The sequence below is a fragment of the Cnephaeus nilssonii genome, assembly GCF_951640355.1.
Source record: "Cnephaeus nilssonii genome assembly, chromosome: 13".
In the NCBI taxonomy this organism is placed as follows: Eukaryota; Metazoa; Chordata; class Mammalia; order Chiroptera; family Vespertilionidae; genus Cnephaeus; species Cnephaeus nilssonii.
In genome coordinates, this window is record NC_137084.1 from 58,135,899 (window position 1) to 58,207,987 (window position 72,089).

Genomic DNA, 72,089 nt, shown 5'->3' on the forward strand with positions numbered 1-72,089 from the left:
CAGAAAAATACCCCTGAAAACACCTTACCTGAGATGCTTTCAATCTTCTGTCTTAGGAATTTTGCATATTTATTTTATTTTCCCTCTGAATCCCACCCCTTTCAGTTCCTAGAAAGCTGCCAGAAGACATAGTGAATGTCAAAGTATTGATGATTTTAGACCTATTAATAGACTGAGCTTCAAATATGCACTCAAGAATGTCTAGGCATTATGTGCCAAAATCAGGACTAAAACTCAAGCTTTGTAAAACTAAACTAGTATCTTAACTACTTCAAAATACCTCTGTAAAATGTCTTTTTCCTTGTTCTGATATCTTATAATGGCTTTTGTAACACCTTTTTGGTTTTTACTTGCATTTTGGTTATCTCGGTAGAATTCCTATAGATTTTCGCACTTTTATCTAGAGTGGAGATTTAACTAATTTTTCTGAATCCTCTAGTAAAGCTCTAGAAATGAAATTCATGTCGCAAACAGAGTAAAGGAAGCCAGCAGTGGTGACAAGAGAGGAGTAAGATTTCTTTAAATAACTGGCAATTGATTATTCATTCATAGTAAAAGCCAGAGGATTATTAGAAAAATAATAATTCTGTGATTCTTATTATGCTCTCAGAGATTATTTAGTTCAAACATTTTATTTTACTCTTGAGTCAACTGAGATTCAGAGAAGGTGACATGAAAAATTCACACAACTAATAATTAGAAAATTTTTGGAAAGAGTGAATCCATTTACTAGTGTATAGAATATTGGTTTACAGGTTTGGGTGAGTTTTGATTACAAGCATAGGCTATAGAAGATGTAGTTGAGCTCCTGTCAAGATGGCAGAGTAGGTAAAAGCTGTGCTCATCTCCTCCTTTGACCACATCAGAACAACAGAATGACAACAACAGAGCACCCAGCATTGAAAACCACCTAAAGTCTAGTCCAGTGATGGCGAACCTATGACACGCGTGTCAGCACTGACACGCATAGCCATTTCTGATGACACGCGGCCGCATGCCGAGGATGAAATATTTGCTGCTCCTGAGGATGAAACATTTGCGACTTGAGTCTTGGAGTTAGTTTTTTCCTCAAAGTGACACACTACCCGAGTTATGCTCAGTTTTTTGGCGAAGTTTGACACATCAAGCTCAAAAGGTTGCCCATCACTGGTCTAGTTGAACAGAAGTCCTATAATAAGGATGTACAGAAGAAGCCACATTGAGACTGGTAGGAGGGCTGGAGACTCAGGATAGGCTGGTCCCACAGTCACATGTAGCAACTAAAAATTGGGAAGGCTCTCTGTGGAGTTCCCCCTGAGGAGCTAGGTGTTCCAACTGCACAACAGGCTCCCCAGCCTAGGGTTTCTGTGCTGGGAAGAGAAGTAACCATACTTATGGCTTTGAAAACCAGTGGGGTTTGTGGCAAAGTGAGATGGAGGGCTACAGGAGTCTCAGGAATTCTTCTTAAAGGACCAACCCATGAACATATGTCCTGACGGATTCACTTGGTTTGAATTCCCAGCACTGGGGTGGCAGCTCAGGTGCCAAGGGCATAAGGGAGAAAACTGAATTGTCTGGCTTCAGGGTGAGGGCTGAAGGGGCAGCTTTCTTCCACACAGAAGGGCTAGCAAAAGCCATTGTTCCTTTGTTGAATCCTCCTCCCCTCACCCAGTCTGCACCTGCTCTGAATCAGAGTCTCAATCGAAATCACTAACAGTTTGCCCTAACCTGGTGATTCCCTGAAACCCCACCACACCCAACTTGAAAAGCCTCTTCCAGTAGCTTTTTCATACGAGCTTTCTGTCTTGGCTCAGTCTATGGACTTTCCTAAAAATTCTCAAAGGTTCACAAACCCAAAGCAAGCGGCATCTGACTTTGGTGTGACACATATCTCTTGCTAAGTAGTCCCAAGTGGCAGCTGGCCTCAGTTTGCAGTTTAGCCTCTCAAAGGCACCTCCAAGCCCAGCATAAGTGGCAAACAACTGCAGATCATTTTGTAGATCATAATAAGTAGCCCTGAGAAGGGCACAGGCAGAGACAGATCTTGGCCTGCACTGGAGCCCCTCCTAAGAATCCCAGAACCAACATATCTGGTGGCCAGCTTCCAACCACATAAGAGAACCACTCAACCACCTCCATAAACAACACGTGTGGCAGTTCACCAAAGACATGATAAGCAACTTCTGCTCTGTAGTCATGACCAGTCTTCACATCTAATCAGCCTGAGAATCAATCCCTCCCATTGATGTACCAACAGCAATCAAGGCTCAACTATAACAGGAGGGCACACACAACCCACACAAGGGACACAATTGGAGCATCCAGCTCAGGTGACCAGGGAGACTGCACCACTGAGCCCCATAGGAGAACTACTATATAAGGCAACTCTTCCAAGGCTGGGACATGTTGCATTTTCTGAATGAATATTTCCCAAATGAAAGAATAGAAGAAAACTCCAAGGGGAAAAAAAAGCTAAACAAAATGTAGACAAGCCATCTATCAGATGCAGAATTCAAAACAGTGGTTATTAAGGCTGCTCAATGATCTCAGTAAGAACTGCAACAAAGAGATAGGAAACAAACAAAAAAATGGAAATAGAAAACAAAAAAGAAAGAAGTAGTCAGAAATGAAGACTACAATAACTAAAATGAAAAATACATTAAAGGGAATCAATAGCAGATTAGATAAAGCAGAGGGTCAAAACAGCAATTTGGAAGATAAGGTAGCAGAAAATACTCAATTAGAACAGAAAAAAAGAAAAAAAAAAGAGAGAAAATCCAAAAAATGAGGACAATTTAAGGGGCCTCTGGGACAAGATCAAGCATACCAATATTTACATCATAGAAAGAGCAAGGAGAGGGAGAGGGGCAGAGGGAGGGGGAAGGGAAGGAGGAGGGGGGAGGAAGTGAAAACCTATTTGAAAAAATGATGACAGAAAACTTTCCTAACCTAGTGAAGGAAATAGACAAGTTTAGGAACTGCACAGAGTAACAAACAAGTTTAACTCAAAAAGGTCCACACCAAGACATATCATAGTAAAATGTCAAAGGTTAAAGAAAAAAGATAAAATCTTAAAAGCAGCAAGAGAAAAAGCAATTAGTTACCTATAAGGTAGCTACCATAAGACTGTCAGCAGATTTTGCAACAGAAACTTTGCAGGACCAAAGGGATTGGCATGAAATATTCAAAGAGATGAAAAGCAAGGATCTATAATCAAGATTATTTTATCCAGCAAAGCTATCATTTAGAATCAAAAGGACATATAAAGAACTTCCCATACAAAAAAAATCTAAAGAAGTTCATCACTACTAAATCAGTATTACAATAAATGTTAAAGGAAATTTTTTAATAATAAGGAAAAATATATTAAAATATGAATAATAAAATGACAATAAAACATACCTACCAACAATTCCTTTAAGTATAAATGGATTAAATCTTCCAATAAAAAATTAATAAGAAAACAAGACCCTTACATATGCTGCCTACAAAAGACTCACTTCAGTCTCATTTCAGATACACAGACTATAAGTAAAGGGATGAAAAAAGATATTTCATTAAAATAGAAACAAAATGTTGGGATAGCAATTGTTATACCAGACACAATAGCCTTTAAAACAAAGGCTATAACAAGAGACAACAAAGGACCCAGCAATTCTGCTACTAGGTATCTGTCCAAAGAAACACAAAATACTAATTCAGAAAGACATATGCACCCATATGTTCAATGTAGCATTATCATGACAGTCAAGTTATGGAAGCAAACTAAATGTTCATCAATAGAAGAATGGATAAAGAAGTGGTACATGTATACAATGGAATATTACTCAGCCATAAAAAAAGAATGGAATCTTGCCATCTGCAATAACATGGTTGAAACTAGAAGGTACTATGCTAAGTGAAATAAGTCAGACAGAGAAGGACAAATACCATATGATTTCACTTATATGTGGAATCTAAAAAATAAATAAATAAGTGACCAAACAAAACAGAAATAAACTCATAGATACAGAAAACATTCTGCTAATTGTCAGATGGGAGGGACACTGGGGGGAATGGGAATGGGTGAAAAAAAAGAAAGGGATTGGGGAGTACAAATTGGTTGTTACAGAATAGTCATGTGGATATAAAGAACAGCATAAGGAATATAGTCAATAACATTTCAATAGCTATGTATGGTGTCAGATGAGTGCTAGATTTACCAGGGTGATCACTTTGTAAATTACATAAATGTCTCATCACTATGTTGTAAACCTGAAACTAACATAATATTGTATGTCAACTGTAATTGAAAAATTAAAAAAAAAAAAAATATATATATATATATATATATATATATATATATATATATATATATATAATAGCCTAAGCCAGTGGTCAGCAAACTGTGGCTCTCAAGCCACATGCGGCTCTTTGGCCCCTTGAGTGTGGCTCTTCCACAAAATACCACGGCCTGGGCGAGTCTATTTTGAAGAAGTGGCATTAGAAGAAGTTTAAGTTTAAAAAATTTGGCTCTCAAAAGAAATTTCAATCATTGTACTGTTGATATTTGGCTCTGTTGACTAATGAGTTTGCTGACCACTGGCCTAAGCGACCGAACAACCGAACGACCGGTCGACCAGTTGTTATGATGCACACTGACCACCAGGGGCATATGCTCAATGCAGGAGCTGCCCCCTGGTGGTCAGTGTGCTCCCACAGCCAACCTCCTGTGATCCCTCCCCCTGGCTGGCTGGATGGTCAGAGCACTCCCACAGCCAACTTCCTGCAGTCCCTCCCGCCAGCCGCTGGCCCCAAATGGCCCCGATCGGGACTGGGTGAGATGGCCCTGATCACCGGCCAAACCGAGGGACCCCACTCGTGCACATATTTGTGCACCAGGCCTTTAGTATTTTAATAAAAGATGTGGTTAACTATAGGAAACCAATCATAAAAATCTAGGCCTGTCTTTGGTATTCTGTAACTAAGGGCATAGTTGGCCAAATATGTTGTAAATGAAATGGGAATATAGTGGTTTTAAAAGTTCTAAAAATAGTTCTAAGAAGGATTCCCTTAAGAGAAGCTTAACCAATTTCACAATTTTCTCACTAATGGCTGGCCCTTTGCTTTGTGCCTGAATGTAAATCTGAGCATCCATTACCTGGAATTATCTGAAATTATTCAGATACTTGATAGTTTCCTTGTTGAGATCTATTTCCGTATATGTTGATAAGTTTCCAAGGAGGCATCATTTTACTAATAACCTCATTGCATATAACATAAATACAATAACATGCTCCAGGATTGTTTTTTCTCATTGTAGAAACTTTTGAGTTGTCATCACTTTAAGAAGTACACGTTCCTGCCTTACAGCTGCAGTGAAATCTGACAGTAATTAAAAATAGGCTAAAAGATGACCATTTGTCTATGTCTCAAATGACAAATCAAGCAGTTAGTTTAAAAAGTAACTGGAAAGAACTACAAAATATTCTCGCTATGTTACCCATTATCATAACATGTGATCTAAGCATAATGCCTTACTTCTGCAGGCACAAAAACTATGTGAGAATGAAAATAGTTCATTTATAAAGAAAACTGAATTGTCCGGCTTCCTCTTATTTGTATCATCTAGTTTGTAATCGTTTGAGGTGGTGTATTTGTATTGTGTTGCTTCTGTAACAAGTTATCATTAACTTAGTGGCTTAAAGCAACATAATCAATGATCTTAAATTTCTGGAGGTCAGAGTCCAAAATTGGTTTCATTGACCTAAAATCATGAAGTAAGCAAGGCTGGCTCCTTCTGGAAGCTTTGAGGGGACAATCCATTTTGTTGTTGTTGTTTTGTTTGTTGTCTTGTTGTTTTGCTTTTAGAGTTTACTTACGTTGTTTTCCTTGTGACCCTTTTGCTCTAACTACTCTTACTCTCTTGCTTCTGTTGGCATACCTCCTACTACTGACTTCTTGCCTTCATCTTAAAGGATACTTGTGTTTACATTAGTCTCCTTTCTATTTGTCATGCAAGGTAACATATTCAAAAATTTCAGGAATTAAGGCATGGACAACTTTTGGAACAGGAAAAAGTTGGCTGAAACATTGGCTGAACTGTGGTTTTAGCAATAATTCCTGGTAAAGAGGAAAAAATTTATAACACAAAAGCCCAATAATCAGAGGAGATTAAACGATGGACTGGGAGAAAACAAAGAAGTCTCTCCAAACTGAATGACTGATGGGTGGCCAAAAACTTGCTGAAAATTGCTGCTCTTCATGCACAGCAATAAGAAAAGACTGCTTTAGGCTCACACACCACTGATACAGCTCTCTGGCACTGGTGAAACTTGTGCTCAGAGGTCAAAATTCCTCAATCCCATCCAGGCCTCTGAATGGCAGATTTCTTCCTCACTGTAGGTCCCCTTCTGTGGTCCTTTGAATTAGTCCATCCTAAATTAATCAAACACTATCTCCAACTATGTAGGTTCTCCCAAATGACTTTCTAGCAAATTATATATTATCTAAGAAAAAATAAACACATACCTTTGATCTCTTACAAATGTGACTACCTTTCTCCTCATTACAACCATACTTTTTATTCTTTACATGTAATTAAATTGTATATATTTTTGAAGTTTCATTTTTTACTCCTCATGAAGCTAGACAAACATTTCTGAGGGAGGTCTCTCTGTATTTTGAGCTTATACTTTAATGTATACTTAGCTATATGTGACTATACAAATGTAAATTTAAATGAAATGATAAACTCAATTCCTTCATCACATTTAGTAACATTTCATTTCCTCAGTGATTACATTTGGGTAGTGGCTACCATAGTGGACATGCAGGTCAAAGGGTTGGTAATTAAGATAGGTACCTCTTGGCATTTAGAAAATGTCAATGGGACTGAATTTTTGAATTTTAGTAAAATAAAGGAGTCAAGTGGGTGCGACAGCCACTTTCTCATAATTGAACGGCTGATTTCAAAGATATAACTTGGTCTCTGTGTCCCCAGAGGTCAAAGTGTGGAAATAAGTAGAAACTATAAGAAAATGGACTTCAGCTCCATATTAGAAACAATTTACTCTCCAGACCATAAAGTGGAAGACATATCTTCAGGAGCATGACGTGGAAGATTATGTAGTAGAACTGTTTATAGGAGATTTGAGCCCTAGAAGAGTGGCTAGGTTATGATAAGGAGGGAAGAAGAAATTAACCAAAGAACTTATATGCATATATGCAGAACCCATGGACACAGACAATAGTGCCATGAAGGCCTGGAGTGGGGGAGCGCGGTGAGGGGGCCAATGGGAGGAAAAGGGGATTTACTGTAATACTTTCAACAATAAATATAATTTTTAAAAAATATCCATGTTGGTATTAATGATGTTAGTGTCATGAGTTGTCAGTGAAATACAACAGATTTTTCTTAAATTCTCCAGGGAAAGGAATTATCTATGAACACTGAAACATATACCTCTAAGCCCCAACTCATGATTATGGAACTAAAATTTATGGGAGAAACAACTGATAATTTTTATTTTTAATACATGCCCAAGTCATTCTAACATTTAAAAGAAAACTGGGAAAATGAGGTAAAATGATACAATTCTATCAATGAAGCGGATCAAAGGGGACAACATTATTTCACAAAGGTTTTGTGTAATAGAAAGACCTATAGTTGTATCTGTAAAAATAAGCAAAAGCTAAAAAAGTGGAAAAAAGAGGAAATACAGGGATGACTATGGCATATTCATTGCCTTTAATTTTTTTAAACTGTGATGATTAAAAAAAAGATATATCCTCTTCCAAGAAAAGTTTATATTTTAAAAGGTATGCCCAAGTAATAAACATAAGCAAATAAAATGCTCATGACATCTTAAAAGTACACCAGACCTTCAGAAGGAAAGCTGGAGTTACTAGATCGACTCAAGCGTGATGGGAGTGTAAGTAACATGCACTCAAACATGGGGTTTTAGAGGAAATTAAACATTTTTGAAAACAATGACAATGTTGGAGTGACTGTAAGATTCGGCATACATTAAAGAAACCACGCACAGTATTTGCTTAGCTGGAATAAATTCCCCATGTGGTTATACAAGAGAGGAATAATGAAAGAAGTTAGAAACAGAAAGAGATAAAGGTCTAATACTAATGGCTTCAATTTAATCCAATAGACAATTATTTATTGAGTGACTACTCTGTGCCCAGCACTGTACAGTATGTCAGCAGAGAAAAAAAAGATTTTATTATATTACAGTATTTATGTGCTCATTAATTAGAACGTGGAAAAGTAAATGTTTTTAGATGATAATTAACATAATTGTGAGATCTGGGTATGGGGATATAAAGGTTTCCTGTAATATAATCATGTTCTTCTAGCACACCTCAAAATGTGTCTCTTAAATCAGAATTCAATGATTGTGACTCATAGACTGAATCTGTAGAGGGAAACTGAACTGTAAATTGAGCAACCACTCAAAAACGTATAATATCCTTGATATTTTCAGGAAATGCATTACGCCCCTACCTTATACAGATCTTCTGTTTTGTGTTTTTTGTTGTTGTTTCTTTTTTTTTGGGGGGGGGGAGGGGTTATTATCACATTATTATTTTTCTACTTATTTTTCACCAAGTTCAGGCAGGTCTTAATTACATAAAATGAACTAGAATCATCATCACCAATATTGATAATGGAAGTGGGACAGTCGGTGACAATTGACAATAAAAGTAGGAAAGGTTCTGGTTAGCCTTAGTCATTCCAAAGGGAAGAGGCTACCAGCATTTTGTAGTGATTTTCACTTCCCTTCTCACCCACCTGATGCAAAATTAATCTGAAATATGATTTAACAGTCCCACAATCATACCTTCTAGAAAATGGGAGTTTTTAATATGTATAAATAGATATTTCATTAGGTATTTTCACTGAAGGCTGAATTCGGTTGTCTCTCTTATGAATTTTTTTTAATTCAATAATATTTTATTTTGAATTTTCTATATACTAAGGCATTATGCCAAGCATGGGTATACAGAAAAAATTAAGACATCCTCCTTTGTGTTAAGAATTTCACAATCTAGTAAAAGACACTTGAAAACTAGCAACTACAATACTCATTAGTTCTTCAAACTAAAAAATATCAGGTAGTAAATGTATGCTAGGAACCATGCAAGATGTTATAGATGCAATAATGGTTAAGTGTGATAAAGAGAATAATGCCCCATCTACAGTGTCTATGTCATAATTCACAAAACCTGTGAATACATTACCTTATGTGGCAAAAGGAACTCTGATGGACTTAACCTAACGATGCTGAGTTCAACAGATTATCCTGGAATAGCCAGGTGGGCTTAATATAATCCCACAAGAATCCTAAAAGTAAAAGGAGGTAAGAGAAAGATCTGAAGATTCTATGCTGCTGACTTTGAAGATGTAAGAAGAGACATGAGCTAAGGAATGGCAGCAGCCTCTAAAAGCTGGAGGAGACAAGGAAATGGAATCTCTCCAGAAGTAATACAGCCCTACTAACAGTTTGATTGCAGCCCAGGAGACCCATTTCTAACCCCTAGAACTGTAATAAATTTCTGTGCTTTTAGGCCACATTTGTGATAGTTTGTTACAGCAATAACAGAGAATTAATATAGTCGTAGTGGTTATAGTCAAGCAAACTCATGAGAAAAGAAGATATGTGAAAGTACTCTATAATACAATGGATTAAAATATTGGGATTCATAATAAGCAGTTACAAAGTATGAGTCACAGTAGTCTTCAGAAAATAGATGGTGTTTTAACTGGGTCCTGAAGAATGTGTGTGAGTTAATAAATTAAAAACAACAGAAAAGTCATCTCAGGCAACAGGAGGAACATATGAAAATGGTCAATGGTGTAAGACTATTACAGCTTCAAAAGACAAGAGAAAAATCAGTGTAAAATTCAGTGCAAGAAAAGGGAGGGAATGGCAAGTAAAGAGAAAGAACATCATACGCCTCAACTCCAGGAGGCCCATTCATCCAGAGCCTATGTGAATGTGCACCACCCAACCTACAGAGACCATGATGTGTGTGTGGCCCACAAGTGGAGCACTGGCGATGCCCCAGTGAACAAGCTGAGTTCGGCACTTCATACCAACACTAGGGGTCCAGGCTTGAAATTGCGTGGCCCCACCCACCCACCCACGCATGCAGCCCCACCCACTCACGCGCACCCCACACTTGCAGCCATGCCCCGCCCCCGTGCACATCCCACCCACCCTAACAACTCCCTGCTGTGCTTGCGCCCCACCCACCCACCCACCACCGCCCAGCCATGCTTGCAGCCCCACCCACCCACACATGCATCACCACGCCCACCTGCCTGCTGCGCCAGCTGCCAGCCTTGCTGCGATCAGAGCCTGTGGGCCATGGGGGAGGGACTGAGCCATGCCATATGAACCATGAGCCCCGCCGCCACAAGGAGTTCGCAGGCTGGGGGAGGGACTGAGAGGTGCCCCATGCACCTCCTGGTGACCGGTCATTTGGTCTTTACAGCCACTGGCCTTTTATAATATAGACTAGAGGCCCTGTACACGAAATTCGTGCATGGGGGGGGTGTGTGTCCCTCAGCCCAGCTTGCACCCTGTCCAATCTGGGACCCCTCGAGGGATTGGGCCTAAATGGGCAGTCAGACATACCTCTCACAATCCAGGACTGCTGGCTCCCAACTGCTCGCCTGCCTGCCTGCCTGATTGCCCCTAACCGCTTCTGCCTGCTGCCTGATCACCCCCTAACCATTCCCCTGCCAGCCTATTTGACACCTAACTGCTCCCCTGCCAGCCCGATTCCCCCTAACTGCCCTCCCCTGCAGGCCTTGTCACTCCTAACTGCCCTCCCCTGCAGGCCTGGTCATCCCCAACTGCCCTCCCCTGCTGGACTGGTCACCCTTAATTGCCCTTTCTTGCCAGCCTGTTCACCCCTAATTGCCCTCCCCTGCCAGCCCGATTGCCCCTAACTGCCCTCCCCTGCCAGTCCGGTCACCTCTAACTGCCCTCCCCTGCCAGTCCGGTCACCTCTAACTGCCCTCCCCTGCTGGCCTGGTCATCCCAAATAGCCCTCCCCTGCAGGCCTGGTCCCCCCCCCAACTGCCCTCCCCTGCAGGCCTGGTCCCCCCCACCCAACTGCCCTCCCCTGCAGGCCTGATCACCCACAACTGCCCTCCCCTGCTGGCCATCTTGTGGCAGCCATCTTGTGTCCACATGGGGGTGGCCATCTTGTGTGTTGGAGTGACGGTCAATTTTCATATTACCTCTTTATTATATAAGAGGATAAACAATGGGGATCTGCCTCATACTCATTAGGGTGCTGCAAATGAATGTTTAGGAAACAAGCCTCATTAACAGATTTAGATTTAGAAAGATAACACAGATGGAAATGCAAGGGATGTACTGCAGTCCTAGGAGCCAATGCCCAAGCTATGTTTTTATATGCCATACACATCCAAACCATCTTAACTAATTATAAGGGGCACGTGAAGAGTGCCCTCAAGAATTTCAAGTCCCCATCCATGTTTTTTTGAGCTGAGTTCCTTGGTGATACATACTTCTTCAATTAGTAAGTGAAACATTAAGTTGGTAAATGGGATAGTTTTTCTGTCTTAAAACACTTCTTTGTGTGTCATTTATTTTGCTTCAGATCTCTGTTTTGCTTCATACAGTAAGACAAAATTATTAAGATGAAACCAACAACTGTTTTCCTGCAATTTTTATTGACATTTTGTACTCAGAGTAAAGGTCATAACAATCTGTCAGATACTTCACTGATTCGTTATACTTTCATTTAATTTACATTGCTCATCTTTGACCTGCACTGGGATAACTGCTAGTTGCCTGCTGGGAGCTGCCACAACTTATGGTGTAGGCACCAGTTGATGCAGAGACTCAAAGGTTTGTTTTGGCCCAACTCATTTCACTGTTCATCTTGTTCTCTTGATCTTAAAAATAAGAACAAAAATGCTAACCTTTGTAACCTTACAGGAATATTCAATACTCTGCCTAAGTGATAGAGAAATGTTCCAACACAATTGGACTTAAGGCCATTTTTATACCCTATGATCATAAGAAATTGTTTAAAAGTACACACTTTTAACTGGATGGTTAAAGAACCAGGAGGAAAAACTGGGTGGTCAATGTAGATGACCATTTGGTTTTGCACACAAGTAGTGAAAGTTTTCTTCAGTATGAAAGGAGAAGTGAGGATGATCATTATATTAAACTAGAGGCCCGGTGCATGAAAATCATGTAGCTGGGGAGGCTGGGGGGATGGGCTCAGCCCAACCTGTGCCCTTTTACAGTCCAAGACTCCCCAGGGATTGGGCCTAAGCTGGAACTCAGATATCCCTCTCGCAGTCCTGGGCTCTCACAGTCCAAGACCCCTTGCTCCTTACTGGCCACCTACCATGGAGGTGGGAGAGGCTCACGCCACCTCCACTGTGCTCGCCAGCTGTGAGCCCAGCTTCTGGATGAGCAGGGAAAGAGGGGGAAAGTGTGGCTCAACCAGAATCCAGCTTGCTGCTTCTTAGCGCTGGCCCCGCCCCCTGCCCAATGGTGGGGGGCAGGGGCAATCTGGGGCCAGTCAGGCTAGTAGAGGGGCTGTGGGAGGTTGAGGCACTGTGGTTGCACCCTGTCCAGCCTTTGCAGAGGCTCCGGGACTGCGCAGCCCCCTCTCCCGCCACCTCTGCAGAAGGACGGGCCGCGGCACTGGGACAGGGACCCTGGGACCCCAGGACCATGCCACAGCCTCTGGGGAAGGAGGGGCTGCAGCACTGGGACTGGGACCCCGGGACCACAGCACAGCCTCTCCTGCTGCCTCTTCAGGAGGCGACCGGGCCTATCAGCCAGCTGCCACAGCTGCCTGCCCTTGCTCAGCCCTCACAGCTGCTGCGGCTTTGTCCAGAAGGAGTTCCAGACGTCCAGTAGGCATCTGGTCTAATTAGCATATTACCCTTTTATTAGTATAGATACTAGAGGCCTGGTGCACGAGATTCGTGCACTGAGGGGGGGAAGGGTCCTCAGTCCGGGATCCCTCGGGGGATGTCCACCTGCCAGCTTAGGCCAGATCCCCAAGCAATTGGGCCTAAGCCAGCAGTCAGACATCCCTCTTGCAGTCTGGGCTCTCACAGTCCGGGACCCCTCACTCCTTACCACCCACCTGCAGCAGAGCTTCTCCCACCACCGCTGCTGCGCTCGCCAGCTGTGAGCCTGGCTTCTGGCTGAGCGGCACTCCCCCTGTGAGAGCTCCTGCATTGAGTGCCTGCCCCTTGGTGGTCAGTGCACATCATAGTGACCGATCTTTCTGCCATTTGGTCGATTTTCATATTACACTTTTATTATATAGGATATTATTAAAAGATGTAAAAAATATATTAAAGCTACCAAGAGTCACAGGGTCTGAAAGCATTTTTTTCCTTTCTATTTCATATATGATTATTAATAGACTATAGTAAGATAACTTCAAAAATATGAGAATATTCACATATTAAAACTAATAAATCCCTGGCCGGTGTCACTCAGTTGGTTGGACATCAACCCATCCACCAGAAGGTTGTCATTTTGATTCCTGGTCAGGGCACATGCCTAGGTTGCAGGTTCAATCCCTGGTTGGGGTGTGTGGGGAAGGCAGCCAATCGATATTTCTTTCTTTCTGTTTCTCTTTCTCTCTCTCTCTCTCTCTCTCTCTCTCTCTCTCTCTCTCTGCAGCCAATCGATATTTCTTTCTTTCTGTTTCTCTTTCTCTCTCTCTCTCTCTCTCTGCAGCCAATCGATATTTCTTTCTTTCTGTTTCTCTTTCTCTCTCTCTCTCTCTCTCTCTCTCTCTCTCTCTCTCTCTCTTCTCTCTCTCTCTCTCTCTCTGCAACCAATCGATATTTCTTTCTTTCTGTTTCTCTTTCTCTCTCTCTCTCTCTCTCTCTCTCCCCCTCCCTCCCTCCCTCCCTCCCTCCCTTCCTCCCTCTCCCTTCCCCTTCATCTCTAAAAATCAATAAAAAAACATTTAAAAACTAATAACATTAACTAATCATGGGAAATGTGCTATGTGATTAAAAACATCAAAAAAAAAAGGAGCACTGATGTAGTATTTCCCAAAGCATTTCTCATGGAGTGTTCATAGATGTTACAGAAGAAATGAAGCTCATGTTGAAATCAGAGAAATGCTGAGTGAAAAAGAAGTGAAATATGCTTCTTTGCTCTGAAACTTCACAGAGCCACTAATAGGTTCATTAACGTTCATCCAACAAAGGAGCATGTGTGTGGCAGTGACTGAATTCACGTGAGCACAGAACATTTCTGTGTTTTCCTACCCAGCAATTACCAAACCTTGTTCCATGGCATAGCATGTTCTAGAGAAGAGCAAGCAATAATTCAAAAAACATTTATAAAGAATGATGTCTGTTATTAGTGGGTCACTGCTTATGTCTCCAAGGATTCAAGAAAGAGTAAATGGAAGTCAATTAAGCAAGAGACTTTTAAGTTATATGTATAAGAACAATTCTCATAGGGAAGCTGAACTGATCAAATGTGAGTGCTTGGAGAAACATAGTATAAGGAAGAATTAAATATGATGTGCAAATTATCTCTATTCCTGTTTATGTAATGATAATGGCAATCATCAATATTTGAAAATTTGTAGAAACTGATAGATTACAAATATAAATTCCTATTGGAACAGAAAGACATTCACAATATGACAGGAATTATTAAGGATAAGAATACTCTGTCTTTAAGAGGTTTATAGGTATGATAATATAACACTCCCAAAAAGTAAAAAAGCCCAACAGTTTCTTTAAAATTGATTAATAGATATTTTGTTGAAGGTGATGAAATTTGAGCAGAAATACTGAGTATCAAAAGGCAAATGTGAAATGCCAAAATTGGTAGAATAAAAATGAGAAATGTAAGAAGTCAAACTAGATTGGAGGTCTTTTCAGCAGATTTTAAATGCATCCCACGAAAGAAGAGGGACAGATTAAGATGCCTTTGAGCAAGCCCTTGCTGGTTTGACTCAATGGATAGAGCATCTGCCTGCAGACTGAAGGGTCTCGGGTTCAATTCCAGTCAAGGGCACATGCCAGGGTTGTGGGCTCTAAACCCAGTAGGGGGCGTGGTACAGAAAGCAGCCTATCAATGACTATCATTGATGTTTCTATCTCCCTCTCCCTTCTCTCTAAAATCAATAAAATATATATATATATATTTTAAAAAAAGATGTCTTTAATTGAGAAGATAAAGATGGTAAAGTCTTATTTTTTACAGACCTATTTCAGGAGTCAGGAAATTCAATACTCTAATCTAAAGGTGAAGAAATAAATGCAGTTTTCTGACAGCTATCAGAGCCCAATAATTCACCTGTCTGTGATATTTAATGTTTGAATTTTAGAAGACTTTTGGGCAAATCTTTGCTATTTAGGAGAATGATTAAATGGACAATATAATGAGGGCAGACTAACTATCTTTTTATATTTTTTTAAGATACTTCACATTTATTTTTTTAGAAATACAACACATTGAGCTTCATTTAAAATACCACATCAAAAGCAGGGCACACAGTTCCACGCTCTACACAAAGCAACCACTTGGCGATTTTTGCTCACTTACAAGCTAAACCTTATCAAGGCTTACTGAGTTATAAGCCAATGCAATTTTCTAAACCAAAGATGTGAGATTTACCAATTAAGTTTTAGTAACAGGAAAGGTTGCCCAGTACACCATTTCAAAGCATTAGAGTTACAACAATAAATCATTCAAAATGTCATGCCTGAAAAGTCTAGCAACGCAATTCCAAGTCAGTTCCCCTATACTTCCCTGTTTGACTAGATTTCAAAACATTAAAAACAACAACAAAAAATACTAAGTATAGTTCGCTAAGACAGGTCAATTTCTATTTAATTCTATAAATTGTTATTTGCTGTCATTCATTGTCACCTTAAATAACAATCAAACAGTAAAAGTCTGATACTACACAGTTACTCAAAATATAGAATATTAGTGGGAATGATATTTAAAATATCTTAATAATCAGAATGATTAATTTAAAATTCAAAATGGAAAGTATATTTATTCCCTTTTAATCTTTAAAGAAGCTATGCTTAAAATGCTTATCGAGTGATAAAAGCTATAGCACCAATCATTTTAAAGAAATCATCCCATTTATAAATCATGTAAAAAAAAAAAAGCTGCTGATATGACTTTTTTCATTTTGTACATCTGTCACGAGCTGTATGATACAGCAGGGTTTGAGCCAACAATGGACAAAGGGAATCGTAACAAACTTTTCCAACTTCCCCGTTAAACTGGTCATCAATAGGTGACATATCTCCATAAGCAGAGTTTCTTTTCACATTAATGATCTTGTTCAGTAAATCCTTTCTCTGCTTCTGTTGAACAGTTTAAAATTTGTCTAACCCTTATAATACCTTCTGAGAGTTTTATGTATCCACCATCTCCATTATTGACTCAGTCACAAAAATACTTTATTGGCATGTCATTTAATTAGTTGGCTTAATCTTATTTTGCTTCAAATGGTGTAACATTTTTCTTTTTGTAATACCTGCTGCTTTTATAGTTTATTAATTTCACATGTCCGATTACTTTTAATGTTTTCTGAATCACTCAGTCCACCTGAATACTTGAATAACAAACACTTTTCTAAAACTGAGAAAGTATTGCTCTCTCTGTTGGAATATTTGTATTGAAGCCAAATCACTCAAAAGTGCTCATTTTCTAAATGTTTAACAATTCCCATTTTATAACTTCAATTTAAGTCAACACCGGCTTGATGTAATTTTCGAACTGTTGTTTTACAGCTTCGGAACTGAAGGCTGCCCGCTGAGGTGCAAAGACTCTTCCTATTTTCATCGTTTCAATTCTCAGCTCTTTAGATGTACTGTAATTCTTTATTATTTCATGTTGACTTAAGAGATTAACTTGATCTATATCTTTTGACACCTCATTCAGGGATCAATGAATATGGTGAATTATGTAATGCATAATAAAATACCTAGACAGTTTTCTAAACTTTTGGTTGAAGTTCTACTGTCTCCCCAACATTACACAGATGCCATCTATACAAAATCCAATAATGTTCTAGTATAAATATTTCTCACTGAAACAATTTTTTCTCAAATATTATCTCTAAAATTTGATATGGCATGTCAGATGTTATTCCTTTCAATAACCTTCATTATCAAATTCTTGCCTTTTACATTTTAAGTAGGCTAATAAAACTCATATGAAATAGTTGAAGTTTCATAAATAGTGATTAATGTTACTTGTTTTATAAGTTTAGCAAAATGCTGTTTATTTCACCATAAGTTCAAATTGAAACAATAGGTTATATTGATATACATTTATGCCCTCCTACGTGGTTCATGGTTGAAAATGTAGTCAATTATTTTTAACTAAAAAGTAGATTGTGTTAAAAATTCTGATGGTACATTCTAGATGTTTGTTCTAGTAACAGTTAAAATTGTTGCGTTTAGATTTTAAATGTGTTTTTATATGAAACTGACTGTACATGTCTTATTTACTTGAGCCATGAACTTTAACAAAACATGATTGCTACATGATTAAATATGTAAATGTTTAACATTTTCCAATTTTCATGACAACTTTTGAGCACCATTTGCACCTGACAATACATCATTAGTAATAAAAAGGCAGTCATATTTTTTGAAATAATCAAGCTGTTTCCATTCCATAAATTTTGAATTCACTGTTGCACAGTACCAGAAAATGTTCCGAGCTGCAGCTCATTATGACTATCACTTCTTAGTTCCCCTGGCAAGTCTGATGACATGCTTGAGATTGGCATGTGATGGAATGGTACCGAGTCGTCTGTCAATGAAGGTGAAATAGCAGCAGGATCAACCGAAGTCACCCGGGGCAACCTTACAGAAGATGGCTGATACCTGAGAACCGCTTTGGTTGGGCTGCTTTGTGTTACTGACATCAAGATTCACTTCCTTTTGGCAGGGGGGCCTTCCTCCTCTGTTGCTAGGTCAATCACGTCCATTTTCTTCTTCCTTGCCTGTCTGGCTGGCATCTCTGAGCTATGCTTACTGGAGGCTACTATCACTGTTGTACGATGAGTGGGGGCTAAAATCAATGAACAATTCTTAGGGAGGCGGGGGACACCTGAACTCTCTATTTCTGTACCCTGTTGGCTGGAGACTTTCTTAGCTTCTTCCTGTGGTCTCAGTGGATACCAAGAGCCATCTTCTTGGAATTTGACCATATCCACATCGGAACAGTCATTGAGAATTTCCATTAAAAGCCCATCTAAAATTAAACTTTCATAGGCAGCTTCTTTTTCACACACAGGACATACCCAGGTGGAATTCTTCTCATTCATTTGCAGATATGAGGCAGCATCAAAACACTGTAGATGTCTACAAGTCTCTGCTCGGCATGGGTTTGTCAACCTCTTTTTCCCTAATGGGCACATCAAGGATAGCACAAGGTCAGTTATAACAATTTCACTTTCAAGATCTGCAGCAAACATTTCTTTAATTAGTGCTCTAGAATGATCAGGGTTTCTAATACCATTCCTTTTTAATCTCTGTAATAACATAGCTGATGTGAGCTGTCGTACAAGATATGCAGACATGGAGTAATTCTCTTCCATGTTTGATGCCCAAGAGATGGAAATCTGGTTTGGCACAGCTGAAGATAACATAACTAAAGATGTAATATTCACAGTGTGTCCAGGGCACCTCTGTTGAATCGTTTCATTAGGAAGTGGTCGTGGTGGTGTGTACTCAGATGAAGGAACAAGCTTTCCATTTACTTCTATAGATAGATTATTGAGATAGCCATCTTTTTGAGGGCAACTTGTCTCTGCCAAGCAAAGTCTCAGTTGAACTTGGACTCTATAATCCTTCCCACCATCTGGCAAATGAACCCTGGATATGCGTATCTCTGTAACCTGTAGACGAGTCAGAGTAAAACTGAACAACTCCTCTTGAGACCGTTCAATACTTCTTTGAACTAAACTCGTGGGCTCGATGAGAACATCAAGCTCATCATAAAAGGGCAAGTTTTTTAACTGCACATCAGGATGGGTAGGAGGGATTGGAGGACATGGCTGCTGCATCTCAAGCATGGGCTTAGTATCTTGAAGCAACACAGAACCAACAGGGAAGGACGGTGAGTGCGAGATGTCACAGAAGTGGAAGACAACCTGTGGATTCCAGCCACAGCCAAGTCAGGTTCTACAGGTGATGAGCTACCATCCAAACTGAAAACTGAAGACCCGAACGTGGATAAATCAGCAGGTCCTTCAGGAGTTCGTGGGTACTGGTGTCTATGTAATTTTCAAGTTTTAATTTGAACTGCAAGGCTATAGCTGCTCTTCAAGAAATGCAATGCCCTTAGCAGGAGGTCATGCTTGCATCCACTTTTATTCTGCCCAGCGAAGCCTAGAAACAGTGGCTGTTCATTGTAGTTCAGAAACCTAAAACTAGAAACCATATTCCTCAGCTCCTCAGAACCCACCATTTTATAGCACCCGCGGGTGCGGCTGTTGCCACAGCACCCCCTCCCGCTGCCATCAACTGAACAGCTGCTGCCAGGGCCCCCACTGCTGCCTTCTGCACTGGGCCTAAGTATATTTTTAAAAGAAAATTATATTAATAGACTTAAGTCTGCTTATGTTTCAAAGCACACATTACAATACAATTTTTACAAGAATTGTGCTGCAAGTTCTAATGAGAAGAGAGAAAGTACATGATCTGAAAATGATTATTTGAAGAAAATCGCAAAGAAATCAACTTTCAAAGGAAAAGTGGGAATTATTGGACAAAGTCAGTAACAAAGACACTGTTGCTTTATTTTTAAGATCCTTTAAAATCTAAGATGATTTAAAAATTTTTTTTAAAATCATTTAGAATGCCAAATAATCTGTTGAAATAGCTGAATTATATAAATATATACCTTTGTTTAATGGATAATAAAAAGTAGAGTATTTTTTAAAATAGTTTTGCAATAAGAAGCCTATTTATAGCAATTATTATATAAGCAAATATCCTATATAATAAAAGGGTAATATGCAAATAGAACAAAAGGCAGAACAACCGAAAACCAATCAAAGTGTAATATGTTAATGATATGCTAAGGATGCTCAACTGCTTGCTATTACATGCACTGACCACTAGGAGGCAGATGCTCCAACTGGTAAGTTAGCTTGCTGCTGGGGTCCAGCCAATCAGGACTGAGCGAGATGGGCGAGACACACCTTGGAGTCCTCCCACGGTCCCTCCCCAGGCCTGATCGTGCACCTGTGGGGTCCCTCAGCCTGTCCTGCACCCTCTCGCAATCCGGGACCCCTTGGGGGATGTTGAAGAGCCGGTTTCAGCCCGATCGCACAGGCCACTCCCATTGGGAGGGTGCCAGACGCAGGGTTCATGGCTGGCAATTGATTGGGCGCAAACCCACGGCAGGCACAGTGGGGATGGGATGAGCGGGAGCAGCAGGTAGGAATTGCAGGTGGTGTTGGACTGCAGTTCCAGCCTGATTCCTGCAGGCCACCCAGAGGGACCCCACCCATGCACGAATTCGTGCACTGGGCCTCTAGTTTACTTACTAAAGTTCCAGGTCAAGAGTCAACTACTACAAGGAAGTTTTTTTGTCTCAGTTCTCCTTTAACCACATTTCTCCTAATCCTAAAACAAAGTGAACCATTCACTTGTAGGATTTCTATATTTTTGGCATTGAAAACATATGACTTTCAATGCATTCACTCAGAAAATAAGCACTTTGTGTGAGGGCTACTATATCCCATGAACACTGTTATGCAGAGAGATGCAAAGCTAAGAAAATCATAAATATCTGTGCTCAAGAAGCTCTGTTACCTCATACACCTTCTTACTCTGGGAACATTATGCCATAGAATTATTTATAAGGATTACATGAATTAAATAAGTGGCACTTAGCTTAGCCAACAGGAGGAGCTCAACAAATGATTTTTTGCTTCTATTTGGGAACACTGTATTGCATATACCAAAAGCCTTACTATATTGTAGTGGACTAACTTCCAAATATTTTTCTTCATTTTAATTTTGTTTGCATTGCCTTTCTACTTCACTAAATTGTGACTCAGTCATGTATTTTTTCCCTACAACCTAGCTCAATGGGTAGCCTAGAGCTGAAACTTGATATCTGTGATTGAAAGATAAGGAAAGGAAAAAGGAACTAAGGAAGGCAGTCAAGGTAGGAAAGATGTATCAAGTATGGCCATTAAAAGAGAGACTAAAGTACTTCTGCAAGGTAAATGGTTTTCCAGAAAAACTAGAGCAAAGATCAATAAACAAAATGTAAAACCATCAAAAATTATGTTTGCTCTTCTGCTTTCAGATACCAGGTGATCTTATGTAAAATCTAGAAAATGAATGGCTGAGAATTTTTATAATAAGGCTTAGAAGAAAAAGACACCAGAATGACATGAAGATTAAAAAAAAAAAGGAATATAACAATAATGGCCAAATAGGAAAATTGGGAGTTATATCTTTAGTAACTATAGCTAAGAAAGATCAAGCAACTTCTATTTCTGTGTTGTCGTTTTTTTTTTTTTTAAGCTTTTATGAATGACACCAACAAGGAAGAAGCTGTATTGTGCTAAGCACTTGACCAGGATCCTTCCAGGTACATTGTTTGTTTATGTCTCATGACAAATCTTTGAGGCACACTACACGGTACATTCCCCATTTTTATAAGCAAGAACTAAACTTTAGGGAAGTCATGCAACTAAAGCTCACAGTTAGTTCAAGGACTATTATTAATGCAAAATTCATCTACATTATTCTTAACTCTCACTTTTGATTGGTTATTGGTCTCTATTTTGTTGTCTTCTGAATCTCTTCTGAGGTGCCTGGTTAGCAATGAAGAAAATCCAATTCTGGTATATAATATGAATTAATATTTCAATCAGATAGTGTCACTCTTCTACTACAAAAATGCTCCATATCTTTTGACAAAAATCTAAACTCATTTAAAGTAGAAGTCTGCCATGATTAGCTTCTGTTACCTATGTAGCTTTATTCTGTGGCCACTTTACAATTTTTACTTAGCATTTTAGAGATGCCAAAATGTTACTAAAATCCTAAAGCATATGTGTGTTCATGAGGTTCCCCTGCAAGGGATGCCTTGCCCAAGAGTATCTACTTGGCAGACTCATAGTCATCTTAGGTACATCACAAGTTTAAGAATTCCACATCCTATTTGTTCCCTTCTTAACATTATAGCAGGCAAAGCGAAGCATAATGCCTTCTGTAGTCATGCTGTCCTGTCAGCACCTCAATTAAAGCAAGTGCACTATCAATTGACAGGGATCTTAATTCCTAAAAAGAGCTAGACTTAGTTGAGTCCTGCCAAGGCACTTTTCTTACATCGCATCAGATCATCTTCACAGCAACCCTGCATGAAAGACACTAATTTCACAAACCACAAGTGAGTAAGTGGTAAACTCGAAATAATAGTCCATGGGGGAAAAGAAAGTTCACTTTTTCCTATGACACTCAAAACTTTGGGTGTTTATATCACTGTAAGAAAGGCATTTGAATGCATGCAATTATTTTTAGTATCTTCATGACTCAACAGGTATGTAGCATAAATCCACATATACACATGTAAATGTATGCAAATATTACTTTAAAGGTAGACAAAAGCTACAGGTTGTGGATGATATAGGATTTCAGAGTGGGGATACTTTAATCATTGTTTAAAAGATAAAAAGACATTTGAGTAAACAGTAATGAACGAGGACTTCCACTTCAATGAGAAAATTGCTTACAAGTCTTCACTCTCATCTTTAACAAGAAAAAACTAGAAAACTGAAAAACATACTTTTCGTGGACCCATCAGAGAATTGAGGTTGCAGGGAAAATTGCTACCTTGAAATCTAGAAGTCGGGCATGCGCAGAGGGTCACAACCAAGACCTGCTTACCTGGACCAGAAGCCTCCAAAGCAATGAACAGGTATCAAAATGGTCATTTTTGACAAGTTCCCGCACTAAACTAAGTGTGGACTAGTATGAAAGTGAGAAATGCCTGGGGACTGCAGTCTTAGGGGCACTCCCAACATTTGTGGGCACTAGCACCAGAATCCCCAACAGGTTTAAATGTTAAAGAAGCAGAACAAATTTCTTCATGAAGCTAGAAAGTGGAGTGGAAGAGTAATCATGGTGAATTATGCCCCAAGCTTTTTCCATACCAAAGGCCAACTCTAAGGGGGAAAAGACAAACATTGTTTTCTCCCACAGGAGAAAGGTCATTCTTCCCACTCCAGTCCCCTCTAGACTTTTAACTCAAAGGAGGGTGAAAAATCATAGTTAATGGTTAGGTCTTCCAGGAAATAAATTGGAAATGCTGTAGCTATAAAGGCAGTTAGGAAAAAGGGAGGAAATGCTATATCCTCTGGGGAAACACTTGTGAAGGTCACACCCCAAAACATAGGTCCACTAAAAGAGATTTAATCATTAGATTATAGAAACCCCCCCCCGACACACACACACACACACACACACACACACACACACACACACACACACACCTTACCACATCCACAAGGTTCCTGTATAATGACTATGAATAACAACTGTAAGAGTTACTTTATAGGTATCCACAAATTAAGACAACAGACACAGAATAGCCAACGTGATATTGAAGGAAAAGAACCAACTGGGGAGACAAACTCAATGTTTGCCCCTTAGATCTTATATCCCATACTTATTACTATGATTCATACAAAATGTTATTTTTTCTCTTTCTGATAATTCCCCGTCACACGCAGAACAAATTCCAAACATTTTAGTATAGCATTCTGGTGCTACATTATATAGCCTTAAAAAATAGTCAAGTTTAGTTTTCTATTTATCACTTAAAGCATTTATCAAATGCATTTATATAGCAAATGTACCAAGAGACCTGTGAACCAGGAGATGATGGTTGGATTCTGGTCAGGGCACATGCCTGGGTTGCTTGCTCTATCCCCAGCAGGGGTCATGTAAGAGGCAGCCGGTCAATGATTCTCTCTCATCATTGATGTTTCTATCTCTCTCCCTCTCCTTTCCTCTCTGAAATCAATGAAAACATGTTTTTTTAAAGTAAAAAGGGAGAGACCTAAGGAGGACCGGAAAGGGAATTACAACTTTACTGTAGTGAGGAAAGGTCTCTGAGACACTGGAACGATGGCCTGGATGGAGTGAGAGCCCCAGTTTTTTATTCAGCTAACTCACAATAACCCTTTAAGATTCAGCTTTTATCTTCTGCTGGAGTAAGACCTAAATGACTGACACCATATTGCCCTCACAATTTTGGGTGTCATGTCTCACCTATATGTGTTTTCATAGTTTCCTGTGTTTATCATTCACATAGCAGTCACCTGGTAAATTAAAAATATTTCAGTATACGTCTGTCACCCTTCAGCTACTTAAATATCAATCTCTGAGAAGGAGACCATAAATGTTTTAACTCTTGTATAGTACTCTTAGAAAAGGTGCTCTGTAAACAATTCTTGAATTGACACAGATGTTTTGTAAGTGGAGAGTTCATTTCCATTGGACTTATAATATTATTAAATTTTCTTCTCTTGGCCTTAGTTTCTTTTTCATAAAATGAGAGATGCCATAAGTCTTTTGGAATTGGAGAAGGAAAGAGTGCTAAAATTCTGCCATTAAAATAAAATGATACCATTATCCAAGATGGCCCCAAACTGCCTTTATGAAAAGTAAAGCCTCTCAGAGGAAATCACTAGATAGTTTCTTTATATTATCATTTATTTTATATTGAGTATGAAATTGCTGTATTTCCAGATCAGTGAAGCCAGTGGTAGTACAAAATGAGTCATAGTTAGTTTGAATTTCATTCGACAAACTTGAAGATGTTGGTGATTTATTTATATTTTAAGAGTCATACCTTGGAGTCCTGCTTCCAGTATGGCTGAGTAATTCCTGCCAGACCTGGCCCTCTACCAGATAGCAACTATAAAGTCTAGAAGGGGATGGACAACACTGTGAACAAAAGCAAGCGGTCAAAACGGCAGTGACATATAGAAAAAGGGATCAGGAAGGGTGTGGTTGAAAGAGCCTGCAAAAGAATGATGTATCTCCATAGAGGAGAAACCTTTTTTAATGAATGCTGACTTTATAAAAAATATATAAAGTTTAGAAGACATTGGGAAATCATTAAAGTGGTGGGAGGGATTAATTTTCAAACCATAATTTCATATGCACAAATATATTCACTGACACTGAAAACTGAATACATTAATTTTCAAATAAAAGTTAATGGAGAGTTCATTTCCATTGGACAGGCACTATAGGATATCATAAATGAAGTTCCTCAGGCTGGAAATGAGGAGCATAAGAAATACCGTATTTTCCGGCGTATAAGATGACTTGTTAACCCAGGAAAATCTTCTCAAAAGTCGGGGGTCGCATTATACGCCAGGTGTCATCTTATAGGGCGGGTATATCCCAAACTCTATATTTTAACTGGAAAGGTTGGGGGTGGTCTTATATACCCAGTCATCTTATACACCGGAAAATACAGTAGTAAATACTTAGGTAAACTTTTTTTTCTTCCTTAGCTCTTTAAAATGCATAGAGATGTTCCATTCAAAAAGGATATTTTCTTATTTATAATGTATGTTGGTATAAGAGAATACCAATATGAAAAAATATTTTATTTATAACGTAAGTTGGTATAAGAGACCTCTAGTACAAAGAATGAGAACAGTAGATGGAGACTTATGTTTATATAGTTAATAGTTAATAGAGGCCCAGTGCACAAAATTTGTGCATGGTTAGGGTCCCTAGGCCTGGCCAGCGATCAGGGCTGATCAGGGCTGATTGAGGCCTTCCTGCTGCTGGCTGGGGCCTTCCTTCATTCCATGCCGCCCCCTGGTGGTCAGCGCACATCATGGTGAGCGATCGAACTCCGGTCTCCTGGTCGAACTCCTGAGGGGACACTTTGCATATTAGCCATTTATATGTATAGATTACGCATTTAAATAATACATTGCACACTACAAAGAGGCTATGGAAAGTTATGGATGAAAAAATTATCACTCCCAATCTGGCAGATTTTAAGAGAATCCTCTCTAATAAAATGGTAATATGCAAATTAACCATCACTCCGCTACATAAGCCACGCCCACCAGCCGAGCCACGCCCACCAGCCAATCAGGGCGAGTATGCAAATTAACCCCAATCCAAGATGGCTACAGCCACAGAGAGCAAGGTTTCCCAGGTAACAGAGGAAGCCAAGCTTTCCATAGCAGTTGCAGGCCTAAGCCTCCACTCAAGCTACAAAGTTTCAATTATAGAAGGTAAACAAATTCAAACAAATGGCGGCAGAATGGAGCTTGAGAGAGCAGGCCAGGATTGCCGGCGGCAACAGGGGAAGCAAAGCTTTCTGCACACCCTGGCCAGGCCCACCCGCTTAAGGCAACAAAGTTTCAATTGTAGAAGGTGAATTAACTGCCACAGAAATGGCTGCCGGAGCCCCAGGCTTGGCTCCGCTCCAGGCTACAAAGTTTCAATTGTAGAAGGAAAATAAATTCCAGATACCAGGGCCTCCATTTGGGTTGCCAGGGGGCGTGGCCAGCCTGCAAACCACCACAGGCCCCTCGCTCAGGCTGCCCCACACCCCAAGGGACCCCCCACCCTTATCTGTGACACCCTTCAGGGCAAACCAGGAGGCCCCCACCCCTGTACCAGGCCTCTATCCTATCTAATAAAAGAGTAATATACAGATTGATCATCACTGCAACACACAACATAGCTGCCCCCATGTGGTCAAAGATCCTGCCCCCATGTGGACACAAGATGGCCACCACAAGATGGCCAGCAGGAGAGGGCTTTGGAAGGCACCTGGCCTGCAAGGGAGGGCAGTTGTGAGGGACCAGGCCTGCAAGGGCGGGCAGTTGGAGGTGATCAACCCTGCAGGAGAGGGCAGTTAGGGGTGACCAGGCCGGCAGAGGAGGAAAGTTGGGGAAAAACAGGCTGGCAGGGGAGCAGTTAAGCATCAACCAAGCTGGCAGCAGAGTGGTTAGGGGGTGATCAGGCTGGCAGGCAGAAGTGGTTAGGGGCAATCAGGAAGGCAGGCAGGCAAGCAGTTGGGAGCCAGCAGTCCTGGATTGTGAGAGGGATGTCCGACTGCCCTCCAGGAATCCCAGATTGGAGAGGGTACAGGCTGGGCTGAGGGACAACCCCCTGCCGTGCACGAATTTCATGCACCGGGCTTCTAGTACAATAATAATACTGTGGATAATTTTATGCCAATGAATTTGACAATTAAGATAAAATGCATAGGTAATATCAGCATCATGGTAGCATAGATACCTTTAGTGCGTCCCCTCGCAACAATAAATATTTGGCATTCATCCACAGACAAGAGCCTTTGAGGAAGCGATGGGATTCAGCACCATCCACCAAGGGATCTGGGGGAACTCTTGGCGCAGACAGGCCTTGGTCCACATGCAGCCTCTCTTTTTTTTTTTTTTTTAAATATATTTTATTGGCCGAAACCGGTTTGGCTCAGTGGATAGAGCGTCGGTCTGCGGACTGGAAGGTCCCAGGTTCGATTCCGGTTAAGGGCATGTACATTGGTTGCGGGCACATCCCCCGGTGGTGGGTGTGCAGGAGGCAGCTGGTCAATGTCTCTCTCTCATCGATGTTTCTGGCTCTCTGTCCCTCTCCCTTCCTCTCTGTGAAAAATCAATAAAATATAAAAAAATATATATAAAAATATATATATATATATATATATATATATATATATATATATATATATATATTTTATTGATTTTTTTTTACAGAGAGGAAGGGAGAGGGATAGAGAGTTAGAAACTTTGATGACAGAGAAAAATCGATCAGCTGCCCCCTGCACACCTCCTACTGGGGATGTGCCCCCAACTAAGGTACATGCCCTTGACCAGGATCAAACCTGGGACCCTTCAGTCCGCAGGCCAATACTCTATCCACCGAGCCAAACCAGTTAGGGCCACATGCAGTCTCTTTTGACCTTGGTCCAGGAGCCCCTGTAATACACTGACTTAGTCAATCACTCACATGATTAAATAGCATCAAAAGATCACATTTCCAGAGGAAAGGTTCTAGCACACAATTCAAGCAAAGAATAATAATAATGATAATACATAGAGTTTGGATGCGCAAGAGACAAGAGGAATAGTTTGACTATACATGCATCACACTTCCTCCAATAGGGGGCAGCTTAGGGCCAACGGAGAGCATCCTCAGCCTGTGATTTCTGCCTGTCTTTAATATCACAGATTCTGAGAATGCATTAGGAAGAATGCATGAGCAAGTGCCTTGCTTCTCCATCCATATAAGACACTGCCAAAAGTGCTCATGTATCTCACTCCATCCAGTGTACTAAATTATGGGCTAAATGACTGAAAGGCCATTATGTCCACAAAAGGACTGAAAAGGCTTCAAAATCCCTGCTAAGGCTATGGAAAGTATTTATCTCCCAAAGTCAGTAAAGACTGACACTTTGATACAGAAGGTGGCTGGTACTTCATATACAAATAGAGAAATGCAAGACTTCAAAAACATCTTAGAAATAATTTTTAAAAATCAGAGAAATATGACACAAAGGGTTAAAATCAAGCAGCAACTGATCCCAAAGACTAGGAGATGTGTGATTCACCTAACCCTTTGCCCTCACTTACTTTTTTCTCGATTCCTTTATTCTACTCGGGATTTAATTTTTTAAATACCCCAGATTTTACAAAGCGCAGCAGTAGAATAAAAAACTGGAGTTTCTTTTCATACAAACTTATTTATTTGGATTTTTTTATATTTCAAATTATTGATACATTCAAAGAGTATAAAAAGAGCTGCTACCGATGCTAACCGTGTTGAGTCACACTCGACATCTGAGTGCAAAAGGCTAACAAAGAATTCAAAGCAGCTATTTTAAGGAAATTCAATGAGCTACAAGAAAACACAGGTATAATTTGATAAAATCAGAAAGACAATACAAAATCAAAATGAGAAGTTTAACAAAGACATAGAGATCATAAAAGGAACCAAATGGATTTTCCGGAGCTGAAGAAACAATGAAATGGAAACTGCAACAGCATCAACAAAAGATGTGATCAAGCAGAAGACAGAATCTGTGAGATTAAAAACAGGAGTATTGAAAGTATTTACTCGAAGAATAAAGAAAAATAAATTTAAAATGCAAAGAAAACCCACATGATCTATAGGATAAAAACATCAATTTTCAAATTTCAAATGATCTGTGTTCCAGAAGAAGAGAAGGGGGCAGAAAATTTATTTAAAGAAATAATGACGAAGAGCTTCCCAAATCCAAGGAAAGATTTAAATATGCAATTTCAATCACCAACAAAACAAAAAAAATTACTTTAAAAATATTGTCTCCAAGATACATAATAAAACTGTCAAAATTTAAAGACAAGGAGAATCATAAGAGTAATAAGGGAAAATAAGGGCTTGTAACCTGCAAAAGACTATCAGTGAAATTCCCAGCAAAAACCTTACCGTCCAGGAGAGAGTGGGACAATATTTTAAGTAGTGAAAGGGGTGTGTGTGTGGGGGGGGGGAGGCGGGGGGGGGGGGGAGAGCAGCATGAACACAATCTTGGAGTATTGTTGGAGTATTGTCCTTGAGGAGTAAAGGAGACATACTTCCCCAGATTTAAAAAAAAAAAAAATGCTTAGGGAATTCATCACTATCAGACCTACCTTACAAGAAATGCTAAAAATAGTTCTTAAAGCTGAAATAAAAGGCTGTATATAATAAAAGCCTAATATGCACATCAACCAAACAGCAGAACGACCTGTCACTATGACATGCGCTGACCACCAGGGGGCAGACGCTCAACGCAGGAGCTGCCCCTGGTGGTCAGTGCACTCCCACAGCTGGGAGTGCCGCTCAGCCAGAAGCTAGGCTCAGGGCTGGCAAGTGCAGCGGCGGTGGCAGGAGTCTCTCCTGCCTCCAAGGAAGCACTAAGGAGCAGAAAGCTGAGCCTTAAGGAGCAGCGAGCAGGCAGGTGGTAAGGAGTGAGGGCTCCTGGACTGCGAGAGGGTGCAGGCCTGGCTGAGAGACCCCACGACCACCACCAGTGCACGAATTTTTGTGCATCGGGCCTCTAGTTGTTAAATAAAACATAACAAAATAATCAACATACCGGTACAGGTAATTATATGACCAAATTCAGAATACTCTTATGATGTATTATGGTAGAGTGCTAAACATTTAACTCTGGTGAAAGAGTTAAAGAAAAGAGTATTAAAAATAACTACAACTACAGTTAATACATAATATAAACAGGTAAATTATGACAGCAAAATATAAAACAGGGGGAGTAAAGGGGTAGAATGTTTTTATGCAATTGCAATTACTTTACCAGTGTATATCTATTAAATGTTTTATGTAAATCTCATGATTACCACAATGCATGAACTATAGTAGAGTCATAAAAGATAAAGAGAAGAGAAAGCATATCAGTATGGAAAATCACCAATTTATAAAGGAAGGCAGCAAGAGAATATAATCAGAGATTGAAAATAGGAACTTTGAAAGTACTCAAAAAAGAATGAAGAAAAAAGAATGAAAAAAACACACACACCTTTATTACTCTGAATGTAAATGAATTAAGTTCTCCAGTCAAAGGGTAAAGTACACTGAATGAACTAAAAACAAACAAACAGAAAACCCAAACAAACAAAAAACCCAAGCCAACTATATGCTATCTACAAGAAACTTGCTTTTACTTCAGCTAAATGAAGGGAAAAAGATATTTCATGCAAGTGGGACACCAACAAACTGGATAACCTAGAAGAAATGGGTAAATTCCTAAAAACACAGAATTTTCTAAGACTGAATAATGAAAAATAAAATAAAAAAGAAAATTGAACAAAACAATCATGAGTAAGGAGGTTGAGTCAGTAATTTCAAAACTTTCAACAAAGAAAAGCCCAGCACCAGATAGCTTTATGCGTGAATTCTATCAAGCATTTATAAGAAGTCAATTTCAGTGCTTCTCAAATTACTCCACAAAATAGAAGAGTGAATACTTCCAAACAGCATTACCCTGATATCATAGCCAGATAAGGAGACTACAAGAATATTACAGACTGATAAGGCTGATGAACCTAGATGCAAAAATTCTCAAACAAGATATTAATAAACTAAATTCAATAGCACATTAAAATGATCATGCTCTATGATTAAGTAGGATGCAAGAATGGTTCAACATATATGAAAATCAATATGATATACCACATCAACAAATAAAGGAAATAAAGGATAAAAATACGATCATCTCAGTAGATACAGAGCAAGCATTTGACAAAAGTCAATATCCTTTAATGATAAAAATTCTCAATAACCTGGATATAAAAGAAACATAGTTCAACATATTAAAGGTCATACATAAGAAGCTCTCAGATAAAATACTAGTACTCAATGGTGAAAGATTAGAAGCTGTCCTTTAAGATCAGAAATACGAAGAAAAGAGTTCCTACACTAGCGCTACTATTCAATATTGCTCTGGCTAGGGCTTCCAGCATTATCAGGTAAGAAAAAATAAAAGACATCCAATTTGAAAAGGAAAGTATAAAAGTGTCTTAATTTGCAGATGATATAATCTTATAAATAGCAAATCCTAAAGACTCCATCAAAAAACTGTTAAGAAATAAACATTGAATTCAGTCTAGTTCCAGGATTAAAAAATTAAAATTAAAATTAACATACACAACTCAAGTTGCATTTGTATACATTATCAACAATATATTGAAAAAAATAAAACAATTCCAATTAAGAAAACAATCCCATTCACAATAGCATCGAAGACAATAAAATATTTATGAATAAATTTAGCCAAGGAAGTGAAATATCTGGAAAATAAAAACTATGAAACTTAGATGAAGGAAACTGAATAAGACACAAGCAAATGGAAAGATATCACATGTGAAAGGGTTAGAAAAAGCACATTGTTAAAACGCCCATACTACCCAAAGCCATCTAAGGATTCCATGCAATCCCTATCAAAACCCCAAAGGCATTTTTCACAGAAACAGAAAAATGCCCCAAAATTTGTATTGTCAATAAAGACTCTGAATACCCAAGTAATCCTACAAGAGAGGAACAAAGCCAGAGAGATTACACTTTGTGATATAAAACTACATTGCAGAGCTATAGCATAAAACAGTATGGTACAAATAGACACATAGACCAATGGAACAGAATCGAGAGCCTAGAAATAAACCCTTAAATACACCGTCAACTAATATATGACAAGGGTGTTGTGGAGAGCGGCTGCAGTATTTGGACAGGTTCAAGCCTTGGACTAGTGAGAGGGCAGAGTCCTCTCAGGGCCACGTGCAAGTCCCAGCTTGGATGGCAGAGCCCTCCCAGCACAATTATAGCCAGAGGCTATAGTTGTAAGCTTGAACCTTTCATCCAAACACGCAGCCCCACGTGCCTGAGTGATATAGGCTGCAAGTAAACAAAGCTTGATCAGGTGCATGTAATTGAGGAGGATCAAAACTCTCCAGCAGGCATCCTCAAACTACGGCCCGCGGGCCACATGTGGGTGTTTTTGCCGTTTTGTTTTTTACTTCAAAATAAGATATGTGCAGTGTGCATAGGAATTTGTCCATAGTTTTTTTTTAAAACTACAGTCCGGCCCTCCAACGGTCTGAGGGACAGTAAACTGGCCCCCTGTTTTAAAAGTTTGAGGACCCTGCTCTCGAGAATGTTGTAAACATCTTGACCACGCCCTTACTTTGCCTCGTGGAAATCTGGCTATAAAATAAAGACACGGCTTGTGGGCGCTGGCGCTGTCTCTCCATCAGAGAAGCAGCGCTCCACCCAGACCCAGCTTTCATTCTCCTGTCTGTCTTTTCTCAATCTTTCATCCTCCCCTCTAAGGGTCACTGAACCTGGCTGAGCTGGCGTAGCACATAAGGCACCCTGGGGCTGAGTATGCCATGGCCGTGCCAACTCACCACAGGGTGTCATGAGTACTCAATGAAAAAATAGTCTTTTTAATAAATGGTGCTAGGAAACTTGGAAAACCATATGCATACAAAAGACTTTAGAACCCCATCTGACACTACTCACAAAAATTAACTATAAATATCTTAAAGGCAAATATAGAATCAAAATCTTGAAATTCCAAAAGAAAATGCCTCAAAACCAACATCATGGAATTGGCAGTAATATATTTTGGATGACACCAAAAACACAACAACAAAACATGAATAAGTGATACTTCATTAAACTAACATGAACTAGCACAAACTAACATGAACTAGCGGAGTAAAATAATCAACAAAATGAAATGGCAACCTACCTACAGAATGGGAGAAAATATTTGCAAATCATCTATCTTATAGGGGTTAATATCCAAAATATAAAAAGAAAGCATGCAACTCAATAGCAATAAATAAATAAATAAATAAATAAATAAATAAATAAAAATTTCCAAGTAAATATTGGGCAGAAGACCTGTGTAATACTTTTCTACAGAAACCATCAAAATGGCCAAAAACTGCATGAAAAGGTGCTCAACATCATAATCATCAGGGAAATACAAATCAAAATCACAATTAGGTATCACTTCATATCTGTCAGAATGGCTATCATCAAGAAGAAAAGAGGTTAAGTATTGGGATGTGCAGAAAAGGTATCCCTTTTGTACTATTGATGTAAATGTGAATTGGTTTAGTCACTAATGAAAGCAGTATGAAAGTGTCTCAGGAAATTCAAAATAGAACTAACATCTAATCCATCAATCCAACTCTTGTTTATATATCCAAAGGAAATCAAAACAGAATCTCAAAAACACATTGCACACGCATGTTCACTGCAGTATTATTCATGATAGCCAAGATGTGGAAACAACCCAAGTGTCCATCAACAGATGAACAAATAAAGAAAACATAGTATATGCACAGGAGTATTATTCAGCTATGAGAAAGAAGGGAATTCTGCCATGTGTGGCAACATGCTTGGGCCTTGAAGGCTTACCGCTAAGTGAAATGAGTCAGAGAAAGAAATACTGCATATCACTTATCTGTACAATTTTTATAAAGCCAAACAAATAGAAATTGAGAGTAGAATGGTGTTGTCAGGGACTGGGGCTTAGGGAGTTGGAAAATGATCAAAGTTTACTAACTTCAAGTTATAAGTCAGATAAGTTCTGGGGAATGTAATGTACAGCATGTTGATTATAGTTAATATTATATACTCAAAAAGAGCTAGAAAAACAAATAACACGTAGATGTACATTTCTATAATCATTTCATTTTTAATACTAGTAGCCCAGTGCACGAAATTCGTGCACATTAAAAGGGGATTCATTGGAGGAAATAATTTAATATTGCTATTTGTCCTTTATAATAGCAGTGTCAGAGATGAAAGAAAATTAGTAAAATGTATATGAAAACCTTCCCCCTGTCAGAGTCTGGGGCACACCACGGGACCCAGAGTCAAGTTCCCACCCACCCACATACTCCTCAAAATCGCGTGAGACCCAGACCCAGACCCAGCCACCCACCCCCTCCATTGGGCTAGATCCAGATATGGCCAGTCCCACCCTTGTCAAGCCCTGCTGGGCAGAGGGTGTAGCCTCAGGTCCTCTGGCCTGGTGCCAGGACGGGGGGCATGGCCTGAGGTTCCCCCAGTCCAGACCTCAGTGGGGGGCATGCCTTGAGGTCCCCTGTCAAGCCCTGCCAGGTGGGGGACACAGCCTGAGATCCAGTGTCAAGCCCCGCTGGGAGGGGGGCATGGCCTGAGGTCTTCCATCAAGCCTCACCAGGTGGGGGGGGCGCGGCCTCAGGTCCCCCGGCCCGGCACCGAGAGGGGGGCACAGCTTCAGGTCCACCGTCAAGCCCTACTGGTTGGGGGTGCGGCCTGACTTCCCCCGACCCAGCACTGGGGGTGCACCTTGAGGTCCCCCATCAAGCCCCGCTGGGTGGGGAGCATGGCCTGAGGTCCCCTGTCAAGCTCCGCCAGGCAGGGGGCACAGCCTCAGGTCCCCCTGGCCCGGTGCTGGGGTGGGGGGAGCGGCCTGAGGTCCCCCGGCCTGGTGCCGGGGTGGGGGGCATTGCCTAAAGTCCCCTGTCAAGCCACATCTGGTGGGGGGCATGGCCTGAGGTCCCCGGTCAAGCCCCACCAGGCAGGGGTGAGGTCTGAGGTCCCCCAGCCTGGTGCTGGGGTGGGGGGCACGGCCTGAGTTCCCCCGACCCAGAACTGGGGGTGCACCTTGAGGCCCCTGTCAAGCCCCGCTGGGTGGGGAGCATGGCCTGAGGTCCCCTGTCAAGCCCAGCCAGGCAGAGGGGCACAGCCTCAGGTCCCCTGGCCTGGTGCTGGGGCGGAGGGCGTGGCCTGAAGTCCCCTGTCAAGCCCCACCTGGTGGGGGGTGCGGCCTGAGGTCCCCCAGCCTGATGCTGGGGCAGGGAGAGCAGCCTGAGGTCCCCTAGCCTGATGCCAGGGCGGGGGGCACAACCTGAGGTCCCCTCTCAAGCCCTACAGGGGCAGGGGAGGGCATAGCCTCAGGTCCCTGCTGATTGCTCATTAAGGCTCCTTATGGGAACTTGGCTTCAACTGTGGGTGCAGCCATCTTTGTGATGGAGTGATGGTCAATTAGCAAATTCCTTCTTTATTAGGTAGGAAATGGGGTGTCAAAGAAAATAAATTGGGAAGAGAAGCCTTTTCAACAGAAAAGGAATACTTGGGTGTGCATATTATTTTTAAATAAACTTTTACAACATTAAATAAATGAACAGGCAAGTTATACACTGGGAGATTTTTTTTTTAATTGATTTCAGAGAGGAAGGGAGAGGGAGAGGGAAAGAGATAGAAACATCAATGATGAGAGAGAATCATTGATTGGCTGCCTCCTGCACAACCCCCACTGGGGACTGAGCCCGCAACCCTTGTATATGGCCTGACCAGGAATCGAACCATGACCTACTGGTTCATAGGTCCATACTCAACCACTAAGCCAGGCTGGCGGGGCCAACATGGGAGATTCTTAAAACAGATACCTGACAAAGGACTGTTATCAAAAATATAAAAAACACTTCTACAACTCAATAAGACAAATAATCCAGTAAAAAATGCAAAATTGGATAGAAATTTAACTAAAGAAGATATGTAAGTAACCAGAAAAACAAAACTGTTTATCAGTATTATTCATCAGGGAAATAAACTTTAACATTACAAAATGGTATCCTACACACTCATTAACATGTCTAAAATTAAAAAACTGAGAGAATCCAGTTTTGGAGATGATGTGGGGCAACTGTAACTATCATCATTGTAGTTACTTGTACTATCATGAGAGCATAACATAGTGAGACCACTTTGGCCCAGTGTGTCTTTTTTTTTTTTTAATAAACTTAAACTACCTCTACAAAATGATCCAGAGAAAGCCTGAATATTTATCCAGGGGTATTGAAAAATATGTTTACAAAATATTTTTACAAGAACATTTACAGAAACTTTTATTCATAACAGACAAAAACTAGACCCAACCAAGTTTCAGTCCAATAGGAAATGACTTAAACTGTGATATATTTATACACTTGAAATCTTGATAGAGTTAAGTTGCATAGTTATAAGCATTTGTAAACAGTTAAATAAGCAATTACAATTTATGCATTTTGCTTTATGTAAATTTACATTAAAGAAAAAATTAAAGCAAATACAAAACTGCAGCTAACGACAATTAAAAAATTTAGGGTAGATTCTATAAATTTTGCAATTTGCTTTGAAATGTATTAAATAAAGCATGAATTAATGGCTAGATGGATGAATAAATGAAGAGATGTATGCTAACACATGTACAGTAGTACCAATGATAAAACGTAGATTGTAATTACATGAGTGGTCACTCTAAACATTTAATTTGACAATATATTTGGAAATACTATAATAAAATAGGGAATAAATGTATTTTTCTTATATTTAAAATTAATTATAATTCAGCAGTTATAAATTATGTTAAATATATATTTTCTTATCTAATGAAGACTAAACTAGGGTTTCTAATTTCTATTTAAGGCTAGGCAGTTTCATATATATATATATATGAATATATATATAAAATTTTATATATATATATATATATATATATATATATATATATATATATATATAAACTTTTTTTTTTAATCTTCACCCAAAGATGTTTTTGTTGATTTTTTGAGGGAGAAGTAGAGAGGGAGGGAGGAAGGGAGGGAGGACGGAGGGAGAGAAACATGGATCAGCTACCTCCCATATGAGCCCTAACCAGGAATTAAAACCCCAATCTTTGGGTGCACAGGATAATGCTCCAACCAATGGACCCACCCAGCCAGGGCTACATAAATTTTGTTTTTCCATTTCCTTTGAAACTACTTTCCTACATCTAATTATTTTGCATTCCATGTTAAAAAAAAAAAAAGAAACAATTTCATTTTTTTAATATGCATAAAATTAATCAGCATCACTGTCTTGTTCAAAACATTTATTACATTTCTGTAACCTAATAAATTAATTTTAACCCATAACAACACTTGGGTGTTAGTCTTCTATCATTATTATAACAAAATTACTAAATTACCATGAAGTCAGTGCCCTAAATCATCATAAATTTATCAACTTAAAGTTTTGTGCCTCAGAAGTCAACATAGGTGTCACTGGGCTAAATTCAAGGTCTGTGCTCCGACGGGAAGCTTTATGGGAATATCTGCATCATTGGCTTTGCCAAGGTATTTACCAGGCAGCCTGGGCTCCAGGTTCTTCCTTCTTTTTCAAGTCAAGGAGTATCACACCTCTATGTGATCACATTATGTGGGGGATATTTGATTATACCCACCCAGAGAGTCCAGGTTAATCTGCCCATCTCAAGGTTCACGCTTTTAATCACATCTACAAAGTTCTTTTTATTGATGTTTTAGAGAGAGAGGAAGGGAGAGGGAGAGAGAGAGAGAGAAACATCAATGAAAGAGCAAAACATTGAAGTGTGAGGGGGAAACATGGATTGGCTGCCTCCTACAAGCCACCTATTGGGGATGAAGCCCACAACCCGGGCATATGCCCTGATGGGGAATGGAACCAGCAACCTTTCAGTGCACAAGAGGATGCTCAACTGAGCCACCTCAGCCAGGGCCATTGGTTGATTCTTATATGTGCCCTGACCGGGGATCAAACCTGAACCTACAATCTTGGCATATTGGGCCCATGCTCTGATCAACTGAGCTTCCTTGCCAGGGCCTCAACATGACCTCATTTAATTTGCATCATCTCATTAGATAGAAACTATTACTAACCCCATTTTGGAGATGAGAAACCTAAGAAGTAACAGGTTAACAATGAGCTGAAAGTCGTGGAGCTAAGAAGTGACCAAAACAACTCAAATACAGATGTGCCTAATTCCACAAAGTTCTTTTTCTCATGTTTATGGGCTCTCGGAGATTAAGGTGAGGACATTGTCAGGGGCCATTTTTTCTTACTACCACACTTCCCATGATCACATGCTGGTTAAAATTTTAGGCTCCTTTTTCACTTTTTACCTTCAAACTAATTGCGTTCTAATTGAATCAGATCATTTGTTTAGATCTTTCCTAACCTTGAGTCTCTTGGCATTTTTGTTTTTTTGCCTACTCAGGAAACATCCCTGCTAGTAGATGATTACTAATGTTGTCTATACACTCCCTTCAATGTCAATCAACAAGAATGTTCTCCCTCTGAGAAAAATCACAAATGGTAATGCTTTATTCATCCTATATAATAAAAGCCTAATATGCTAAATGTCCGGTCATCTGGTCGGCCGTTCAACCAATCAAAGCATAATATGCTAAGGCCACTCAACCCCTCGCTATGACATGCACTAACCACCAGGGGGCAGACGCTCTGACCTGTAGGTTAGCTTGCTGCTGGGGTCCAGCTGATTGGGACTGAGCTAGATGGGCAGGACACGCCCTGGAGCTCTCCCACGGTCCCTCCCCTGGAGCTCTCCCACAGTCCCTCCCCGGCTGGCCAACCTCCTGCATCCCTCCCCAGCCCCGATTGTGCACCAGTGGGTCCCTCGGCCTGGCCTGTGCCCTCTCTCAATCCAGGACCCTTTGGGGGATGTCAGAGAGCTGGTTTCGGCCTGATCCCGCAGGCCAGGCCGGGGGACCCCACTGGTGCACGGGGCCTCTAGTGTTTTTATAAATCTGGAGAAAGTAAATAGTTTTCTCTTATCCTACCTTGAACCTTCTTATAGCACTACTCTCCAGAAACTTTTATAGTAAGTGTTTTCCTTCCAAAACATCTACAATCTCCTCAAACATTGGTGTGAATATCCTTCTGATGTAAAAACAACTTATTCTTTTTTCTTATTTAAATCAACAGTAGGCACTCAATACATGGTCACTGATTTGAATTCTGTTACTAACAAGTATGTATGGAACATATGTGGTGTGTAAGGTTAGATACAAGGCCTGCAAGAAAGTTTGAGCTGTGTCAGCTTTGAAGCTTATAATGAAATACAGGGAAGGGGACTTCTAAAAATAATTTAAAATATAAGGTAGCATATGCTTTGCTCCAAATGAATGGTATAAACAATAAGTGCTAAAGAGTTATGATGTCCAGGATTTGAAACATCTGTGATTTATTTTTTACAACTTTGACCCAAATCAACTGCACTGAAAAAAATAATGTTCTATCTAATTCAGAACAGCTGTCTGCCTATAGTTAAGTCACATGGTAAGAATGCCCTGGACTTAGTGATAAAGCCACATTAAAATAACACAAGACTTGTTTTTCATCATTTTTCATAATAGGAAACAGTTTACGAGGAAGTGTGAGGAGGAAGAGACATACAAGTGAAGAGAAAGAGAAGACAAGAGTGATGAAGAGGGAAACTTCAAGGACCAGATTGGCTGTACCTGGACATAAAGTCTAAGATCCTTTAGAAGCTTGATGAGGTTATAATTCGATGCGTAAATAGTAATCTAGTGTTTTGGAATATTGTCTCAACCTTAAAAACAAGCAAAACTTTCTGCTGCTGAAAGTAAAACAAAAACACACATCCTTGATTTGATCCCAGAAATATAGGTAAATACTTTGCTACAAGTTTCTGTGGGAACATTTATATAATCATTTACGTATTTCATTTCAATATTTGCAAATCAGAAAACCAGGAGGTTTTGGAGTTCTCATGCTCCTTCTAATGAATGGTAGTAATAATACTAGATAAACTATTTCTTTATGGAAAAGAGTTTCAAACCAAACTTTTTTTTCTATACTGAAGTTGGAAGGGGTTCTCATATTTTTCATGCATATTATTTTTTTGTTAAACAGTAGGATCAAACTTGTAAAAACAAGACCAAATTTTCTGGCCCTCAAATTTAAAAAAATCAGGTTTGAAGATTGATCACTTTCAGTTTAATTACATATGGAAGTCCTGTAAAATATAGTAGGATGTGGATTGGAGTCCTGACCTCGGCAGCACCCAAACCTGATTCAAATAAACCTCTATCGCTTCTTAGCTTCTTTTCAGCTCAATTTCCTCATCTATAAATTCTTTTACGATGAGTTAAATATATGCAGGCAAAGTGTCATGAGTGTTTAATAATGGCAACTATGAATAACAACACGTCAATGCCTTTTTATTTTGGCTTGAAGTCACAACCAAATTTCTAAATTTTCATTTAAAGTCTATATTAACTAAATTTTAAGTTAACTTATATTGAGAATATAGGAGTTTAGAAAAAAATAGAATTCACTCTGGAATAACAGATACAAAATGGAATAAAGATTCATTTAAATGTTTTTTATGATAACTATATTATTGTATTTTAATGATTTGGTCATTGAAGATTAACTCCTTACCCAGATTGATGATATATATATATATATATATCATACAATATTATACTAGTTTTGCCAAAGTACCAGAGAAGCAATTGTCCTTTAAGAAATAAAAATCCTTTCACTTTGTCTTTTTTCTGTTCTTCCTGCTTAGAAATCACCTGCCAACCAATCTATGACACTAACTCTACTAAAATCTGCATTAAGATTTGCAAATTAGTTTTACTTGTTTTGTACTCATTGTATCTAAATAACTTTAACAGCTTAATTTATTCTAAAATATAAATTGCATTATTTTAATATCATACAATTTTTCCCATTAATGGGTTTGTATATATAGGGATACCTCTAAAGTACAGAAGTATGCTAGATAACAGATAGTCTCGCATACTTTTTAATTTTCTCAAGCACCATTAAGAAAATTCCCTACTAATATCTGACACTTGATACTTTTAAACAGGCACTGAAATGCTGAGATATTGGAAGAAATGGACTGAAATTATTCTCCCTACTTTTAGTGCCTTCTACCTTGAACTAATTACTTCACAAATATCCAAAAACACTCTGACATTTAGTAAAAAAACAAAATGTGTACAAGAGAAAGAGGGAGTAAAATGTAAATAAACTAAAAATCCCATTACAGAAAATCACATGATCTCACTCATTTGTATAATATAATGAACAACATAAACTGATGAACAAAAATAGATCCAGAGACAAAGAAGCATAGAACAGACCATCCAACCTCAGAGGGAAGGAGGGGGTGGAGGATGTGATAAGAGAACAATCAAAGGACTTGTATGCATGCATATATGCATACCAGTGGTCCACAAATTCATTAGTCAACAGAGCCAAATATCAACAGTACAACGATTGAAATTTCTTTTGAGAGCCAACTTTCTTAAACTTAAACTTCTTCTAACGCCACTTCTTCAAAATAGACTCGCCCAGGCCTTGGTATTTTGTGGAAGAGCCACACTCAAGGGGCCAAAGAGCCGCATGTGGCTCGCGAGCCGCAGTTTGCCAACCACAGGCATAACCCATGGACAGAGACAATAGGAGGGTGAGGGCATGTGCTAGCAGCTAGGGGGTGAGAAAGGCCGGGGAGAGGTCAATGGGGGATAAAGGAGACATACGTAATTCTTTAAACAATAAAGAATTTAAATTTTAAAAAAACCAAAAGCCTTTGTCCCTAGAACAGTGGTCAGCTCTGGAGCCCTGGTTTGCCGCTCTGTTGACTAATGAGTTTGCCAACCACTGCCCTAGAAAAATAAAACAAAAAAATAAAAATTCCATTACAATTTCCCAACATTTAGAAACTAAAGTCTACAAATTAAAAATGGAAAGTTTAACCATATTAACTGACTTCTGCTTCCTATCTCAAGTACTGAAAGATCTTTAACATTTTTTTTTTCCTGCTGAGCTACTGCATAGCATCTTAGAGAATTAACTTTCACGAAAAAAAAGACATCTTTTTGGAAACCAAATTCAGTTTGGTCTAGGTTTTTACACTTTTGATTTTAATATTTAGAGAAGTATAAGATAAGCATGATAAAAAATACTATTTTTCTTCTAAGGACTTCATAAAAGCCTTATAATCTTAAGAATTTAACCCTCAGACTGTAGATAAAGTCGGAAGTCCCCATGAGGAAATCATGGAGAGCTCCTGACCTTTCATGTAAATCAGACAACTAGGAAACCCTGGATTCTCTAAAATGCACTGGGAAAGAAGGAATATAAAGGCTTCTTACTCCTCAAGGTAAGATTGCTAATTAAGTTCTCAATCTGAGATAAGAGGAGTTTACTTCCTGCTGGGATGATAAGGTCATTACCTACTGAGCGAAACCTCCTACAGAATGAACATGTGAATATGAGCGATTCTAAGGAACATTGGTAACAAGATATTTCTACAAAAAGCGTTTTATCAATCCCTACGTAATTGCTATTTCAACTCTATTTTTTTTTTTTTGTTCAAGAATATTAAGAAAAATCACTATCTAACAAAAAAACCTATGAAAATGCCCCGTTTTCTCAGGATGTTGGATTTGCCATGATAAAGCACACACGTGTTTTGCATTAAAACCCCGCGTGTCACTCTGTTACAGCTGGTGCAGATTTTGTGCAGACAAAGTTAAGGCTCACTCATTCACCTGAAGCTGTATTCAATTTCCTCTTTTTCTCTAGACTAAGTTTCTTTTCCAAGATAGGATTTAGAAAAGGTAGGATTATGGTTTGAGAGGCTGGGGGTTTAGCAGCCAACACGAGAAGAAACAGATGGTTTGGTACCAAGTGCAAAATGCACTATTTTTTTTTTTTTTTTTTTTTTGTGGATGCATATACCTGTAAAGAATCACATGTATATTTGGTGCTAATGTGTTGAGCTCCCAGAAAGCTGACTTTATAGTCTTAGCACAAAAGTGCCTATACTCTGTCTTAATGAATTTCAAAGAAGAAAATAAGTTAATATTGAGGCAGGAAGCATTTTAAGAGGAGATTGGAATGTAACATGTATAGGAGCTACAATATGGTAAAGAAGATATGGAGTACCAAAAAAAAAGGGAAGAAAGGCTCCCTGGTGGCTCATTTCTACTCAATGATCAGGTATATCTCAATGATCAGGTATATGCCAATTGTTTGACTTCATTAGAAAGCAAAAGCAAAAAAAAAAAAAAAAAAAAAAAAAAAAGCCCTAGCCAGTTTGGCTCAGTGGATAGAGCGTCAGCCTGCGGACTAAAGGGTCCCAGGCTCGATTCCGGCCAAGGGCACAGGCCCGGGTTGGGGACTCAATCCCCAGTGCAGGGTGTGCAGGAGGCAGCCAATCAATGATTCTCTCTCATCATTGATGTTTCTCTCACTCTCTCCCTTCCTCTCTGAAATCAATAAAAATTAAAAAATGAATAAATTTTTTAAAAAGAAAGCAAAAAAAATAATAATAATGCTATCTGTTCCATATGCTTACAACAAGAAAAAGCTGGACGAACTGAAAGTCAACAGCTCTCCTTGGGGCCATCAGGTAACTCAGGGGGAGTGTAAAGCACCACTCCAGACCCTGGAGACTCAGCTAACAGAGTCACAACCCAGACAGGCTTCTTTGGGAGAGAAGCGGTGGAAACCAGACACAGGTGGCACCACGGGAGAGGTAATTTGGATGAGTGACTGTAGGCTCACTGTGGAATAGCCTTGAGCTTGAGAAACTCCGCCGGTCGTAGTCGTAGGGGGCTCCCATATTTTCATGGGTTTTAACTCAAAAGTACCCACCAGGTTCACCTGGGCAAAAGCCTAGAAAGCTCCCCTCCAGGCTCTGGCAGGCAGGGAGGGGGAGGGAAAGAACTATTTGGAAATGTGCCCAGATGGCTCTGCATGACAAAGGCCTGCCCTACCCTCCGGGGAAGGCTCTCTGAGAGCCCTAGCCCACGGGGGAAGGGCGTGTCTTCCACTGGTTCTCCTCCACCATTTCTGACTCCAACTAAGGGGAAGAAGGAGAAGCTGGAAAGGGACTCTTGAAGTTGACCGCTAGGATGTGGGTTCACTAAATGAGTGAGATTTACTCACAAAATTATGGAATGCTTTTCCTCCCTCACAGTCTACCAACCCACCAACAGGACTCCAGTATACAGGGTGTCCCCAAAACATGAGCACACACTTTAACAGCTGATAGCTCAATTGATGTTTCCTTCTTTTCAGCCAGAGCAGTGGTCGGCAAACTCATTAGTCAATCAACAGAGCCAAATATCAACAGTACAACGATTGAAATTTCTTTTGAGAGCCAACTTTTTTAAACTTAAACTTCTTCTAACGCCACTTCTTCAAAATAGACTCGCCCAGGCCGTGGTATTTTGTGGAAGAGACACACTCAAGGGGCCAAAGAGCCGCATGCCGCAGTTTGCCGACCATGGAGCCAGACGAAGGTTTGAACAAAGGAAAATTATCCCAAAATGCTGCTGGAAGTTGGAAAACACTACTTTTATAATTATTCAGCCTGTGTCCCTCCTCCCCGCCACCTCCCCCTGCCAAAATGTATACACACTAACAGCTGATAACTCACTTCATTTTCATCCCTTTTAAGGTTTAATTGATTTGAAATATTTGGTGAAGCCAGACTAAGCTTTGAACAAAGAAAATGTATCCACTAGCCTTTTTTTATGGGGATACCTAAAAGATCAAGTTTACAGAACAAAACCAGCAACAATTGATGAATTGAGGGTACACAAATAGCAAACAAAATGATTATTGATGTTTGCAATTCCATTACTTCGAGTTATGAGCAGTGCCTGGACCAGAACGGTCATCAGTTTGAAAACAGGCATTTACAAAAAAATAATAATAATTATTCATTTCTGTAGATTCTTTTACATGTTGCAAATGAACTGTATGTTAATAAACACCAACTTTGTAATCATTTAAAAGTGTGTATACATTGTGGGGGGACACCCTATATTAGTACATTACAACTGGAAGATCTGAAAGAGTGTCTGATGAAGACTTCTTAGGGAAGCCCAAAAGGCAACGAGAGAGAAAAAAAAAAAAACAAAACCAGACAGTAGAGGAATTTTAGCCCTCTGGAAAACTACTTACAGCATTTAACATAACCCAACTCCTAACCAAATTACCATAAATCTTTACAATAAAGACTCTTAAAAAAATCCTCAACAGAGGATGTTTATTGATTTTTAAAGAGAGAGAGAAACATCAACCAGTTGCTTCCTGTACGCGCCCCCAAAGGGGTTACTCACAACCTAGGTATGTGCCCTGACCAGGAATCAAACCCCAAACCTTTTTGTGCCCATGAGGATGCTTGAACCAACTGAACCACCAGGCCAGGGCTCCAGGGAAGCTTTTTTACCTCAGATTCTATTATCTGATAAAGCATATTCACCCTACAACAAGAAGTCAATAACACCGAGAGATGGAAATCCCAAAATATTGGAAACAGTACACCTGTCAACAAGACAGTGGCCAATATAGACATTTCAAGAAAAATACAAATGTCTTGAAACTAATTGAAACTGGAAATACAACTTACCAAATTTGTGAAAGCAACGTTTAAAGAAACACTTCTCATTTAATGCATGAACTAGAAAAGAGGAAAGATCCGAAAAATCAATAACCTAAGCTTCCATCTTATATAACTAGAAAAAGAGCAAATTCAATCCAAAGTAAGCAAAGGAAAAGAAATCGTAAATACCAGAGAAGTCAATGGAATTGAAAACGGAATTCTAATGGAAACATAAGTCAGTGATAACAAAAACCGGCTCTTAAAAAACATTAATAAGTTGATAAACCTCTTGTGAGCCTAACCAAGAAAAAAAGAGAGCTGTCACAAATTACCAACATCAGAAAGGAAAGAGGGGGTCCCTGAGGCCTCAAATCCCTGAGCTGAACCCTATGCGTGATCTCTCAGGACCAAACAGGCAAATAGACAAATCCAAAAGCTTACCTGCAGGCCTCCTCGCGGGAAAGCGGCCCTCCTCACACTGACTGGGTGCCCAGCCAAGGCACTGCGGTCCCCAGACGGGGAGCTGCAAGCAGGTACGCAGGCTGCCCGCAGGCCATGCTGTTGTGGATATATACCTCCTAGCTCAGGTGCCTTGACTCAGAAGCCACTTTTTCGGCTGAGGCCTTTCTCAGGTGCCTCCACTGAGACCTCCTCTGGGGACCTCAGGGTGAAGACGTTCCTCTGCACTCTCACTCAGTTTTCAGTACCTTCTCACTGTGAGCTCTCCCACTACCCTACTAGCAAGATCCCTGCTCCCTAAAGCTGCAGGAGTCTCCTGTTCGGAGCTCCCTGGGTATTGAGACAGTTTCCACCTGTGTGCCGAATCCACCTGATCCTTAACTAGGACCATTCCACAGGGAAAATGGGAGGGGGCTGGGGAGGAGGTGGTGCTGTCTCAGGTTTGACTTCTTGCTTATACTAACTATCACACTGACTTATGTTTCACTTTCATTTTGGCTTGCTGTCTTAACTGACTACTCTGACCCCGGACAGCTGAGCTCTTTTAGCTCGCTCAGTTCCTGACACTCACAGCTACTGCAACCATGAACATTAAAAAGGTCATGAAAGAATGCCATGAAGAAACTCTATGCCCATCATGAAATGGACCAGTTCCTAGAAGGACAGAAGCTACCAAAACTCACAAAGGAGAAATTGATTACCTTAATAGGACTAAGTTTATTAAAGATATTGACTAATTAGTAACCTTCCTTAAAGAAACTACTAGCCCCAGATGGTTTCACGGGTGAAATCTATCATATATTTAAGTAAGATGCATACTGATTCTCCTCAGGTTTTTCTGGAAAATATAAGCATGCTTTATTTTATTGTGCTTTACTTTATTGCACTTCACAGATAAAGTGTTTTTGTTTTTTTGAAAATTGAAGGCAAGACCCTCCACCAGCAAAAATATGATTTGGTTTATTGCTATATTTGCTTTATTGCGGTGGCCTGGCACTGACCTCTCACTATCTCCAGGGTGTGCCTGTATTAAAACAGGACACATTTCCTATCTCACTCTACGAGGCCAGAATGACCCCAATACCAAAGCCAGAGAAAGATATTCTATATAGGAAAGCTTCAGGTTAGTATGTATTATGAACACGGACTCAAAAATCCTCCACAATGTATTAGCAGATAGAAGTCAACAATGTATACATTCCATCACGTAACTGACCAGTACGCCTCAAAAACGTCAGTTACCAAACCCAAAGCAAATCTGAGTAGCTGCCTTATTGCAGAGAAGCCGGAAGTTTTATGACCCAGCCTCTTAAGTCCTAAAACTTCACTCCTGCTACATTTTACCAGTCAGTCCACTCATGAAGGCCAGCCCAGGCTCTAAAGGAGCGAGATGAAAAACTTTGCTCTGTGGAAAGTTCCTTTTAGGAATCATAAAGACTTACAGACTGGATGAAAATATTTACAAACTACATAAGGAAGCTCTGACAACTCAACAGTAAAACAACATTCAATTAGAAAATAAGTAAAAGACATAAATCAAAGAAGCTATACTGATGGCAAATAAGCATATTAAAAGATGATCAACATTACTAGCCATTAAGGAAATGCAGGTTAAAACCATAATGAGATATCAGGACACCTATGAGATCAGCTAAATTTTTAAAATGGTGGCAACACCACATGCTGGCAAGGATGCTGATAAACTGCACCCACTGCTGGTGGGGACGTAAAATGGCACAGCCACTCTGGAAACTTTTCTTTAAAAACTCAAAATGCAGGTACAAAATGACCCAGCAATTGCATTGCTTGACATTTATCACAAAGAAGTGAAAAGAGATTCACACACAAAAATATGAATATTTATAGCAGCTTTATTCTAATGCTCAAAACCTGGTAGCCCGCCCGAAATACTACAACAGGTGAATTCTTGAAATGACAAGTGAGTGTGCCTTCAAAATAGCAACAGGAGGAATCCTTGTGGGATGCCAATGCCTTGTATTTTTACTGTGTCAATGCAAATAGCCTGGTTGGGCTATTGTATTATACTTTTGTAGGATGTTACCACTGGGAGGGCGGGGACTGCGTAAAGAATGCATGGGCTCCTTCTGTATTTTTCCATTTATTCCAGCTTTAGTGAGATACAATTAAATAAACATTGTATAAATTTAATTTGTACTACAGGATGATTTAATATACCTATACATTGTGAATGATTACCACAAAGCTGAGTAACATCCATCACCTCATATAGTTAGTTACCTTGTGTGTGTGGTGAGAACACAGGAATTACTCTGAGCAAATTTTAAATATATAATACAGTTTACTATTTATAGTCACCGTGCTGTACATTAGACCCCCCCCCCAGGATGTATACATATTACAGCTGATAGATCCTCCCTTCCCCCAACCAATGGACGGAGTATGACGTAAACTGTACTGGTGGCCTGGACATTCCTGAGCACCTAACCAGGCACCTTATATGGACTATACATTGAACCACCAATCAGCACCTGCCAAAACCCTAAGCCCTTGATTCCTAAGGACCTAAGTGCCTAATCATGTGCCTTATATGAAACCACCAATCAGAGTACCCTCAGCCCCATCCCTTCCCGTTCCTCCCCTCAAAAGGTGTGTTCACCTCTGGACGTGCGGCTACTCCCCCTTGCGGGGCAGCCCGGCAGGGTCCTTCTCCTCTAATAAAGCCTGTAGTCCTGGTTTTCGGCCCTCTGTCTCATCTTTCAACAGCTATATGTCAACCTAAAGTCATCTGGATTCAACAGTTTCTGAACTGAATGTTATTGGCAACCATTAAATCTTGTCACTTATTTCCTAAATCCAACAGCCTTAAATTTTTTTTTCTTCTCCTAATTGTTAGGGTAGAACATTCAAGATCCTTCATTCTCTACAGAGCATGTAGATGGCACATATTGATGGTTTCCAGGGCCTGGCTGCCATCCAGAGCAGACTGGAGAAGAACGTCTTGAAATACATTTCTCTATTATCTGATGGGTAAAATGAATGCTGAGAAGCCCTACACCATCTCCATTAGAGACGTCAGCACGCGCACCTGCCACACCCTGGCCTTCTCCACAGACTCAGCTGAGTGGGAATCAGAAATGGCTTCCTATCCAAGAGCAGCTATTCTTTGCATGGCGTACAATCGAGAATGATAGTTTTTGTCTGGAAAAAAAAAATTGTCATTCTAATCCTCACTTTGAACACTATGAAATGGGAAAAATATAGAAGGGCAATGGAAATAGAAGGTCATGATTCAGAAAGACATCCCTTGTATAGCACATTTCAAATGTTAATCAGTTCTTCAATAACTGAATACAATATGATTTAACATAAATGGCTCTACTCTAGTCTCTATGGAGACCTCTCCCTTTCCTCCCTGCATTCTTCTCTTGTTCACTGGCCTTCTGTGGGGAACGGGCTGTAAGCTGACACGGTCCTTGCACCTGTAGGGGCTAGCAAGGCTGGCACCCTACCCGCACAGATTTCCCAGGCCTGTTTGGATGGCAACTAATCAGTATAACGAGAGCAGCCCATGCCTACAGAGCTTTCCCAGGATTTGTTTATATGACTGCTATCAGTAGGATAAGAGCTACTTTCATGGCTTACCAAGAAATATGTATCCAACTAGTGAGAATTATTTTAACAAGAGACCTGTCCTTCAACTTATCCCTCCAGTAGTGATTTTAGAGAAACAAAGAATGTTTTCCTTGTGAGTGATTCCCTGCTTAGTGTCTTATGTATAAAAAGCACTGTATTACTAATAAAAGTTGCCAGAGCTTCTCGAGAGTTCTGGACCTCCTGACCCCGCTGTTGTTTCTCTTGCTTTTATTTCTCTTATTCTTTCTATTTCTTAATTCCCACCTCCCTACCTCAGCCCGGTTCAATCGTCAAGCTGGACCTGACAGCCTTCTTTAATTTCTTGAATATGTCCAATTAATTCCTGCCTCTGGAATGTTGCAAATTCTGTTTTTTTTTTAACAGTTTCCCTGGTGGACTAACATCTCACTTCATGTACCCTAGGCCACTCCCGCCCTAGATTCAGGGAATAGCTGTGTGAAGATTTAAAATCCCTTCAACACAAGGTTGCAGCTTGCATCATTCACTTTCTGCTCTGAGGCCCTTCCGACCCGGTGGAATGAGAAATAGGCAGGTGGGAGCTGGCTGGCATACACATAGGTGCAATCAGAAAGTGCTGATAGTTAAAAGTATCTAAGAAAATCCCTGACCGATGAGGAATGGAGCTGATGGGTCAGTGGTTCTTCCTACAATATCTGAGGAGGAAAATTCAAAAGGTTCTGGCAAGGATAAGCCCCAGGTGCTCATGGCAGCAATTAACTCCTCCTTCCTTTATGCTTCTTTCTGGTCTTTATTATTATTACTAGAGGCCTGGTGCACGAAATTCGTGCACTGGGGTGGGGGTCCCTCAGTCCGGCCTGCACCCTCTTGCAGTCTGGGACCCCTTGCTCTTTACTGCCCGCCTGCTCACTGCTCCTTAGCGCTGCTGCGGAGGCAAGAGAGGCTCCCGCCACCACCGCTGCGCTCGCCAGGCATGAGCCTGGCTTCTGGCTGAGCGGTGCTCCTCCTGTGGGAGCGCACTGACCACCAGGGGACAGCTCCTGCGTTGAGCATCTGTGCCCTGGTGGTCACTACACATCATAGTGACCAGTCAGTCTGCTGGTCGTTCCACGATTCGGTCAATTTGCATATTAGGCTTTTATTGAAGCATAGTAATCTCCATCTTGGATAAAAACTGCTGTTCAAAATTTAACCTTGCTATTCTGGCTTCTGCAAACATTTTCTTGCTTAAATAATAGGGGAAAATAAGACTACTCCCCATTCCAGAGAGGCCATAAACTATGCCCCAGAGTTGTCAGTGCTGGCTCCAGGCCAGGCATTGAAATATGGTCTCACGGCCCTGTCCCAGAACACAGGACTTTTTCTCAGAAGGTCCAGAAGTCTCATTCCAAATTTGGAAAACAAAGAGCTGAAAAACATATAAATAGGTAAGACTTCCACCATATTGGGCCCCAGAATTTGAGAAGCAAAATTTCCTCTAGGCCCGCTAGTTCTAGCAAAATGAAAAGGACTCCAAATAAATTTGGCTTATTGATTAAGGCATCTTCTGATTTACAATATAACATTATTATATAGGATTTGTGTGAGCTCTTTATATGTTAAAGATACAAACCATTTATCGAATATTTGCTGCAAATACATTTTTCCTAGTTTGACTTTTAAAATCTTGCCTCATTAGTGATTTCCCCTGTAGCCACATGGATTCCTTTAAATGCCCGTATTCTTCCTCGTCGGAATTCTATTGTTATTTTTATTGCTATAATTTCTTTTTTTTAAGAGTCTCTTATTCTTGTTGAGTTATGTTTTCTTCTAGAGTTTGCAGCCATGGGACCATAATGGCTGCACTTCTAACTTTATTTTTTAAAATATGTTTTCATTTATTTGAGAGAGAAAGGAAGAAAGAGAGAAACATTGAGCCCACAAGCAGGCCTGTGCCCTGACAGGGAACCTAACCAGCAACCTATTGGTATACAGGACAGACATACAGGCCCGGGCCTCAGGCTTTTTACTCTTTGTTGTTAAAGCTTATAGAAGTCAAAAGGTCCTTCTCAGGTTGTCTATTATGCTAATGAGCTCATAGTTTCTGAAAGAGGCTGAAGATTCTCATGGAGGGGGGGGGGGGGGGAAGGGGGGGTTTCCACAGGACAGCGGCACCTCACAGAACCACTACTCCTAGGAGACTCCCTGTCAACAGTAATAACAGAACAGCTGACACTGAATGGCCACTTAAAACAGCCCCAGCACTCTTCTAAGTGCTTCACCTGGCGACCTGGTTTGGTCAACAACCCCAGGAGGCCGCACTGTTATTCCCAGCTTTCAGATGAGAAAACAGAGGCGCTGAGTGGTTAAGTGATTTGCCCAAGTGCAGGGCAGAGCTGGGAGGCACACAGAGTGGGGGCTGCTGGGGAACAGATGTGCACACAGATGACGCAGGGATTCCCGGCGTGAGTGACAGCTGAGGCAGGACAGGGCAGTGCCGGGAAGAGAGGGAGGCAGTGGGTATTGCCCCGGAGACCCGGGGATCACGTGCTGGGACCTGGCTGGGCTCCTGACCCTCAGGGGTTTCATGTTGCAGGGCCCCAGGACACGGAGGAGGCAATTTCCACACCTGCCTAGGTTGCCAGTTTAGCACAGGGTTGTAAGCCCAGTGAGGTCAGGAGGCAGATAACCACCGTGGCAACAGTGAGCGCTTAGTACCTGTCAAGCACCGGGCTGAGGGCCTTATGTGCATAATCTTATGCACATCCTGTAACATTCCAATGAGGATGGTACTATTATCATACCCATTTTATAGATGAAGAAACCGAGGCTCAGAGAGGTTACACAGGTCTAACTGGCAGAGTCTGTGTGACTCCAAAGTCTGTGTATCATCACCCCGTCCCTCTGCTACCCCTGACCCTCGGGTGGATGGCATTGCTAAGTCCAGCTTTTCTCTCCCTCCTGCTCTGGGACATCTGATGATCAGAGGAGGAGAGACGGGGCTCCGAGGGACGCAGCAGGGGACCTGGCCATTATTTCTCTAGAGCCCAGCGATAAAAAATCAATAAGGAAAAGATTTGCTGTTTCCAGGCTGTTCTATTGTATCTTCTTCCCACTAATGGAAACTGGTATGCCATGGGTGATGGGAGCCTGTGGGCTGGGGGGAGGGACCAAGAGGTCGGCCATTCCTGCCTGCTCGCAGGCCCCACCCCTGCTGGGGGTTGCCCTCTGTGTGTGTGTGAGGGGGCGACCGGTGTGGGGAGGCCTTGGCCTGGCACTGCTGTGTCCTAGCCACCCACCCCCGGTTCCCATTCGCCATCAGGGGATGGGAGCCTGCCAGCTGGGGAAAGGACCGAGAGGTGGTCAGTGTGCTTCATAGTGACTGGTCCTTTCACTATTAGGGTCAATTTGCATATTACCTTTTTATTATATAGGGTTATTATTATTGTTGTTGTTATTGATTTTAGAGAGGAAGAGATAGGTAGAAACATCGATGATGAGAATCATTGATTGGCTGCCTCCTGCACACCTGGATGGATCCTGCAACCCAGGCATGTGTCCTGACTGGGAATTGAGCCATGATATCCTTATTCATAGGTTGACACTCGATCACTGAGCCACACCAGCCGAGCTCTGGCTGGTCTTCCATAGCTCCCAAGCCTTGGGATAATCTCCCAGAGTTTCTAGTTTTGAAAGGTTCCGAGGTTGACACAATTAGGTAACTTATACGGTTGCTTTCAATCTTAGATTAAAGATAATGCCCCCAGAGAAACTTTTCTGACCTCTTCCTAAAACTTCAAACCAAATTTTTCACAAGAGCCTTTCATAGTACAGCCTTCATTTTAAGGTCATAACATTTATCTAAAATTTTAATACATTTTAAATATTTATTTTAGAAATACTTGTTAGATTATGATATTCCTAAAGACAGAGATCATGGCCACTTGTCTACTGTATCCTCAGCCATAAAGTATCTGGCATTTATGTGGGCCTTGATGAATGTACACTGAGAGAGTAAATGTGCTACATCCAAGCAGAAAAAATGACGGAATGGACATTTTAGCAGAACCTATTTATAAATGAAAGATTAAAAAAATAATCTGCAGCAATATCAAACTAAAGAGTTTAATTTAAAAAAGAAAGAGCACAAGTTACAAAGGGTTACAGAAAGTGCATGGTATATTTTATAAAGAGATACAAAATAACTATGTTTAAGAATTTAATTTCAGAAATATAGAAAATGGCAAGAAAGTATAAAATACTGTATCTGAAACAAGCAAACAAACAGAAAACCTAAATAGGGGACAAATGAGTCAGATCCATATACATATACATATGTCCTTTGTATGATGTGAACAAGAATAACTAATGATAGCTAAAATAAAAGTCCAAATGTATGGACACATTTACTGTGTTAACTTTCATTGCAAGTAAGATTAAGAACCAAGTCCCAAGATTTCTGTACACATGAATAATAAAAAAAATAAAGAAATGCTAAGGGATGTCTTGGGACTAATGAGGAAATAAAGAAATCAACAAATGAGAAAATAAGGTAATGGTAACCTACAGCATTGTGTTTGGTGTAAAAAAAGTGCTAAGACATTTATTTATTGTGCAGGGTACAACAAAAAAGAGAAGAAAAATTGGAGCATGTCCCAAAGTAAATTAATGTTCTGTGTTCCCAAAGGATTGTGTTTATGTGAAACCTAAAAGTAAATACCACAGAAATTTTAAAAAATACAACACGGATGAAAAATGATTTGCAAAAACTAATCAAGTCTATGAGCAGCTCAGATAGGAAGTATAAAATATTGGTTATGTGGAATTGCAGGAAGGAGACAAAGGGCACAATTGTGAGCGCAGAACGAAAAGGAAAAGCCGAAGTGAGGAATGAGTGAAAAATATCACAGGAGGTCCAAATATTACAGAAAATGTGTTTCAAGCATATAAAGGAGCACAGGTCACTCTGAAGATGCCTGCAGAATAAAAATTATAAGAATAAATTATCGACCAATGAAACTGACATTGCTAAAATATTAAATTAATTTCTTGCTTCCTTGTCTCAGTTTTCACAAAGAAAATAAGGGACAAATGTTAGGAACAGACATTAATTTCCCTTGGGAGAGAAAAGAAATATTACAGGAAATTGTGATCATGCCAGAAAAGGTAATCAAAAATAATGGCTGAAACCGCACACACAAAGAATAATAATAATAAAAAAAAATCCAATAGTCAATGGCCAGGTATGTCTCACTAGTTTTATTGGAGATATTCTGAGAAAAAAAATAACAAGAAAGCAAGTGGAGCAATGAAGGATAAAGTTCCACTACTGTCAGCCTTTTTCTAAAACCTGATATTTAAAGGATATAACCTATCAATTTTTTAATTGGAAAGATAAGAGATCATTATAAGAAGCCCCTTTCTCTTCTGAAATCCTCAGTTCTACTCACACATCAAATCAGTCACAAGCATTTTTGTAAATATTTATTATGCTGCTTACAAATATATACCCCTGATTTTGGCATTTATGCAGTAGGGGAAGGGTGGAGGTAGATATGGCTAGGTATTCATTTCATTTCTGAAAAAGTAAACACAAGTCTATGTTTATTGCCAGATAAATGAAATAAGTAGAATCTTTCTTTGAAAAGTATAAAATAGCAAAGTGAGAAAATGTCATAATAGTTTATTTAGTGTTTTTAAATACGATTGCAGAAAATGAGGAAAAGTATGACTTCCTTTAAGGCAGAGTTCTTATCCTCATTAGAAATGTTGAAGCCACGAATAAAGAGATGTGATTATAGAGAATGAGAACGGAATGTAACTTTGATGGTAGGATATGAATGAAAGATGAAAAATTCTCCCCATAAAAAACACAGAATAAGTAATATTTGTATTCAATTATATATATTTTTCAGTTATATTTTCACTTCAGAAATATAACTGAAACAAACAAACAAAAAACTAAATAGGGGACAGTACTATACCAGTACTCTACTGCTACCTAGGTTCAAGATGGGTCCAAAATAAGTTTAAATATTCATTCATTCATTCATTCATTCACTCACACATTCGGTGAATACATAGATGGGCTGCTGTGTATAATCAATCAACTGGTCAGTCTAGTAGACACAAGTCACTATCTTTAAAAAGTTTGTTTTTGGAGGGATTCATACTTGTAAAAAAACATGCAACAATTAGTTATTGGTGATCTGATAGAATCCTTTATGAGATGTGTGAGCCACAAATAGGGACATTTCCAATCTTGTTTAGCATAAGGAGAGCATTAGGAAAGGGGACATTGTGGTAATAACTAATCTAATTTTTTAGTAAGAGGAGAGCTCTGTAGGGCTGAGGTGATTTGGGATGAGTATTCAAGGGGGCCTTCTAAGAACTGAGAGAAAGTCGGATTAGCTAGAAGTAGCAGGGAAGAGGTGATAAGGAGGCTGAAAAGTGAATGACAGGGAGAATCATAGAGGGACTCCTTACTTTCTCATTTTCATTTACCTATTGCTTTGTGATTTGATGATAAAATTAAAAAATTAATATTTTGTGATCATTTGTTCTTTGTAAAAATTATATGTCATGATATGGTATCCCAGAGAGCTCTATGTGGTAAATGCAAGGATTTCTGATATATATATATATATATATATATTTTTCTGTTTTTCTAAAAGTGATCATGCCCACCAAGGATCCAGCCTAGAATTTTTTGTAAGTGGCTATATTAGTTGATGTAACCATCTTACAGACCATTGTTTTTTAGATGAATAGAGAGGTAATGGTTAGAAAAAACACCAAATAATACATTTAAGATCAGTACCGAGGAACAGTGCTTACACATCTAAGATACAGGAAGTACTTTGCAAAGTGCATCATCCTTTCCAACATATAGTTGGCATTTGAATATTGGTTACTATGCAAAAATAAAATACAAGGACATCCAGAACATCTGTAAATTAATACAATTTGAATGAAACTAAAACAGTGAGAGAGATAGAGAAAGAGGTAGAAAGAAGAGGGGGAGAGAAGAAGAGAGATAAATTTTAGTTGCTAATATTTATGCTTACATTATTAAATTCTCTAAATATTTCAGAAGCCTTTGAATGAAATGACAAGTTCATTTATACTTCATGAATATGGCAGGCATATGGAAAAATTATTCTCTAAGAGATTTTCAATCTCACATGAATCCATTTGTTATTACTCACCAGATACAGGAGTCTAGACCTATAAATTAAAAGTTGTAATCTGAGCAAAGTTTTCTAGAGTCAAAAGGATATCAAATTACATCAGGTTTTAAAATTAATTTTACTTAAATTTGTTTAAATTTACCTATTGCCTTGGATCCTATTTGAAAAATTTTATTTTTCTTCATTTATTTTTACTTCTATTATCATATATAGATATCTCCTACTATTCAAATTTATGATAACCAAGATCTCATTTTTCAAAAGCCAGAAATAAAATATTTTCAAATAACTTTGTATCCCTTACAACTTGAATGCTTAATAACATTTGGAAACTCAATAAAGTAGGTAATATGGTATCTCTATATTAATTTTATGGATAGATCAATAGACATGATTATTAAAATACAGTGGGCTTTCCTAGAAAATATTAATCTGAAGCAAAATTTGTGAAATGTCTGCACAAAATATTTTGAAACCACTAAATCACTGCATTGCCAGGGCCAGCCTGACAGGTTGAACCGGGCTGAGGTAGGGAGGTGGGATATGAGAAAAGAAAGAAAGACAGGACAGCAGGATCGGGAGGTCTATGAGTCAATCGAGAGGCTGTAGCGTCGTTTATTAACTGTGTAATGCCTTTTATACACAACACACTGAATAGGAGGAGGTCTGTGAAGAGGAATGTACTCTTTGTTCCTCTTAATCTCTAAGGGAGAGACAGAGCAGAAGGACAAATTCTCGGTACAGTAAATCAGGCAGATTCTCAGTAAATAGTTACAGACTTCTTGGCAAGCCATGAAAGGGTTGCTCTCATTCTACTGATAACCGCCATCCAAACAAGTCTGGGAAAACTGTGTGGGAAGGGGCCAGCCTTGCTAGCCCCTTCAGGTGCAAGGACCGTGTCAGCTTACACCCGGTCTCCAACACTGCATAACATTTGAAACACTGAAAAGGTATATAGTATGTATGCAACTAACAACAGAATATTTATTTACAAATATATAAAACAAAAACTGGTATAAATAAAAGAAAAATAGACAAATTCACAATTACAGTTGGGGATTTCAACATTCTTTATTTAGTAATCAATTGAACAAGTAGACTGAAATTTATAGACTACCTCAACACCACTATGAACACAAGTAGACTTTTACAAACACCAAGAAAAGCAGAATATGCATTCTTTGTAAGGGCACATGAAAAACTCACCAAGGTAGATCATATTTTGGACCTTAAAAAGCCTCAACACATTTAACCCTTTGCACTCGCTTGCTTTTTTCTCGATTCCTTTATTCTACTCGGGATTTAATGCTAACCGTGTCGAGTCACACTCGACATCCGAGTGCAAAAGGTTAAAGGAATTCAAATTGCATAAAGCCTGTCTCTTACCACAAAGAAATTAACTTAAAATCAATAACACCACTCTTCAAATATTTGGAAATTTAAAATAAATATTCTATAAGTAACCGGTGGTCAAAGAGGAAGAGAAGATAGAAAATGTTTTGAATTAAATGAACATGGAAATGCATGTTGAAATTTGTGGAATTCAACTACAATATTGTTTATGGTGAAACCTACAGCATTACATGCTTATGTTAGAAAATATTAAATGTCTCAAGTAAATTAAATTTTCAAAACAAACAGAAAGAAAACAATCAACATATAGCAGAAATGAATATAGAAGCAAAATAAAGAAATCACTGAAACAAAAGCTTTTTATTTTTAAAATCCCAAAACAAATTGATAAATCTAGTTATATTGAAGATAAAAAAAGAGAACAGATAGAAATAACCTATATCAGGAAAGAGTATGTATATAACTAAAATTTCTACTGACATTACCATATAATATGTAAATATTATGAATAACTATTTTTTACCATAATTTATCAATTAGGTTGAAAGGGACAAATTTCTTAAAATACACAAAATTCCAAAGCTCATTGAAAAAGACATTTATAACTGAGACTAGGGGCCTGGTACCCAAAATTCGTGCACTTGGGGGGGGGGGTCCCTCAGCCCAGCCTGCCCCCTCTCACATACTGGGAGCCCTCAGGGGATGTCTTAATGATGGCTGAGGCTGCAGTCTGGCCTCCCTCTATGGGAGGTGACCAGGCTGATCAGGGGAAGGCACCAGGCCCGTCACCCCACTGCTGCAACCACTGTCAGCCACCGCAGCTGCCAAGGTGTTTTCATCAACACGGACTCCAATCCTTTCACCATGAAAAAATGACAACTTTCTTTAGGCATTTTCAGGATGTATCTTTCATAGGATATGACATTTCTTTCTTTCTTTCTTTCTTTCTTTCTTTCTTTCTTTCTTTCTTTCTTTCTTTTTATTTTTATCCTCACCTGTTATATTTCCATTGATTTTTAGAGTGTGGAAGAGAGAGGGAGAGACAGAGACAAACATCAATGTGAGAGGGACACTTTGGTTGCCTCCTGCATGAGCCCTGACCTGGGCCCCAGCCAGGGAGGAGCCTGCAACCTAGGTACATGCCTTTTATCAGAATTGAACTCAGACCCTGCGGTCCGCAGGCCTAGGCATTATCCACCGAGTCAAACCAGCTAGGGCAGGGTATGACATTTCTTAGCGCTCCAGCAGCGAACCTTTGTGTGTTTTTTTTTTCTCCAGGAGGGTGCTGGAAACACCCTAGATCACCTTTTTGTATACTTATACCCAATTACTAAGAATATTACCAGTTGCATACAGGGAGCTTAGCCAATGAGCAGTCAGAAAAGGTTTTTCCTCTGTAGTTCACACCAAATGTCACTCACCTCTGATCGCCGGCTCCACCCCTGCCAAGGCCTAAAAAGCCTTGGGGCCTGGACAGTGGTCCCCCAGCTCCCTCTGATCACCAGCTACGACCCTGCCCAGGCCAAAAGCCTCTGGCCAAGGCTTAAGGCCTGGGTAGGGGCCTCCTCGGCTCTGATTGAAGGCTCGGCCCTGCCCAGGAGCCCCCTGGCTCAGGCCCTTCCCAGGTTGCTCAGGGCCCACGTGGGACCTACCTCAGAGTGACCTGGGTGCCCAGAAAGTTCCCGGGACCCAGGCCTCTGGGTGCCTACATATGCAAATTAACCACCATCTTTGTTGGGTTAATTTGCATACTCACTCTGATTTGCTGTAGGCATAGCAGAGGTATGGTCAATTTACATGTTTGTCTATTATTAGGTAAGATAGTTATGCATCTACTAAAATAATTGTCATCTTAGTTAATATTCTCCTACAAAAGAACAGGAAGCTTAATTGATTTCTTCTGCCAAATTCTACCAATTATTAAATGACAAAATAATAACAACTATATATAAAATTTTTCAGGAACATAAAATAAGAGGGAACATATTCTAACTTATTTTGCAAGGTTATCATTATTTAATACTAACTACATTACTAGACAAAGGAAGAAAAAATATACATAGATTTATATCATTTATTTATTATAAAATATTTGCAAATTCAATACAGCAATAAATGAAAAGAATAACCCACACATCCAACTTAGGTTAAGGGTGGTTATACAAGAAATGCGAGGTTAGCTAAACATTGAAAATCAGTTTATGTTATTCACCATATTAACAGACTAAAGAGGAAAAACCACTTGACCATCTAAAAAATGAAGAAAAAGCATTTGGCAAAATTTAAAATCCATTCATGATAAATATTCAAAAGAAACTAGAAATAGATGGGAACTTCCTATTCCTGATAAAGAGCATATACAAAAAACTATTGTTAACCTCAAAATTAATGGTTTAAATTTGCTTGCTTTCCTCCAAAGATTGGAAAAAGGAAGTGTAATCCAACAGTCCTATTCAAAATCATGTGGATGTCTTAGCCAGTATAAAAAGACAATAAAAATGAATAAATGCCATATAGATAGGAATGGAAGCAATTATATGACTTGATTGCCTACATGGATTTTCTCAATGAGTCTACAAAAATGAAAGTTAATGGAACCAAAAGTGAAATTAGCAAGAATGCAGACTATAAGATCAATATATGAAAATCAATAACATTTCTATATGCAGGTCATGGAAAATTGGGAATCATTTCCAAGTGAAATCTAAGATAGTAGCAAAATCATAAAATAGTTACATACATATCCTCAAAAATATATACAAGTTTGTATAGTATGAAGTATAATATACTACTGGGAAAAAAGAACTTAAAATAAATCCTACAAATGTAGACACAGATTATTTGATCTACATATTCAGCACAATCCCAATAAAAATTCCAGCAGGTTTTTGGATACAGCCAAAAACCTACTTTATAATGTATATTGAAATACAAAGGAATAGGGATAGCCAAAGCATCCTATATAATAAAAGCCTAATATGCAAATTGCCCCCTCTACCTGGAGCTGGGCTGGGAGTTCAACCGCTCAATCAGTTGCTATGATGCGCACTGACCGCCAAGGGGTAGATGCTCCATCCAGTAGGTTAGCTTGCTGCAGGTGCTGGTGGGCTGAACTGGAAAGTGAGGTGTGAGGTGAGAGCCATCAGGAAGCTCCTAGGGTTTGGCCCAAGCCCTGGGTGGAGACAGGCAGGGGCGGAAGCCAGGAGGGACCCGGTGACACGGGAGGCTGTTACACATGATCCGAGAGCCGTGGACTGCGCAGCCCTCCGCAGCCTGTGGTGTTCTCAGTGTGCAATGTATAACCTTCAGAGATGCTTCTTTTTATTTGTTAAGTTTCACTAACTACTCTAGGAGAGTGGGTAGCACCATTACGGGGGGAAGGGCCAGGCACACCTGCCCAAGGCCAAGGGGCAGCCTCTGGCTTCAGGGGACACAGCAGAGAGGGGGGTGGGGCTGAGTCAAAGAAACCGAGCCCAAAACTTGAAAGGAAGCAGGAGGCAGCCAGGGGTGGAAGGCGACAGCTGCGCAGGGGCCTAGAAAAGCTGCTGGGTGGGGGCAGCCGAGAAGCCTGGTGCCTCTCCCACGGGACAGGCTCCACGTTCCTCCCTCCTCCTCCCTGAGACCCATTACCCCAGCTCTCCTCTGAGGCCCTGCCTGGGCTCGCCCTGCACAGTCCCACCCCACCCCACACATCCCCGAACCACACAGCCTTTGGGGAGCTCCACCCCTGGAGGAGAAATGGGGAGGCTGCAGACAGGAGGTTGTAGGAGGAGGGGGCAGAGCAGGGCCCAGCAAGTTAGATGGAGGGGAGGGAAGGAGAGACCCCCAAAGGACTGGGGACAGAGATGGGGGGGAAGGAGGGCCATGTGGAAGCATCGTCCTTGGTTGAAGGAGAAATTCTGACCCCATTTTACAGACCCCAGCAGTGTGTGTGTAGGGGGGTGAAGATAAAAGAGGGTGTGAGGGGACTGGATGGATGGAGAGCAGCAACATTTGATTCATGGCCTATTTATTTTTATTAATATATTTTTATTGATTTCAGACAGGAAGGCAGAGGGAGAGAGTGATAGAAACATCAATGATGAGAGAGAATTGATCTGCTGCCTCCCGCATGCCCCCTACTGGGGATGAGCCCATAACCCAGGAATGTGCCCTTGACCAGAATCAAACCCAAGACCCTTCAGTCCACAGGCCATGGCTCTATCCACTGAGCCAAACTATCTAGGGTGACACATGGCCTATTTAAAACCCCTGCAGTAGGCTGAGCAGGGGTCTTACCACAATGGTGTTACCTGATAATGAGTGTGTCCCTCCTTATGTTGGGGTAATAGGAACTGCAGCGAAGTAAAGACACACCCATGGAGCCTGCAAAGAGTTTCCACGCACATGATGCAATTTACTTCGTGTGGCAGCTGAAGTGGGTGAGCAGAGCCTTGGGAGGACATGAGGTCTCCAAGACCAGGGACTGGAGGAAAAGTGCATGCTGAACATTCCACACCGTGAGTTACAATCTATATATATAAAAGCCTAATATGTTAAGTGTCCGACCAAGTGGTCAACCGTCTGGTCACTATGACATGCACTGACCACCAGGGAGAAGATGCTCTGACTGGTAAGTTAGTTTGCTGCTGGGGTCTGGCTGATCAGGACTGGGTGCGATGGGGGCCAGACACACCCTGGAGCCCTCCTGCAGTCCCTCCTGTGGTCCCTCCCAGCCATTGGCCCTGATCTGCCCTGATGGGCCCTGATAGTTGGCCAGGTGGAGGGACCCCACCCATGTACAAATTCATGTACTGGGCCTCTAGTTTTTAACAAGAACAAAGTTGTAACATTCATATTACTTGATTTGAAGACTTACTATAATGCTAAAGCAATTAAGAAGCTACAGTATTATTGGTAAGAATAATAGGCTCTTAGATCAATAAAACAGAATAAAGAGCTCAAATAGATGCAATAAATATGGTCAAATAATTTCAACAAAACTTGCAAAGATAATTAATAGATCAATGGTAGGCTTTACAATAAATGATACTAAAAAATTGAACATCCATATGCCAAAAAAATCATGCATATCTTATGCCATATACAAAAAAAATTTCAAAATGAATTGGAGATATAAATGCAAAGATTTATAAAAATATAGGAGAAGTTAGGTCCTTTGATAAAGCAAATATTTCTTCATTATAATAAAAAAGTATAAATTATAAAAGAACTAATATATTGGACTTCATCAAAATAGAAAGTTCTCTTTTTGGAAATATACTAAGAACATTTAAAAATATATAATAAAAAAAGATATTTTCAAAATATATCCTATCCAATAAAGGAATATGCTAAATGACCCTCAGGCCATCACAAAGTTGACAACGCCCACAGCCAATATGAAGGGACTGCCCCGCCCTCAAAGATGGCGGCGCCCACAGGCACAAGATGGCAGCACCCAGTCCCCTCAGCCCAGCTGGGGCAGCAGGCGCACAGCAAGGTGGGCCTGCCCCCAGTCGGGCCCGGCTACTCCGCGCACCTGCCGCTGGAGTTCCCCAGTCCCCTCAGCCTGTCAGCTGGCTAGGGCCACCCCGAGGCACAGGCAAGACTCAGATGGCAGCTGCCCAGCTGCCCAGGGCAGCCCGAGGCTCAGGTAACACCAGGGCTGGCCGAGGCTTGCGCTGCTGGCAGTGGCAGCAGCAGAGGTGTGATAGGGTGTCGCCTTCCTTTGATCGCCAGGTCGCCTCTTGCCCCTGAGGGCTCCTGAACTGTGAGAGGGGGCAGGCCGGGCTGAGGCACCCCCACTCCAGTGCATGAATTTTCACACACCCAGGCCTCTAGTATCTAATAAAGAACTTATTCAGAAAATATAAAGACCTCCCTAAAATCAGTAAGAAAAACTATGACAAAAAAAAAAAATAACACACACACACACAAAAAAAAAAAGATGGACAAAAGATTTCAGGAGACATTTTTCCAGAGATTTATAAATTACAAACATACAACAAACATACAACATGATACTCACCATCATCAGTTATTAAGAAAATGCAAACCAACATCACAATGAAATAATAATGAACAACTATAATGTGAGATATAACTAAACACCTCTCAATATCAAGAGCTGGGGAGGATGCTATTTTGCTAATAATTATGCAAAATGGTACAGCCATTTTGGAAAATATGTTGGCAGTTTCTTATAAAGTTACCATATGACCCAGAAATATCACTCAGATATTTATTCAAGCTAAACAGCCCTGGCAGGTTTGGCTCAGTGGTTACAGTGTTGGCCCATGCATCGAAGGATCATGGGTTTGATTCCTGGGTTGCAGGTTACATCCCCTGCTCTGGTCAGGGCTGGTGTGGGAGACAAGCAATTGATGTGTCTCTCTCACATCGATGTTTCTCTGTTCCTCTCTCTCTTTCTCTCTCTCTCTCTCTCTCTGACTCACTCTCTGTCTCTCTCCTCATCCCTCCCTTACATTCTTTCTAAAAATATCAATGGAAAAAATATCCGCATATGAGGATTAAAAACGATAAAGAAAAACATGTCTACACAAAATCATGTCCACAAATGTTAATAGTAGTTTTATTCTTAAACTTCAAAAACTCAAACCAATCAAGATGTGTACAACTAGTGAGTGACTAGAATATGGTGCATCTATATAATGAAATTAAGTTCAGCAATAAAACAATATGGATGAATCTCAAACATGCTAAAGGAGAGAAACCGTATTCTAATGGCTGTGTGCTTGATTGTTCCATTATGATACTGAGGAAAAGACAAACTATAGGGGCTAGAACAGATCAGTGTTTGCCAGTAGCTGCTGCTAAGAAGAAGGAATGATTACAAAGAGGCTCAAGGGAGCATTGGGGGTGACAGAAATAGTCTTTGTCTTAACTTTGGTAGTGTTCACATGACTGTGTGTTTGTTAGAGAACTGTACCTCTAAAACAGGTAACATTTATGTTATTAAAATTACAACAACCAGATTTCCTTATCCTATCTAATAAAGAGGTAATATGCAAATTGACCATCACTCCAACACACAAGATGGCCAGCAGGGGAGGGCAGTTGTGGGCGATCAGGCCTGCAGGGGAGGACAGTTAGGGGTGACCAGGCCTGCAGAGGAGGGCAGTTGGGAGGGACCAAGCCTGCAGGAGAGAGTAGTTGCGGGGAACCAGGCCTACAGGGGAGGGTAGTTGGGGGGAACCAGGCCTGCAAGGGAGGGCAGTTGGGGGGACCAGGCCTGCAGGGGAGGGCAGTTAGGGGTGACCAGGCCTGCAGAGGAGGGCAGTTGGAAGGGACCAGGCCTGCAGGGGAGGGCAGTTGGGAGCGACCAGGCCTGCAGGGGAGGGCAGTTAGGGGTGACCAGGTCTGCAGGGGAGGGCAGTTAGGGGCAATCGGGCCAGCAGGGGAGGGCAGTTAGGGGCAACCAGGCCAGCAGGGGAGGGCAGTTAGGGGTGACCAGGCTGGCAGGGTAGGGCATTTAGGGGCAATCGGGCTGGCAGGGGAGCAGTTAGGCGTCGATCAGGCTGGCAGGGGTGTGGTTAGGGGCAATCAGGCAGGCAGACAGGCGAGCAGTTGGGAGCCAGCAGTCCTGGATTGTGAGAGAGATGTCTGACTGTCCGTTTAGGCCCAATCCCGGTGGGCAGTTGGACATCTCTCGAGGGGTCCCAGATTGGAGAGGGTGCAGGCTGAGCTAAGGGACTAAGGGGACCTCCCTCCCACCCCACCCCCCCTGCATGAATTTCATGCACCGGGCCTCTAGTTTTAAATATAATTTAGTAATTCTTTTTTTTTTGTATTTGGTTAAGCCTCACCTAAGAATATTTTTCTATTGATTTTTAGGGAGAGTGAAAGACAGAGGGAAAGACAGAGAGCAACATTGATGTGAAAGAAACACATTGATTGGTTGGCTCCTGCTCTGACCAGGGCCCGGGCCAGAGAGGAACCTGCAACCCAGGTATGTGCCCTTGACCAGAATCAAACCCCGAACTCTTTGGTCCATAGGCCGACGCTCTATCCACTGAGCAAAACTGGCGAGGGCAACAACCAGATTTCTTTAAAAAGGTAAATGCTGAGTCAATATTGTAGAATAGGGAGTATTGGCTATACTGAGCCCTAGAGAACACACTAACTAGCCTGATTTGAAATACTGGCCAAGTTATGAGTTGTATAGCAGATAATCCAGATGCTGAAAAGTTGAAACTTTGTTATTATTTAAACTACCTCTTTCTAAATGGGGCTTATAATTCCGTAAAAGTAAAAAAAAAAAAATCAAGTTAAAAATCACAAGATCAAAATCTGATAGAATTGACTCTCCTCCTAGCTTCATTTCCCTAAATGAAGGCAGCACCCTGTGCTTTCACTTTGTTATATTCATGGGGACTTCCACCTCCAATAGCCAAGAGCACACCAGGTCTTCAGCCTGCCCAGAGCTGTGCTTAAGTGCCTCCTTGCTTTTCACTAACACATTGAACAAAGTGTGGTTAGGAGAAGTCTGAGACTACCCTACAATAGGGAATTCAGGAAATCTGTAATGTCAAAATGCTGCTGTGAAAAATAACCATGCATCTCTTTATCTCAACCTTGACTTCCAGTGGAGTCACTTCCCATTGTGATGGAAATTAACTAACAATAGTCATGCCAGAGCAAATGCCGTAGGACAAGAGGCAACTTGTTTATGGATGGATATCTTGAATGTCACACAATGAAATATTAACTTCAGTCTCAGTGAATACATTTTAAATACAAACTGCTATGAGAGGTAAAGATATAAATTATTTATATTTTTCCCTAAAAATATGATTTAAAATAGAATGATTAGTAAACCTGAGTCAGTAAGGAGCTGCTAAGGAACCTGGTCACGATGAAGGTGTAAGCCTCAGTTACTGGGTCTCCAAGGTTTCTAAAAACACACTACTTATTTTAATATAATGCCTAGAATATCCTCTTAAAAACATACAGTTATGAATCGACACCTCACTAAATGACAAGACAAATGTACACCTTAAAAATCAACAGTCTTCTTAACTGGACTTCTTGCCTTTATTTCCCCCCACCCCTCCATTAGATCCTACCCATCCCCTCTGTATAATCACTATTAAATCCACATTCAATGATGTTGCCTCATACATCATTCCTTATAGAAGGTCTGTAGCAAATTTTGTAACAGAATATAAAATTCTTCATAATTAGATATCGCTATAATTTCCCAGATGTGTTTCCCACTTTCAGCCCCTCCTACCTAGTTTCCCATCCCTCCATCCCTCATACTGGTCCTTTGCCATGTTTCACTGCATATCTGGCCAGTATTTACTTGTATATGCATCCATGGGACAGCACACGCTGAGTCTTCTTTCTGGAATACCCATCTCTTTTTTTTTCTGACAAATAAGACTGACTCCTCTTTAAGCCACAGTTCAAACATTGCCCCTAGGTGGAAACTTTACACACCTTTTAGACTTAGTCGCTCTGTCTTTGTTACCTTAATTCTTTGTTCATAATTTAGTTTTAATTCTTATAGCATTTTCATATTCTTAATTATGTTTCTTCTCCCTCCTTCCACAACAACATATATATTTGCTCTACTAAGTATCTACTATACTATATTGATTTTTTAAACGTTACTATCTAATATTGTGCATGGAACATAGTAAGTGCAAAATAAATTATTATCATATCAGTTAAACTAAACAAACCAGGTGTTCTCAGGACTTAGAGAAAATAGACTATTTTGGAGTCATTAGTCACTAATATGTTTTATTGACTGGATACCTTTCTATATAAGAGATGTGACCGTTATAATTTACCAAATATTAACTGTTCATTATATAACAGCATTAGTTCAGCTACTTAGTATGTACAGTACACTAAGCCCAAGAAGAATATATCTTTATCATCAATTTTTTTGTTCTAGGCTTCATACTTCCTGAGAGTAGGCACCAGAACTTATTAAAATTTGTATCCTCCGCACTTAGAGGTTTTTATTGGTATAGGCATTTAATTAAATGTTTTCATATTTTAATTTAAACTAAATGTAAATAGGAATACTTCTTTCATTTTTTTCGGTTTAACTCTCTTTTTTTATTGTTTAAAGTATTACATATATTAGTACATATATCTCCATTTTTTTCCCCATTGACCTTCCCCCAGCCTCCCCTAACCCCTGTCGCATACCCTCATCCCATTTCCCCCCAGTGTCTTGTGTCCATTGGTTGTGCTTATATACATTCATACAAGTCCTTTGGTTGATCTCTTTCCCCCGCTTCCCAACACTCCCCAGCCTTCCTGCTGTAATTTGACAGTCTGTTTGGTGCTTTACTGCCTCTGTATCTATCTTTTTGTTCATCAGGTTATAATGTTCTTTATTTTCCATAAATGAATGAGATAATGTGGTAATTTTCTTTCATTGCCTGGCTTATTTCACTTAACATAATGCTCTCCAGGTCCATCCATGCTGCTTTAAATGGTAAGAGTTCCTTCTTTTTTATAGCAGCGAAGTAAGGAATACTTATTTCTAAATAATAGTTTCTAATTATAGCACAGACAAGTTATTCCAAGTCCACCTTTTCACATACATTTCCAGTACTGAAAGTATTCATGTATTTGTTAATTTAGTTTTTAAACATTGAAGACAAGCTAAAATGATCTACTGCAGTCAGTATCCTACATAATAAAAGAGTAATATGCAAATTAACCATCACTCTGCTACATGCACAAGCCACGCCCACCAGACACGCCCATCAGCCAATCAGAGTGAGTATGCAAATAAACCCAAGCAAGATGGCTACAGCCACAGAGAGCAGGAGGGAGGCTTGGGTTTCCCAGGCAACGGATGCAGCCAAGCTTTCCACCTGCCCTTCTAGGCCTAAGCCTCCACTCAAGGCTACAAAGTTTCAATTATAGAAGGTAAACAAATCCAAACAGAAATGGTGGCAGCCATGGAGCTGGAAAGAGCAGGAGGCTAGAGTTGCCCCACGCTTTCCGCACACCCTGGCCGGCCCAGGCCTCCGCATAAGGCTACAAAGTTTCAATTATAGAAGATATACACAAACCCCAACAGAAACAGTTGCCGGCCATGGAGCAAGCAGGAGGCTTGGCTCCACTCCAGGCTACAAAGTTTCAATTGTAGAAGGTAAATAAATTCCAGATACCAGGGTCTCCACTTAGGTTGTCAGGGTGCGTGGCTGGCCTGCAAACCACCACAGGCCCCTCGCTCAGGCCGCCCCACGCCCCAAGGGAACCCCCACCCTGATCCAGGACACCCTTCAGGGCAAACCAGCTGGCCCCCACCCGTGCACCAGGCCTCTATCCTATCTAATAAAAGAGTAATATGGAGATGACTATCATTCCAACACACAATATGGCTGCCCCCATGTGGTCAAAGATGCTGCCCCCATGTGCACACAAGATGGCCACCACAAGATGGCCAGCAGGGGAGGGCAGTTGGGAGGCAACAGGCCTGCAAGGGAGGGCAGTTGGAGGTGATCAAGCCTACAGGGGAGGGCAGTTAGGGGTGACCAGGCCAGCAGAGGAAGGAAGTTGGGGGCAAACAGGCTGGCAGGGGAGCAGTTAGACATCAATCAGGCTGGCATTGGAGTGGTTAGGGTTAGGGGTGATCAGGCTGGCAGGCAAAAGCGGTTAGGGTCAATCAGGAAGGCAGGCAGGCAAGCAGTTGGGAGCCAGCAGTCCTGGATTGTGAGAGGGCTGTCCGACTGCCCGTTTAGGCCCAATCCCAGTGGGATCGGGCCTGAACAGGCAGTTGGACATCCCTTGAGGGGTCCCAGATTGGAGAGGGTGTAGGCTGGGCTGAGGGACACACACACCCCCGCCCCCGTGCATGAATTTCGTGCACCAGGCCTCTAGTACTATTATATTTATGATTGATTAACATGTATTATTTATTACTTGACCAAAAATGGCAAGAAAATATCCTACTGGCTGTGCTAGCTTCCAAGCTTGCATTAGAAGGAATATTATAAAAAACCAGATAAACTGATGACAGCACAAATGATAGATGATTTGACATAAAAATTCTAAAATCATTCAATCAAAAAACTGATTACCCAATAAACTTTAGTAAAATAAACATTTAAATTATACTAGAAGTTGTCAAAGAATAATTTTTGAAAGTAAAATAATCATTACCATACAAATATAAATGCAAACATGTCAAACATTATATAATTTCACTAATTAATGAGGGAATGAGTAACATGTTATAATTGGATTAAAAGAGAATCCAAAGGATAGACACACATGTAGGCAATCAGAAATACTGAAAATAATTTACTTAATAGATGCAAAATTGGCTAATATCCACAGGGTAATAATCAACTGCTTTCTATAGGCAGTTTGCTCTTTTATATACAAAGTCATTTACAGTGTTATCAGTTTTTTTATCACTAACAGATTTGTCACATAGCACAAAGATAACGAAAGGTAGACATAATCTGAAGAAATATGCTAGATAGGACACCAGTAATGTTTGTTTTGTTTTTCATTTTAAAATCATTTACATATTTTCTTGATAAAAGTATCTCTATTATCATTTAGACTATTTCTATTACTGTTATCATACAGATTTTTTATGATTAAACTAGGGGCCTGGTGCATGAAATTTGTGCACTGGGGGGGTGGGATCCCCTCAGCCCAACCTGCACCCTCTCCAATCTGGGACCCCTCAGGGGATTGGGCCTAAACCGGCAGTTGGGCATCCCTCTCACAATCTAGGACCACTGGCTCCTAACTGCTCACCTGCCTGCCTGATCACCCCTAACTGACCCCCGCAAAGGCCTGGTCGCCCCTTACTGCCACCCCTGCTGACCTGGTTGCCCCCAACTGCCTCCCCCCACCAGCCTGGTCACCCCTTACTGCCCTCCCCCCCACCCCTGCGGGCCTGATCACCCCAAACAGCCTGCTGCTCGGTCGTTTGGTCGCCCCTCATTAACTCCCCTGCCAGCCTGGTCGCCCCACACAACCTGCTGCTCGGTCATTTGATCATCCCTCACTGACCCCCCTGCCAGCCTAGTCGCTGCACGCAGCCTGTTTGGTCGTCTGTTTGGTTTTGATGGTCGTTTAGGCTTTTATATATATGGATAATGTATGTATATGCCTGAAAGACCATGTATTACATGGCCACATGGACTTCAGGGACACTCAATAGAAGAAAATTTAGGAACATTCAGCATCAAAGACAAATTTCTGAGAGCCTTTCAAAAGAGTTCCAATTTCTACACCAATTCAGTTTAAAACAATTGAACTATTTCACATTTAATGTGATAACATTATATGTTTTTATTCTTGACAATGTGAAATCAATTTTTAAAGAATTTTAAGTGGGAAAACATATTTTTATTACTCAGGAAAAAGGCAATTATTATTTTCATAGAATCCTGCAATCTAAGATTTGAGATGTTCTTGCAAGTGCATTTAACATATTTTGCGATATATGTTGACAGGTGGTCACCCCATCTGTGCTTAGAAATGTTTTAGTTGTCATGTTTCAAAATAGAATTGGAAAGGAAGTGGATCAAGATAAAAAATTGGTTATAAAAAAGCTTTATATCTTAAATACAAACAGTTAACATATTTCCATCAATCTCAAGGGGAAAACTCATGCTTGCAATAAAAGGGAAATGTAAGATTTGCCAAGAGGAATTGAAGAGTACTGATGTAATTGCTTGGGAAAGGGGCCACTGAGTTGGAAAGCATGATTAAA

The 72,089-nt window shown here is 40.3% G+C and overlaps 1 protein-coding gene across 1 annotated transcript; it reads right to left on the reverse strand.

The window, feature by feature from the left end:
- Positions 1-17,679: 17,679 nt before the first annotated feature.
- LOC307109004 (E3 SUMO-protein ligase PIAS2-like) lies at positions 17,680-19,466 on the reverse strand (the record flags this gene model as incomplete). Its single annotated transcript, XM_079787471.1, is given in 4 exon segments — positions 17,680-17,925; positions 17,929-19,125; positions 19,128-19,283; positions 19,287-19,466. Coding segments are annotated over 4 exon segments (1,779 nt in total).
- Positions 19,467-72,089: the final 52,623 nt, after the last annotated feature.